At 39.2% G+C, this 72,039-nt stretch overlaps 2 long non-coding RNA genes across 4 annotated transcripts; one reads left to right on the top strand and one right to left on the bottom strand.

Moving 5' to 3' along the window:
• Positions 1 to 47,260: 47,260 nt before the first annotated feature.
• LOC145430077 (uncharacterized) lies at positions 47,261 to 59,474 on the top strand. Of its 3 annotated transcripts, XR_013910484.1 has the most exons (5): positions 47,261 to 51,549; positions 52,717 to 52,780; positions 52,860 to 52,997; positions 57,525 to 57,617; positions 58,104 to 59,474. It is a non-coding gene; the product is annotated as an uncharacterized LOC145430077 (long non-coding RNA). The 3 variants fall into 3 exon arrangements; XR_013910485.1 differs by lacking the exon at positions 47,261 to 51,549 and having other exon boundaries at positions 52,073 to 52,780; XR_013910486.1 differs by lacking the exons at positions 47,261 to 51,549; positions 57,525 to 57,617 and having other exon boundaries at positions 52,068 to 52,997.
• A 2,944-nt stretch (positions 59,475 to 62,418) lies between these two features.
• LOC145430076 (uncharacterized) lies at positions 62,419 to 64,320 on the bottom strand. The gene is made up of 2 exons (XR_013910483.1): positions 63,781 to 64,320; positions 62,419 to 63,120 (listed from the first exon to the last, which is right to left on the bottom strand). It is a non-coding gene; the product is annotated as an uncharacterized LOC145430076 (long non-coding RNA).
• Between the last annotated feature and the right edge of the window lie 7,719 nt (positions 64,321 to 72,039).

The following is a 72,039-nucleotide window of genomic DNA, read 5'->3' as shown; positions in this document are numbered from 1 at the left end:
TCCAGATACAGACGGACAAAATGGTGGTGGCTAACCAACCGGACATAGTGGTGGTAGACAAACAGAAGAAGACGGCCGTAGTGATTGATGTAGCGGTTCCGAATGACAGCAATATCAGGAAGAAGGAACACGAGAAGCTGGAGAAATACCAAGGGCTCAGAGAAGAGCTCGAGAGGATGTGGAGGGTGAAGGTAACGGTGGTCCCCGTGGTAATCGGAGCACTAGGTGCGGTGACTCCCAAGCTAGGCGAGTGGCTCCAGCAGATCCCGGGAATAACATCGGAGATCTCTGTCCAGAAGAGCGCAGTCCTGGGAACAGCTAAGATACTGCGCAGGACCCTCAAGCTCCCAGGCCTCTGGTAGAGGACCCGAGCTTGAAGGATAAACCGCCCGCAGGGGCGTGCTGGGTGTTTTATATATATGTGTGTGTGTGTATATATATATATATATATATATATATATATATCCCATATATGACGGATTAAAGATATTTCTTACTGAACTTATAAATAAGCTTCATATTAATTTCAAACTTCTAGGTGACTTCAACCTGAGATCAAGGTGATTGGGATTCAAGCTAGTCTGCGATTTTTAGTACATGGTACTGATACCGATGGTATCAGTTTCAAAATTGCCTTGTCCTTGAGTTATCACATTCACAAATTTGGGTGTTCATACTGCCCGCTTGGTGGGCTGTTAGCAATACGCCACGAGCCTTTTAAGGCTGATGGGTAAAAACCATTTGGTGTCTGAAAGGTGGTGAAGGGGTTTTATTTATTGGTCACAGAGTTGAAGTGATTGACTGACTTTGCATGTTTTGACACATGTGAAAAAGGTTTTGAATGTTTTATTGTCTTTAGCACAGGTGAAGTATGATATGAATTAAATGTTTCAAGAACTCCTTGAAAAGTAGTGAGAATGACATTCCTGATGTGAAAATTATACCAAAACAATCGAGAATAACTGTGAAAGTACCCTTATTTAACAGCAAGATTTTGACTCACTAAATGTATCTTTGATGAATGCATCTTTGATAACTACATCAACTACTTGGATGCAATTCTTACATCAAGGATGTCATGCTTACCACTCTTTATGCAGTTCTCAATTCAGGAATGCATTTGTTCACCCCCACATTAGTCTTGCCAATTGTGTTTGTACACACTGCTATTGTTTTCATACATACTTCACAACTAAAGATGTTTTGTCATTGCATTTTTTGTATTTCTCATCTAAATCTCACAACTTATCAAAACAGTTAGTAGTTTTGTTAATCCAAACTACAGAGCTCAAACTTTCCTGAATACTGTCATGTATTGCTTGAGAGTTCTTACTCAAATCATTTCAAATCATTTTTTCAAATATGTATGAAAAAGCAAGGCCAGTAACACACTGTCAGTTGAAATCAGATAGAAACACATAGTCTTAGGCTTGTGTCACAGGTACGTGTCTTTAAGTACGCCTTCCTAGTACTGGTTTGGGCTTTTTTATGACTTTCGGACTGCCTTAATTCTTCTTGACATAGATTCAACATGGTGCTGGAAACACTCCTCAGAGATTTTGGTTCATATTGACATGATAGCATCAGACAGTTGCTGCAGATTTGTCAACTATTCATCTGAATTTTCTCTTATACCACATCCCCAAGGTGCTCTATGGTTTGAGGTCTGGCGACTGTGGAGGTCGTTTGAGTACAGTGTCATGTTCACGAAACCAGGATGAGATGATTTGAGATTTGTGACATAGTGTATTATCCTGCTGGAAGCATCCATCAAAACATGGGTACACTGTGGCCAAGAAGGGATTTACATTGTCAGCAACTATACTCAGTTAGTCTGTGGTGTTTAAACAATGCTCGGTTGGTATTAAGGGGTCCAAAAGGTGCCAAGAAAACATTCCCCATGACATTACACACCCACGACGAGCCGATCGTCACGGGTGTGTAATGGATTTTGCCGAAATCATGTCTCAAACCAGGAAAAGTTTTTCTAATATCCTGTTCCTCAGTTTTGGCAAGCCCTCGCGAACTGTAGCCTTAGTTTCCTGTTTTTAGCTGATAGGAAGAACACACAGTGTGGTCTTCTGCTGCCTTAACTCAACTGCCTTGATGTCCGATGTGTTGTGCATAAAGAGATGCTCTTCTGCATCCCTCGGTGGTAACGAGTGGTCAGTGACTTTATGTCACACTATCTGCATTTTTTATGTTTTTGTATGTTGCTTTTATCAATTTCAGCAGTTATATTGTTTGAAGTTTCAAATAAATTTTTCAGATTTCCTTTTTCTCGTAACGTTTTTTTACTTTTCATTAGGTGTACATTATTGCAGGATTCTTTCCCAAGTCTAATCCTAAAAAATAGTGGTGAAAGGTTTTAATTGTTATAGTGTCTTTCCCATAGTTTTATGAGAAATACCTTCACTGTCACGGTTCTGGGTCCGTTGGACCCAGTATTTTGAGTTTATTATGTTTTGGTGTAATTTTGCATCAGGGATTGTTTTCTTGTTCTCTTGTTGTGTTAATGATGATGATGATGATTATGATGTTTATTATTAGAGTTTCATGTCTGTGTTTAGGATTGTTCTTCGGTTGGGTCTGCTTAGTATATGTCTAGTTCCATGTGTCATTCTCTGTCTGTCTCTCAATGTAAAGTCTGCATGCTTGTTTGGTAATTCATGTTTCCTGTTTTATTGTGAAGGTCTTTGTCTTATGTTAGTGTGTGCAGCTTGGTTCCCCCCGTCTCGTTAACCCTGATCTCTCCCAGCTGTGTCTCCCTCCCGTTGCCCTTTCGCTGATTACCACCCTGTGTATATTAGCCCTGTGTTTTCCTGTGCTCAGTCTGTGTTCCTGCTTGGTTTCATGGTTTGGTTTGGGTTTTTGTTTCATGCCAGCAATAAAAGCTGTGGTTTTAGTTACATTTTGTCTCGGAGTCCTGCATTTGGATCCACATTTCCACCTGCCCGCACACAGAGCCCTGACATTAACTGCTTTGAGAACTGCATTAGGAGTGTTAGGGGAAAATGTCCAGCTGCATTAAGAATAATAAGAATGACTTCACTGTGATTGAGAAAAACTGTCTTTCAGGCTCTGGCTGTGAAGATGAGGAGATTAGGCGCCATCAGTAGATGGCTCTGCAAATGCAGTAACACGGGTTGTGTTGTGAGTTGTGCACCTACTGTGATGTCAGCAGTTGGTCAGGGGCAACTAGGAAATTTACCTGGGCTTATATCTAAAGTTTGAGAATGACTGAATATTGCTGGTGAACAGAGTTGACATGTTGAAAAGACACAGCAGCGAGAGGCTCACATTAAAAGGCCTTGTCAGAGCAACAAGTGGGATTTGACTTGTTTTTTTTTCTTTTTAGATTTTAGCCAGAGGGAAGGAAATTAAGCCCAGTGGACCATTGAGATGGGTAGGGAGAGGCATATTGATCATTTCCAGATGCAGATTGGAGGTTTAAGAGCTGTTTCAAATTTCGGGAATTGGCTAGGATCGGATGGAAGAAGGAGAACAAAGGAGGAGGCAGCCCTCCTTTGAGGATGGATCTGGATGCACTACAAAACCACAACGAAGTCTTTCTTGTACCACACTAAATGACTTTGAAAGGGTTTGCATTGTCTCACAGCTTGAAATGCAGCTGCCCATAAATGCAGCTAAGCCTTCTAAACATGCAGATGTAAGCTGATTTATCTATTTGACATATCTGCAGAAAAAAAACATGATCTAAAACACTTTTCTAGAACTATAATTGAAGTTATTTAAATTGCTTCATCGTGAACTTAAGAAAGTTAGTATCAGTCAGGATAATCAATCAGTTTCTGATACGTTCAGATCAAACAGCTCAGACATTAGAAAGACTTTTCAAATATCTTTTAATGTCAAAAATATGCTGAAGATGATAGAGACATACATACACAGAGAAAGAGAGATTTTGATGATCTGTAATCCTTAACTTTTGGTTTCCTTATTAGTCTTCCTTTAATTTGCTCCTTGCATCAATGTCTTCTCTATATATCTTCTCCCCTTTGCTGTTGGGGTTTGTCTTCATCTTTGGACACCCCTAGCCCAACAAGCAGTGCTTTTTGTTATATTATTGAGATTAATTAAACTACTATTTTCTCTTACCTCCCTGCCAGTCTGTCTCTGTTTGAGTGGAGTTGGGTCCACTTTATCTGATGATTTGCATATGTGATACTATGGGTTTATGCATTTACTGAGGAGCTGCACCATATCACATTTGTCCCCTCCAGATAGCAGTGCTATTTTACATTTTCAACATTTTTTTCTCTATGCATTAAGCTATGTGTAAAGACTTGAACAATTAAACTCGACATAGGCCAGGAGCATGAGTAACACAGTGAACTGCCAAATTAGGCCATTTCTGGGAAAATAGCAATATATGGCATGCTTGGGTGAAACATGCAATTACCATGGCCCTAGAAATAAAGGGAGTGAAAGACAGCTTTGGGTTCAAAAGGTTACTAGGAGTCATTCATAGATTTCTGGAGTGCTATGACACCAGTGTTGAAGCAGTGTGAATGGAAAGTGTTAAAGTGCCATTTGGTGGTGAGCCTTCTTGCTCTTCTACAGTACATCTCACACACTGTTGTGGAGGTGGACAAAATGATCGCCATGCAGGGTGATGAGGTCCAACTAGGTGCTAGAATATGAAAAGAAAAAACCCACCGGAGTCCTGTGCAAACATGTTGTCACTTGGGAAGAATTTATACAAAATTATATGCATATATATTTACATTTTTTATTAATCTGTTTTTGTTAGTTAACAATGTGCTGCAGTGCACAAGTAAGACACAAAAGGACGGGATGAAAAAACAAAACAGCATTGAGAAAAAAGCCCGGCATTGACTGTGTAGCCAACATCCTGGGAGCACACAGTGATTCATTTGATTCATGATATCAACAAGGAGTCTATACCTGGGACTAGACTAGAAGCTTTTAGAAAATAGCTTGTCTGTCAAGAAAACTATCACAGATTTTCATAACTCTTATTATACCTTTACTATCTACTGTATCAGTAGTATTGCTGTTGAAACTGTCAGCATCTGTGAATGTTGTAAGGTTTCTTCATATATTTGACATGCCACCAGCAGTCATAACAAAAGCTCTTCTTGTATGGAAGAAGAGAATAAGAGATTACTTATTCTCTTCTTGTCTATTAGAGAATAAGTAATCCACAAAGATCTTGGATTTTTCATATTGTAGGACACAACAACAGACAGAAATGTTTACCAAATATTTAATAATTCCATGTGCCACCATATCCTTTAAAAACAAAAGGTTCTTTTTTTGATTGGTGATCTGTTCAGTATTCTAACATAGTCACTATTATAGTCCAAAGATATACTGCAGGAACAGTTTCATTATCAAAGATTATCATCCAAGTCATCATCTACTTACTACTTTGCTAACATGTAAGGGTTTTTAGCACACTATCGTGTCTCACGCTGTAGGAAGAGCTTTTATTCACAGGTGGTGAGACTCACCAAAAACATTTTCTTGCATTGGAAAGATGTTAACTCAACTGAAACTCTGGACACCAGCAACTGTGATTCGAACTGAATGCGTCTGTAGCTCGGCCTCTCTTTTCTTAACCCAGTAAATACTGTGTGTTAGCTATAAATCAGTAACTTCTTGAACACAATGACTAATTATCTACATGTAAGATTCACACATATAGACAGGTAGTCAAACAGAAAAGAAACAGAACAGCGGATGTTTCTTTTAAAAAATAATCTCTCAATGTAGTGAGCCTACAGACACAGAGAATGAGTCCGGCATGGTCCAAGTCCAACTACAGCAACTGAGAAGGTAGGTTTTAAGAAGGCACAATGAAATGAAGTGGTGATGCATTCAAAAGAGACAATCTGCAGAGTCTATAAAGTGTAGCAAAGCATCTCCTGACATTTGTTGATTAGTTATAAGCAAGTAGGAAGTATATTTTGTTTAGGAAACTTTTTCCTACAATCAAAGTACCATCGAAAGTATACAGTACAAAAAAGCCTTATTTCAAAACAGTACATGAGAAGCTGATGAATGTTTGGAGAAGTAAAAATGAAAGAAATGAATAATATGGCTTGTTTTCCAAAGATATATAGAACATTTATAACTAACATCTTAGTTGTTATGAATGATTATGAATCAATTTAGATGATCAGTTTAGAGAAAGTTTTCAAATATTTGCAAGTTCCAGCTACCCAAATCTTTGTATTATATGCCAAAGCAGAAGATCACGACTCTCTATGCTGAATCTAATCACCTAATTCACCTTATTCAGAGAATTATAGTCAGTGGCCTTGCAATTCATTACTTCTTTTCCCATTAAGTTAGGCCGCCGCAACCCCCATTAAATGTCATCTGGACAATATTGGCCAGATTTACTGCTCTAATGCTGCAATTGCAAAACAACACCAATAGAAGTGGGAAACTATAGATAATCTACTCATAGTAGTTCCTTTATATAGTCATAGCCAGTTCATTTTGACAATAGCAGCCTAGCAAGAGCACCACATATTAAATAAGAGTAGCTCCAATAAGTCGGTGAGTAACCTGTTAACCAAAAGAATTCATCTCTGAAAATAGCTTACCATTTCAGATCCAGCAAAGCAAAAATAATGTTGCCAAATTCCAGATACCCAAATCAATAGATTAGAGACTATTTCAGGAATTGCCATAAGACAATGATGGCATGTCTACTAAAGCACCCAAATGTCAGCTGTTGTCATTGAGAAAAACTGCTTTATATGTTGACTGAGCTTTATGTTCCATTAAGGTACAAAACTCAATTAAATAAGCAATATTTACAAGATTATTGTTGTCACATTATGATGGTTACAATGATTTTGTCTTTTAATATGCTTGAAATGAAGCAGTTTTCACTACGTTTTTGACTGCTGGGACTGAACAAAGCACTTGGACACACTGGGTTACAAATTATCCTATGAATAATTGGAAACTAACAAATACTAAACAAAACAGTTTTTTTGCCCATGACATTTTTAGTATAGTAGCACATGAATGGTGCAGACACTATATATGCTAACATAAAAATGTTCTTGTATATGTACATGATCACTGTTTGATTGTGTCTTTTGGTTTGCAACATTTTACTCATTTGTTGTAATGATTCAGCTTTTCAGTGTGAAGGATCTGTCCAAAAAATATACACACCCACAAAAGCTAAAAGTGTTCAAGAAGATAATGAGATTTCTAAAAGTGTGCACAAACACGCCTGAAATTAGGGTTTAAAAAAACAACAACCCACAGTCAGCTTGGAAATGTGCATGCATGGGATTATATCCTGACCTCTGCACACCCACATTCAATGGCCAATGCAAAGCACTTCATGAATGTTAATGCATAGAAAGCAGGCTGCTGATCAAGGGAAAAAATCTTCAGATGCAGAAGTCAAATCCAACTCCATAAGTATTTGGACAGAGACACTTTTTTATGCTTTTCTACGACACAACATTGGATTTGAAAACAAAATAATCAAGGTGTGATTGAAGTGCAGATTTTCAGCTTCAGGACAGGGCTTTCAACAAAAGCTGAAAGTCTGTACTTCAATTACATTTGGTTTGCTTGATTTAGAATTCAGTGTTGTGTTGTACAGAGGCAAAATTATCTATCCACAAGTATCATTTAAGTACTAGTATATGTTTACAGTGGTTAGACTGATTGATTTACACTTTGCCACAACTGTATTCACAACAGCCAGGTTTAGCATTCATAAACCTGGCTTGAATTATCATTAAGACTCATAATGAGTGTATGAAGAGCATTGCCTCAGCAAGAGCTGTCTCTGCCTTTATTTTCAGGCTGCAAATTTGTACAGCCCTTATATGCAGGTTCTGAAGACGTGCTTGGTGTGCGTGGTAGCTTCTGTGATGTCTGCAGCTCGCTCTGAGTGCCTGAAGGTGCACATTTAAATTATGAAAACTAAAATCCTTCTTGGTGATAAACGCACAGAATTAGTGGATATTACTGAAAACTGCTAAAGCTTTTTTATATTATGTTGGATTTTTCAAACCGATGATGATAATTTTATCAGTTTGCCTAATTAACATGGCTGAGGTTAAAAAAAAATATTCTGAGGGGATATATATGAGGGGAAAGGAAAAGCCAAACCTTCTGGCATCATCCTGCATTTTAACAGCCAGAGTGCACTACACATCAAACTACGAGTATCAGTGGCATGCAGTCCCCCCCCCCCCCCCTAATTTTTGCATAGTGAATGTGATGGTGAGACTGCTGAGCCAAATTTTAAATTTGAGGCTGGAGGTGTGATGGTGGAGTGAATGAATTCATCACTTACAACAGAGACCACAGTTTAAGTTGTGCATTTGACAGATTTTTACACTTAATTTCTATTACATTAAATACATAATTCTTTTAAAACACTGTAAAGACTATCAATAACATGATTTCAGTTTGGGCTTTAAAAACTGGGTAGGGTTACAATATAAAAAACAAATTTCATAGGTTTAAGTACAATAAGCTATGGTTACGTGTAGACATGGAAAAACAGCTTAGCAGGTCTAGAAAAAAGACCTTGGTTAGGTTTGCCTTTGCAGATCCCAACTAGAACTTTCTTGATATAATTGTTTTACTGCAAGATTTCTGAGAAAAAACACACAAAAAGACACAATAAAATCTTGCATGCAAAATTTTGCATGGGACGCCACATGTTTAAGTCTCTGGTTTTGCTCATACAAAGTTTAAAAATGAAGTCCCAGATTTCAATTCCCCTGCAAGTTAGGCGTAAGAAAACAGCATCATGCTTTCACATTTCATTTATGCAAACAGCTAATCGTCATGCATAATGCAACAAGGCAAGTGTTGAAACAAGCTCACAGGCTTTGGGTAATGCTAATTGAATTTGAAGATGAAGTATTTCATAGACAAATTGTTTGTGACTTCATCCTGTGCTATAATTACTCATGTTAAATGAAGGTGAAAACATGAACAATGTTAAAAATGCATTCCTCCTACAAACAAATATGATGCTTTCATTTTCATATGCCTCCTTCCCATCAAATACTGTACACAATGCACGCTTTGCATGCTGTTTCTATCGTGTCTTGATTAATTTAAATCAAAAGAAATTGTATATTTTGAACACACGGTATTATCGTGGGATTTTATTTTTCATTCTTCTTATTTTCAGAACATTTCTTTATCGTTTCTGAACATTTCTTTACACATTTTGTGTTAGAATGGCAATTATCCACCAAATATTTACCTCCAAACCGTAGTGATTTCAGATCAGTGACTCAATTCCACCATTAAATCAGTGAAAATCAGCTGCATGCAGTGTACAGTGAACTACTCTCACAAAAAAGGCCTCATGTATTATGAACATGCCATATAATTCCATTAAACTAGAGTATCTTTTTGCACAGCCTTCTCATGTCACCCAAAAATCAGGCATTGAGTTAATACTATTACCCCATTCATGTAACAAGCAAACACATATAATACCAGAGAATATGAAGCACGCTGTCAAGATTAATAAAACTTCTTAACTGCTCCAACTCGGGTGGTTTTAAACAAGAAAACACATACACACATTCAGACCATTGCATCTCCATGAGGTTCCTGTTAAAACGGATTGTGTAGCTGACTGGTCCAGTGAACCAAAAAAGATTAAGCAACAGTAAGCTGCAAACACATAAACATTCAATAAACAATTGGCTCCTGGTGTCACAGCAGCCGTTTGGTGAGCATTTTCTTTAAACTCATAAATGACTACGGATCGACCTGAAACGTCAGTTGGAATTTCTGCAATTACAAACACAAAAATTAGTTAAAGAAACAAGCAAGCAAATGTTTAATTGATCTTAACCACAAATTCTAAACCAACCCTTGAACCTACTGATGCTTACGCACAGTGATGCTAACACTGACACCTCCTCTGGTTGAGTGGGTAGAAAGGCAGCTTTGGAGCTTTTGCACTGTCATCTGCTCAGCTGGCTTTTACTTTTTTAGCCCAAGTTCCCTGATAGGACTTATTTCATGGATTGCCCATAATACCTGGCTGTGAGCCACTCTGTGGCTTATTTATGTATAAGTGTCTTTCTGCAATGGTAAAACTGTCTCCGTATTACTGAAGTTTATACATCCATCCCCATGTGAATAATTTCTTTTTTAAATAATTGAATTTTATATTGATTTTCTTAATCAAAAATGCCCTGTGGAGCTTTGTTGTTTTATTTATTTTAAGTTTTTGGTATTCATTGTCTTTCACAAAAAAGCTTTGCCTGTGTTGTTAGGCTTTTAGGATCTGAATGCTAAATGTGTTTCACTTCTTACAAAACATTCGAGACAGACAGGCAGACCTCAAGGAAGGCCCATATTGAAATTTAACTGACATAAAAGCACAAATCTAGGAAAAGTGCCAGTCCCGTATGATAAACAAATTTTATAGCGAAGACTGGAGACAACAGTGGAAAAGACAACGCGTAATGCCCCAGCTGTGTAAAGAACACACAAATAGATTACTTTAAGAGCGTCTGAGAGTTACATGTGTAGTGCTTATGTGATCTGCCAAAAGGCCCCTTTTTCAGAATTCAGCCACAGCTGGTGGAAATGCAACAACCCACTGGTGTAAAACCTAAGATGTTTGATGCATTCTTTCAGAATATGCAGAATATGTGTTTGTTGGAGATAAAATGACAGCTGAGCTAATGAACCATCAAAACCTCGTCTGATACATTCTTTCTCAACATCTACCATGGAGAAGCATTAATTTGTTTATTACATGGCTGTTTTCATCATACTGGAAGCAATTCTAAAGATGACAAGAGTTAATAGTGAATTCAGTGCCTACCCCTGTAGAAATATAGAGAAATTGATCTCAGAGTCTGTGAGAGCACAGCTCCAGGTTGGTTTTGTACAGACTTGTAAACACAGACTTCAGCACAAATAGTTCTGAGTTCTTAATGTTATTTATTATCTTATTTGTTTTATCAACTTCATTTAACCTTACAAGTACGTGTGTTATTTTAAATCGCTCTGTGTGTGCTTCTCAATCTTCTCAATCTCAATCTCAACCTTCAATCTATACATCTAAAAACCACAAACCAGGTGAGAAATTTGGGTGTAGTGATGGATGCAGACCTAAACTTAGAAAAACACATTAAGACAATAACAAAGTCAGCTTACTATCACCTCAAGAATATATCAAGGATAAAAGATCTGATGTCTCAACAGGACCTGGAAAAACTAGTCCATGCATTCATCTTTAGTAGGCTTGATTACTGTAACAGCATCTTTACAGGTCTACCTAAAAAATCAGTCAGACAACTACAGCTCATTCAGAGCTCTGCTGCTCGAGTCCTCACTAAGACCAAAAAAGTGGACCACATCAGTCCAGCTCTGAGGTCTTTACACTGGCTGCCTGTCCGTCAGAGGATAGACTTTAAAGTTCTGATGCTGGCCTATAAAGCTCTGAATGGTTTAGGACCAAAATACATCAATGACCTCCTGACCCAGCATGAACCTTCCAGATCCCTCAGGTCATCTGGATCCGGTCTTTTATCAGTTCCCAGAGTCAGAACCAGACACAGAGAAGCTGCATTCAGCTTTTATGCTCCTTATATCTGGAACAAGCTCCCAGAAAGCCTCAGATCAGCTGAAACACTCAGTTTATTTAAATCCAGGTTGAAGACTCACCTGTTCTCAGCTGCATTTGAATAAAGCACCAAATCCACACTTAAGCTTAAATTTCAAAACTTACATTTAACTACTGATTTTATCTACTGTTCTGATTTTATCTGTTTTGATTTTATATACTGTTGTTTGTTTGTTTGTTTGTTTGTTAATTAGTTAGTTAGTTTATTTGCTTGTTTTAATCAATTTTAAATCATGCTTTTTATTTGTTCTTGTTTCTAATGTCTCTGTAAAGCACTTTGAATCACCTTGTTGTTGAATTGTGCTATACAAATAAACTTGCCTTGCCTTGCCTTGCCTTCTCAAACGACATCTCTCACAGCTGCAGTCTTCTGCTCTTTGTCATCCACCACTATGTGTCGTTGGTTGGTCAGCAGCTGTTTGTCTGTTTGGAACTTGAAGTTTGACAGGATCTTAGCCCTGCTGTTCACAACTGCCTTTGGTGGCATCTCCCATTGGGACTTGGGAACTTTGAGTCCATATGCGACACAGATGTTCGTTTACACTATCCCAGCCACTTGGTTGTGACTCTATTGTATGCAGCCCCAGCGTACATCTTACATCCTGTTACTATGTGTTAGAGATTCTCAGGGGAGCTCCTTCGCACAGTATGCAACTCGGGGCTTGTTGGCTGTCGTAGTGGATTTGGTCACAGTGGATTTGACCATTAAGGCTTGTTCTTGTGCTGCTGTGATCAGAGCCTCTGTGCTGTCCGTTAGGCTGACTGTCGCTAGCCACTGATAGGATTTCTTGATGTCTGCTTCTTCCTTTATCTGTCAGTGGTTTGGTCGTACATAGTTTATCTTCCTGTTCCTCACTACCATCTGTCTTCAGCTGCATGAGTTATTCTTGGATCAGGTTATCTTGGGGGGGATCTATTAAATATAACGGATTTCTATGTCAAGTTCTGCCTAAAAAGCCATATTACAGTTGATATGATTAAAAATGATTAGTAACTGTAAACCAGATTTTTAACAAGGGCTTTTCTTATGGGCAGCATATCATTTTTCATATTATTTCATATTAAATGTTAATAGAATTACATGATAACAACTAAATAATAAGTACAATCTTCTGCAATTTTAAGCCTGCCTATTTGTTTTACAGCAACATTTGTAGGTAGATAATTTCATAGTCTTTACACATACAAATGTTATTTAACATATCCCCCCAGCTATACTATCATACACTGTAACATTAAATTTACACACTTTTTTTAGGGAACATTTCTGTATTTTTGAAGTCAGATAATTTTTGGTTATTTTAAGGTATTTATTTTGTTTTTTTAAAACCATGCTATGTACATATAAAACACAGAGAGAAAACTTTGTAAAGTTAAAACAGTTTACTATGCTAATAATATATCCACAAGATAACCAATGGAAGCACTTAACTTTTTCACACGGTAAATGGCTGAATTGGTCCAAGTCAAGTGACCGGCACCATCAGAAGGCAGACGTTTTCCATGAATGATTTTCATTTCCATGGCTGACGACACCGGCACAGGCTGGATGACAGCAGAATTATTTCTGCTGCAGCCACTAAATCCATTAGAAAGGCCATCTGATAAAGATGAGCACATCCTATAAGCAGATGACAAACCTCTCACCATACACAAGACGTTATTGATGCTGCAGCCAATCCCACAGTGTGTTACAGTGTTACAGGGGGGAATCAGCACAATGTGCTCACAACTGTCTCCATGCTCTCTGTGTCAGCAGCCAAGTACAAAAGAGGATTCAGTGCCACGAGCCATATTCTCACAGATGGCAGAAACAGAATGCACATCTCCATGCTGAACAGTCTGCTGTTAATCTCACTAAATGGACCAGGGGTTGCCTCCTTCGTTGCCGGAGATTTTCAGAGATGTGGGTGAAAGCGTGGCAGTATGCCATGGATGATATCTTGAAATGAAAGCAGTAAAAGAAGTCAGAAGTACATCATGAAAGTCTTTTTTCTTCGCCTGACAAGTAGACATATAGTGCAGTCTGTGTATTTCTATATTGACATGTTGCCTGATGAAATTGTGTGGTTAATTTGCAAATTTAGAAACAAGGAATTTGTTTGGCCATGTAAACTATTTCATTCACTGGCATGTTAGCTTAACATTTAACCTGTTCTTTTGTTAGTTATATTGCTGTATGTCAGCAGAAGGGCAAGGCATGAAAATGAAAATACTTATTGCACTAGTTGATTATTTAAATTCTAGAAAATGGATTGCAATATTTCTCCGGATTTAGTATTTATGCTCCAAATTAATAAACGTCATACTTTTTCATAAATGCTTAGGAGTCTGTATAAGCCAACTGTGGTATGCAAATTATTTTCATAACGTTCGTAATATTTTCATAAAACCATCTCAATCCCACCAATATACTTCATTGGCAAGCTGCAACTGTAACGGCCGTGGGTGAAGAACTATAAACCATAAAGTGCAGTAGTTAGAGGTTGGAAATTACCTATAGAGACTATAAGTCTTTTACAGGATCTGGCTGTACACATGTTTATTCTCAAAGCAGATGCTGGAGATTTTAACATGGAAATCTATGAGAACTGACTTACTTTTGGAGGCAGAGTTTCAAACTCAAGAACACAAATGCTGACCTGCCTCTGTCTCCAATGGAAGCAGATCAGCAACAGATTTCAGGCAGGATTTCAGGTCCAGCTTGTGGACTTTCATAACAGGCAGGTGCTGAGAAAGGCAACCTCTGTCATGTTATGTTCAGACCATCCTCTTTTTAGAGATTTTCAGCTGCTTCCCTCAGGTCATCGGTGTAAAATGCCTGCAGTGAAGACCAAGAGATTAAGCTTGATAAAACTTGGGCTATTCTTTTTATCTTTTTTAATGTATGTGTTGTTTGATGTGTGGACAATCTGCAAATCCATTTCCTGTTGGGGATAATAAAGTTACCATCGACCATCAAACCTTACACTAAGGAAGGGTCAACAAATGATAAGCAGACTCCAAGGCCTGGGTTGGAGTGGAGAGAGTGTAATGAAAGTTTAAAGGAGAAGTTTAGGTCAGAATCAAAAACCACGCATGGACCTTTATTCTCAGAGTCCAAGTTCAAAGTGACAGAAGCCTCCTTTATGCACTCCCTGTGGCCAGAGACTATCATTTAAATTTTGTCTGCATTATTAATAGTTACTGTGCACTGAGCCAGTGTGAAAGATGTGACAGAGAGATCTGATGGATTTATTTACTGGAATCTCTGAATAATATCTCAATATAAGATGGCCATAATAGCGAAAAGAAGTAGAAAAGCAGCAATTAAACAATAACAGGTCAAGAATACCTCTTGCAGACATTACATTTCATGCTAACCCTTCACATTCCTTACAAAAATAGAAAGTTCTGTCCTTTTGGTAAGACTTGAATGACTCGAGAAGTTTCTGTCAAATTCACCCATTTTTCTAGTTAATTGATACTTTGGGAAATGAACAACATGATTAGAAGCAGCTAAAAGGTCTAAAAATAATAAAACAGTATAATCTTCCTAATAACGTCTTTTGTTGCTGCGATTAATTCCTGACTGGAATCTTTTAAAAAGTGCTCATTTAAAAAGGAGTCTGAGCTTTTTGTAGGCAAAGTTCATTTGTTACAAAATCAATGCTTATTAAGGAGTTGTCAATAGATTAAACTATAGGAAAAAAAAACATAACAGAAAGGCATCCAAGTGATGTCAAGTCACCAAATAGATTTGTTCAAACAAGTAGGGGTTTTTGCTCTATTGTGATAAGAATTTTTATACAATACTTCTCATTTTCTCTTGGTAAGGTCCCAAATGAGTCAGACCTCAGCTCTGTGACATGAGTACTGGCCTTGAAGGCTTTCTCTGGTGCTTGTCTCCCTTGGTGGCTTTGATATTGTTCTCTAGTATTTGTCTTATTATGCTTACTTGTGTCTTCAGCTAAGTGAGGTTCAGAAAGCTGAGCTGTAAATAGGAGTGCCTCATCTGAACGAAGGAGTAAACATAATATTTGTCTAAAGACCAAAAATGCTCACAGTGGATGCATACCCTCAGACTGATTTATAAATGACTTCTAAATATGTTGGGTTGCCCTGTCATTGGTATAATTTCCATAATTTTGTTGTACATGTACAATGACAGTAAAGGGCTATCTATTCTATCCCGTTGGTACCGGGCAGATCACAGAAAAATAATGCTGAGTCGTCAGAAGTATTCTTTGCACTGAAGAAACATGTTCTCATCAAAATTCCACATGCTATTCAATTTTTTCTTTAGAATATACACATGCACACAACATAAAGGAGAACTGCAACAAATTAGCTGAAGACTGAAATGCAAAACTTAAAAGTAGCAGAAATTCTACCTTGTGATTCTTCATTTTTGTTTCCAGATACCCAGACACCTTCAAAACCTAATTCCAGCCAAGTTTAATTTTTTGTTTATTTATTTTTTACTTTAATTATGCTATACTAGTTAGATTAAGCTAAAAATCTATGTGGCAAGAGGCAGCATTAAGTTTTACATCTGTATTTCTCTCACTTTTCCCTCATCTCCAACCACTGCACATCGATGTCCCACTCTGAGTCTGGTTCTGCCGGATGTCTCTTCCTGTTAAAAGGATTTTATTCATTCCTATTGTCACCAAGTGCTTTCTTATATGAAATTTGTTTGGGGTTTTCTCCAAACCCTGTGAGGGTCTCAGCCTCACAGTTTTAAGCAGTTTGCGATGACTGTTGCTGTGAATTGGTGCTATATATTGTTAATAAAACTATAATTAAATGCCAAATAAAACTGAATTTACTTGACATGTTTTTCAATGATGGAACAAAGAAGAGCTCCCCAAAAAAAGCTCTAATTTGTTCCATCAAAGCAGAACCAGGTTTGAACCCAGGACCCTCTTGCTGCTGAGCCAGCTACCAATATGAATGCTTTCTGCAAGTATTGCTTGTTTTTGCTGGCCACTAACTAAATTGTAAATCGGTAATTGAGGGCTGGGATCAGGGATGCACTAATTAATTAGGATCTCCAGCCAGAGCTTCTTGTTTAGCTCTACATCTTGACTGCAGATCCAATCAACCCATTGAGTTCAAGCTCCATCATGTTCTCACTGGTTAACAAGACCACAGGACACCTTACTTGGAGCAAGATATTTGTGCATCACTTTCTTTTATCTCACACTTTTTTAACACATCTGCACACAGCCTCCACCTCACAATGCATGTTTTCCTACTTATGATAGCCATTTTTATGACCCTTAAGTGCTGTATTAATCTTTCCTAAAAAATACGATTTAATTAATGGGTGGTACAATGAATGAGCCCGAATTTGTATCTTGTCTACCCTTTGGCTATTTGTTTTCCACATTTTTAACTTGTACCTCCCATTAATTGGGTTTGAAGTACATTAATCCCTCAGAGATAGCTTTTTAGTGCTCTATATTCAGTGGTGGGTATTTGAGAGCCAGCAGCAGCACCTTGCCTCCTCCTCTGAAATGGTTAGAAACACTGGGTGCTTTCTCCAGAGAACAGACAGCAGTATTCATTAGGATATTCATGGGTGCAGAGGGATGACTGAGAGCAGCTCAGCGGCATACAGTATGCAGAGCAACAGTTTAACCAAAAGGTTTTGTGCTTGAGCAATGACTGAAACACTACATCACACAGAATAACTGAAACACTTGAATTTATCAAACATGCATGCGCTTTGCAGGTAGATCTGTTTGTGCTATGTCTTTTTCCCCTCTCTTTTCCCCTTACTTAACCATCATGCAACCATTCTTTTATCCACTATACAAGTTGTAGGTTTGAGGCTTTCATTCTATAGGTACATACATCTTTATCAAAGCCATTAACCTACTTGCTTTGCTGTTACTATGGCATCCCATCTAACCTTCATAGAACTCAACAAATTGAGTTTGGAAAAAAAAATCTTTCAAGGCTGCATGTTCTCTTACCTGCCAAAGAAAAAATTTGGTATCGATAGAGTTTCCATGGCTGCATTCTGTAGCGTTTGGCTGATGCACAGCAGCAGCAGCCTGAAATACAGCATTGCCAAAACAAAAAAAGACGCTGCACTGACACGCTGCCTGTCAGTGGCTTTCACCAGCTTAGCCTCTTAATGTGGATGTTGTTTCTTTGTGTTTGCACGTATGTGTGGTTGTGCGTGCATGTGTGTGTTGGCGTTTGGATGAATCTGGATTGAGGACATCTCCTCAGCCCTCAGAAATATGGGAAATTAATGCATGTAAGCGCACATACACCCACAGGCAAACAATCACCCTCCTACGTGCCCTCCCCACACAAAAAGTGCCATTGTGGAGTTTGAGCTGCAGTGTGAATTAAATTGAAGTGGTGAATATAGCACACTGTTCACTAAAAGTCACAAGCAGCCTGGTGTGGAGGGAAAACAGTGGTGACAGTGATGACTTTGCGTGTACCTCTGCAGCGGGAAAGCGAGTGGAAGGGTGATTGCCATCACTCGCAACAACAGTGGGAGAATTAAAAGCAGAAACATGAAACAAGAAGATACAAAGAGACAAAGCACAGAGAAACAAAAAAAGGAAGGGGGATGAGGTGAGCCCCTTGTTTCAAAACATAAGGAAAGTTTTCCGATTCTTGAAAAGGTGTTTGAGCCAGTAAACATGCACGTCAGCTGACATACTGGCAGTTCAGGCTCACGTTTTGTTATTTGTACCTATAAGTAGATTTGGTCTGCAGCAGGTGGGTCATCCATCCTCAGCTCCACATTTTCAAAAAGAACACAGACAACAGATGAGCATAATACAATATAATGAAGAAATCAAGAAGCAGAAAAACAAAACAAAAATACAAAAAATACAAAACAAAACTACATTCATACTGTGTTGCTCTGCATTACAATAAAATGACACTCACTAGGATGCGAGTTGCTGGTTAAAACGGAACTAACCAACCAATTCTTTTCTTGTATAGAAAAAGAATTGAAATATAAGTATGTAACTAAGAAATTGATAAAGAACATAACACACCCATGGGAAGTTCCATCTTCTGTACCACAACATATTTGTTCTTGTCCGAAGGCACAACAAAATTATGTTTTTTTTTATTTTGTTTTTTTGTTTTAGATAGCACCTGCTGTCCTTTTGCATTGGCGCCTTGATACATGGGCCACAGTCATATTGGCTTTCTGGGAGATAACATCCCCATTTCAGACCTATAATGTCAAAACTGCCAACAACTGTCAATTGGCAGACTATAAAATTGCTGATGAAATGTATATAGTGTTGCCAGGTTGTTCACTGTGTTCACTCATAAACACATTTTTCTGTAGAGCAACAATTGGTCAAAAGGTTCACAGGGTACCTTGGTAAACAGCAATGCCTAAATGGTAACATGTTAAGATGCTGACAATTGCAATTGATGCAGATGTTTGGCAGTTCTAATAAGTTGTTAAAGATTATGAAATTTCCTTAAAATGGGTTTTGGAATTCAATCAAAAAAGAATTTTCTACATCCTCTAAATACAGTCCTGTTGGTGTTTTCTACCATCTGTAAAACCCTTTAGCAGGCATTCCCACTTAAAGAACAGACAGTCCATGTTGGAAGGTAGTCTAGGTAAAACAGACAAAAACATAACTGACTTTTAATCAAGTGTTATAATGGATTCATTCAATGAACTACATTTTAGATTTAGGATTTAGATCTATGCTTTGTAAAGACCATTCAATAGTCCTCAGTTTTTCAAAGCCATTTATTATGTAACACAGTGGTTCCCCAGCTTTCAGGATAAATAAAGCGTCTCTTATCTTATCTTCTTCATCTTGCTTGGTGGATTTACTTGGGATCATTGGCCTGTTGAAAATTAAAGTTCTGGTTCAACTTTTGTTTTTGTACAGATCCTCAAACACTTTCTAATATAATTCAGATTTCACAGTGGATTTAAGACTGCAAGCTACCCACTCCCTGAGGCAGTCAACCAGCACGAATGAGGACTGTCTCAAAAGCTGCCACTGGTCTGCACGAAACATATCTGCTGTTACTAACAGCTCTATGATCTTTGAGTCATCTGTCCAGAGCACATTAGTCAAAATGTTCACTGTCAAACTGTTGTTTTGCAGTTTAAGTTTGTGCAGTTTATTTCTGATGTAGATGCACTCAAACAGCCTACTTTAGCTCTTAATTTGGCAGCCAGTGTTGGATAGGTTAACAATAAAAACCATTAGAGAAACAAATACTCATAACCACCCTCAGAAGTATCATTATGTACAGCTACTTTCAGTATTATTGATATTTATTTTGGACTCTTTCTCTCTGATTGATCTTTTTGAGTTAACTTTAATAATTACTTCCTCCAGACCATCAACTTGTATATTAGACTTGATTCCTAAAAGACCAAGTCCATTTAAAGTGGTAGGATTTAAACCATTACTTAAAAAGCAACCCCTTGACTGAATTCTTGAAAGAGTATTTGTAAAACAGCTAACTGATCACCTGCAGAGGAATGGTTTATTTGAAAAGTCTCAGTCAGGATTCAGGATTTATCACAGTACAGAAACAGCATTAGTAACAGCTACAAATGATCACTGTATGACTTCTGATAGTGGACTCATGTGCTTGGACCAATTTTGTTTACATTGTACATGCTCTCCGTAGCGTAATAATATGGTATACGCGTTATCTGCTACACAGATGACACCTTTACCTGTCCATGAAACCTGATAGCACACCCCGATTAGTTAAACTGAAACAATGTTCTAAAGACATAAAGACCTGGACAACCTCTCCTTTCCTGCTTATGAATTCAGATAAAAAAGGATTATTGCACTTGGCCTGCAGTAGAAACATGTTGTCTAACCAGACACTTAATCTGGGTGACATTACCTTGGTCTCTAGTACCACTGCAAGGAATCTTGGACTTGTTTTTGAACAGGGTATGTCCTTCAAGGTGCACATTAAATAAATAAGTACTACTTTCTTGCATTTCAGCAATATTTCTAAAAATGAGAAAACATCCTGCTCAGAGTGATGCTGAAAAACTAGTTCATTCATTTATTATGCCTAGGATGAACTACTATAATTCATTATTGTTTGATTATTGTAAAGACTCCCTGAAAAGCCTTTAGTTGATTCAAAGTGCTGCAGGGAGAGTACTGACAATGAGTAGAAAAAGAAAGCATATTTATACCATATTGGATTTTCTTTATTGGCTCTCTGTTAAATCCAGAATCAAATTTAAAATCCTTTTCGTACAAGGTCATTATAACCAGTCCCCATCTTATCTTAAAGAACTCAGTACCATATCAATAGAGCATTTCACTCTCAGACTGTGGGCTTACTTGTGATTCGTTGGGTATTTAAAATAGAATGGGAGGAGGAGCCTTCAGCTTTCAAGCCCCTCTTCTGTGGAAGCAGCTCCCACATTGAATTCAGGAGAAAGACACCCCCTTTACTTTTAAGATTAGACTTAAAACGTTTTTTGATAAAGAGTTGAATCAGGTGACCCTGAACCTTCCCCTAGGTAAGCTGCAATAGGCCTAGGCTGCTCGGGAGCTTCCCATGATGCGGTGAGTGTTTCTTCATCACCCACCTTTTTTCACTCACTGTGTTCATACACAACTCTGCATTTAATCATTAGTTATTCATAATCTCTGCCTATATCTGCCGGAGAGGTTTCTTCCTTTTAAAAGGTTTTTTTTTTTCTTCTTTCTACGGTTGCCAAGCTTGCTCATAGTGGGACATCTGATTGTTGGGGTTTTCTCTGGGTCAGGGTCTTTACATGGTCGTTACAATAGAAAAGTACCTTGGGCAACTGTGATTTGGCATTATAGGAATAAAATAAAACTGAATTAAATTCAGGGAATCTGCATGTATGTCTATTCTTTGTCAACTTAAAAACTGTTCATCTTATTTACATCAGACCTCAGTTAAAGGTGCTCCCATGTTTTGTGCCTTCTATGTGTGTGTTTTCTTTCTTTTGATTGGCCACATGAACAAGGCACTCTGACATGACGTGGGACCTCATGTCACTAGTTCAGATAATATAAACTTTCACTTCCTGTGACTTTAACTTTAGTGACGCTAACATGCTTGACAGTGGGCACTGTGCTAGTTTAAATGAATTCATAGATCTTTTTAAATCCCTTGCCAGACTCATAAGCATCCACAACCTTTTTTCTAAAGGCCTTAGGGAATCCTTTGAAGTTTGTGTGCGACTGGATCAGTGTTTCCAACTGCTGTATTATCAATGGCAGGTTGATCTCCTGTCTCATTAGGTGGAATGAGAACAGCTCTGTCACTCTCACCCCCATGCTTTCTCTCAGCCCCATTGCACATACTATTCTTAGACATCGGATGAAAGGTTGGACACCACTGACATATCATTATCACACATTAATGAGATGAAACACCTGAACTTGTGCCAGTAACATGTATGCTATGATTTGATCAGTGTCTGTGTGTATGGTGTGGGGTGACATATGTTGGTTCTATCTCCGAGAAATGTTAATAACTGAAATTTAAATGTCTTTTCACAGTTTGACGTTTGTGATAAGCTTCTAGACTCAATGTGTTTCAAAATCAGATGTAAAGCAACTAGTGAAAAATATATCGATGCTTTTGTGCTAAATGTGTGAAGAGATTTTATCTCAACAATGAACAAAATATTTTTTACCTCCTGCATTTCATTGACATTTTCATTTCTGCAAGCACAGGAAATCAAATCTGTTTCGACTGTAAATCTCAGCCTCTTCTAAAGCTTTCTTCTGCTCCTATTTTGACAATTTCTTTAGGTGACGTTAGAGAAAAATAATCGGAAACATAATTTACCTGTTTTTTTTTTATTTCATTTCTGACATATTTAATAATAGGTGGAATATATTAAATATGTATATATATATATGTATGCTTGTATTGTGAGGTGCTGACAGAAAAACAAAGCAAACACATTCATTCTCTTCAGCAAACGGTAAAAAAGAATCTGCATCAAAGAGTGTGAACACGACTACATAGTCTGGAATCAAGCGGCGTATTTTCACTTATTTATGTGGTTATTTCACTTTAATGCTTCTTGGGTTTATGGTGAGGTAGAACATACGTTTCTGAGATCCAGAGGGAACAAGAGAAAGCAAATTAAGGGGGAAACACCAACACATGGAGAAAGTCCTCTCAAAGACTGAAAATGGAGATCACGTATTCTGCATAAACTGGTGTCAGTTGTGAAATAATAATTGGAGTAATAAAATATTTATAGGAGTATGTGGCAGCTCTCTGATACATTTTACAAATATTAATGCAGACTCAGATTAAAATCCTCCCATTTAACAATGATGGCTTTGTCCAGCAGGGTAAAACTCAGCAGTTTTTTACCAAACCTGAAAAAGCCTTTAACCTTAAAAGTTGGAGACAAATGTAATTTTATTAGCAAAAGAATTAAAAAAACAGCACTTTCAGTCTTCAGCCATGCTAGCAGTATTTTGCGACTACACACACTCAGCAGCATCAGCACACTATCATGCTCATAATGGCAATGCTAATAAGATAATTATAGCACTTGCTGTGATTTCCATCTTGGTGAGAGATGCAGAAAACATCTTAGATGGATATCATTAGTTTTGCAAAAAGGTTCGTCAAATAAATACATGTAAATAACTGACCACTGATAGTGCCACTAAATGAAAAAAACAAACAAATATGAAACAGGATTGTTGAAGGTCTGCACTAAATTTTGCAGCAATCCACTCAATAGTTTTTGGGATAATCCCCTCAAAACAACCAATATTGACCTCACTATGGTACTCAAAGGAAGGTCTGGAAACAATAAATGTTTTTATTAAAGGTCACAGTAATCCATTCAATAGTCACAGAGATATTTCATGAGATATATAGACCAATCAAAAGGGCACAGAATCTGAACAATTTTGTTTGAGATAACAAATATGATCAGTAACTAATCGAGTTAACTGGCGCTGATATCTGCATTTCATTTACTGGTAGCAACAGTCGTCACTATAAGTCATCTTTGATTTGACGAGACATTTTCAAGAATTTTGAAAAGCTAATGTAGCTGCCATTCACAATCTGCTCAGTTTATCAGATCACAAACAATGTCGCAGATGGTAGGATTGTGACTGTTCCTCTTTTATGCTAATACAGTTTTAAATGCAGTGTGTCATGGCTGCATAGATGGGCAGAGGAAAGCAACAGCTTTAGTCACATGATAGCAGATGGACTTTAAATGACTTGAAGTTTCGTACTCAGATCATAAGATCAGCCCTAAGCATTATCCATGCTGTAAAGGTGAAAAAATCATCAAGAAAAAAGAAAAACAAACTGCTTAGACCACCTCCCAATATAAGGTTTATTCCACAGCTCCCATTAATTAACATTATTGGTAATTACCAAAATATATATTTCTATTGTTTCTGTAATGGTAAATCTCATTGTATGCACAAGCTCTTTAATCAAAATGATATTTTTCACACTACAGTATAATTATTGCTAATACCAATTTTAAAATGTATTGTTTTGTTAAAATCTGAAAAAAAAAAAAACAGAAAACACATTATTATATTTATTTTATTACATACTGAAGTGCATTATTTGGATTTCTGAACAGAAAGAAATACCTGTAGTGGCTTAATGTTATGCTTCACAAAGAAGTCCACATTTGGAAATATGTAATTTTAATGGGTTTTTTATTTTATTTTATTATTATGGGTGGTCAGATAAGATTATATATCTGAATATCTGTTTCAGAAACAAACAAATTTAATTTCAGTTTGATGACAGAGTAGAGAAACCTGTGAGCATCATTAAATTATTACAGCTACTCAGACCCTGCGGGTTGTTTGATAATTGCTGGATTATTTTATTTTATTTTATTTTTTTTAAGTGTGCATATATGCTGAACAGAAATCCATAATAATGCATTCCAGAACCTTTACTTTGGTGAACATTACTCATGCGCTGTTTCTTCTCTTCTATTCTTTTTATTACCAGAAGACACAAATACATAAGGTTGTGAAGTGCATGAAGGGCAAGGAGGTGCAGGCAGGGAATAAATGCTGATTTGGCAAGGAAAGAAGATCCTCAGGGAAATGCAGTGACAGCAAACGCACATACTGTTCATGCACAACCCTCTACAAACAAAATTGTTTTGAGGCATTTGATGCTAACTGTTGTACCTTTATTACTAAAAGTATTAAAGTTATAGAAAGATTAATGCTGGGCTTTGAAGCTTGGCAGTTAGTAAGCTCTACAAAGGTAAAAAGGTGTATATCTTTTCCCAATCAACAGGGTGCTACAGTGTATTTTATCTGCAATAGATCTCGTGTAATACTAGAAACATGAATAAATGTCCAATAATTTTCAGAAGAATTCACAAAAAACACTAGAAGAACAAAAAATGAACAAAAGAAATAAAGTTTGGGCTTGAATACGTGAACAAGACAGCAAGGTCACAACACAGACAATGGAGGGACAGGATGTTGTCTTTATAGTTGGATCTCTTTTTTCTTTTTACAGCACAACAGAATAAAATTTAACAACTCCTGTGCTATGTTTACAAAAAGTCTTATTTAAAGAGTGAAATGTTGATGACACAAATGTGTTGTGAGTCTGCGTTGTCAGTAGGATGAGAATAAAAAAGAAATGGGGGTAGAAAAAATCTCCACCACCTTCTGATACCCAACTGTGGGAGAGCTGGCCTCGTATCTGTGCAGCTGTTCACTAGATTTCCTGTTTGCACTTTGAAAGTGAATTTTTTATCAGCCCAATGGCCCAGGGATCTGTCTCAGCAGACAAGTTGAATATCAGGCCATCATCTATAGTTGTCTTGAAAAATGTAAACAATGGCAAACTCACTAGCAGGACTCACAGGTGGTAGTAAACAATTTAATCGAGCATTGACAGATTGAAAGCAGAATGCTGAGGCTCATCAAATTATAATTTGATTAGCTGTTTCACAGGAAATTAATCATTTAAACATTTTGAACATTTTGAAATGTGTTCATTTGCTGCCATTGCCCTTTTTTTGGTTTAAATAACTTTGTATCTTGAACTGTTGGCTGCACAAAACAAGCATTTTAAAATAACAGTTTCTGCTGATTAAAAAAAAATCAACAAAAAATTACTAAACAATAAAAAAATATCTAACAAAAACAGTAATGACTGCATCTCTGTAGAAAGAAATTTTGCCATAATATTACAGATCTGGTATGCATAAGAAAAATGTGGACGTAATGAAGCAATGAGAGCTGTATACTAAATATTTGTGGTGCTGTGGTAACACATGCCGCATACAGTTTCAGGAGACTATGTAGATTGCATGAGCAGATATAGGAGAACGTGATGAGTAAGTATGTAATAAGTATGTAATGACTCAGCAGCAAAGCAACACAAAACTGTTACTGCAGCTCCAGCTGAGATGCAAGCATAAGGGAAAAATAGATAAAAAATATCAAGCATTTAAATGTGTAAACAGGCTTATCGCTCGTTAGGTGGAAAAACTACCAACCAATACAATGCAGTGTCACAGTGAGTCTGGAAGAAGATCTCTTATTCATGTAGTGCTCTGTAGGACTGCGATGAGGGGGATATGGGCACAATGTGCAGCATCAATCACCGCGGGGAACCCAGTAATGAAACTTCAGTGCATTAATATACAACAGAAAATGTCATCCATGATTGATAACAATATTCAGGCTACCTGAGAATCCTGGAAATATGGCAAACATTTCTGATGTAGTACCTATCGCACTTTCAATCATTATGTAGTATAAATGAGCACAGAGTTTTAATGGCCTTCTGAAGGACCTCTGAGTAGTGCTCATTGGGACCATGCTCATTTGCAATAAAGGCCAAATAAATTATGTTCAAGTCAGGTTTGATTGGTGAGAATAAAACCTGGCTTTTTTTTTTCAACACTGAGACCAAATTCAAATTTATTTCTATTAATTTGAATGCAGAGTAAGTATGGTATCAAAAAATGTGCTAATTTTATTTTCTCTTAAGGGCACATGGTGAGCCTTTTTCTTTTTCAGTGTATTTTCTTAGCTGCTTGTGGTGCTCAGAGCTCTCTATTGTTCAGGCCAGTTCTAGTGTTGAAAGAATTGGCCTTTTATTTAAGAAATACTGTTAGCATAAAACTGCATGGCAAATTGCTGGAGGCACATGGAAGAGAAAGCACACAGCCTTGCTGTTGTGAGGGAAATGTCATGAAAAATAATAGTAATGACAATTTCAGCATATAATTTTATCAGTGTTGCATTTGTAAAATAAAAAAACAACAAAAAAAAAAAATTATCTGTTGCACTGGCTGCAGTATTCTATAAAGAGTCCAAGCCATGGCTTGTTGCACCTATACTACATTGTAAACATTGGAAGAAAACATTTTTGGAAGCCTGGGTCTCAGCAAATGTTTTAACATAATCATTCTCTGATGATCAGGTCAGTTTATTTTTCTCTCTGTCTTCAATTGGATCAGAGTTATTTTCCACAGTTATGCAGATGATATGTAACTTTATGTTCCACTGACAGATTGTAACATAAATGCAAAGTCAAATCTTGTGTCTTATCTCTCTTATATCAAATGCTGGCTGTCGTACCTCACAGCAAGAAGGTCCTGAGTTCAAAGTGGCCGCAGCCTTTCTGTGTGGAGTTTGCATACTCTGCCTGTGTTTGCATGGGTTCTCTCTGGGTACTCTGGCTTCCCACAATTCAAAGACATGCAGTTAGTGGGGTTTGGTTAATTGGTAATTCTAAATTGTTTATAGGTGTGAAAGATTGTCTTTGTTAACCCTACGATAGGCTGGTGATCTCTCCAGGGTGTACCCTGCCATATTCTAGCCCTGCCCTCCGCCAAGGATGAGTAGAAAAGGATAGATGGATGCAGGTTCTTCTATTCAGCCCCCTAACCTGAGAAAACCATTGGGGGGAGAGGGGGGGGGGAGAAGTATCTGAGATTCCAAGCTTTGCTTTAACCTATATAGCAAATTAATAGATTATCTTCTGTGTTATTATCATTATTATTGTTATTATTATTATTAGTAGTAGTAGTAGTAGTAGTAGTAGTAGTAGTAGTAGTAGTAGTAGTAATGTTAGTAGTAGTAGTAGTACCAACCTGCATCATTATAAAGGAAAGTGGGGGTATTCTGTTAGAGCCTCACAGATGTGAAGAATAGGGGACTCACAATCTGCTCTCACCTAACTTTTTGCAATAAAACAGTTTTCATTCCACTTCTACTATTTATTTATTTATTTATTTATTTATTTATCTTCATTATTAACAAATCTATTTATTTCTATTTTATTTATTTGTCTCACCTGTGATATTATTTTCACTGTTTTAGTTTTACAGTATGCCTCATTTTTATTTCTTGTTGGTATTTTAACTGTGTGTACTTCTCTTTTTGAATTTAGATTTTGATCTTTTGTAGCACTCTGTAAAGGATTTTGTAAGTATGTTCTGAAAAGTACAAAACAGCTTTGGTGTCGTTATTGTCGTTATCATTGTCGTTTTTGTCGCCACTACCACCTCCGCTGTCGCCACCACCTTTGTTCTGCAGTTTAGATGGGTAATTGATCTGCTTTTTACACTGTGAGAGTGCTGTAGTCACAATGTGTTAATGAAGACACCTGCGTGAACAATTCTAAGTGAATCACAATGAGGCAGACAACTTTAATTGTTTCATTCTTTTCTAAAAAAAAATTGATAGCTCCTGTAATGTGTTTTGTAGTGACTGAAGAAGTAATGATTCTTAAAAAATCAATTAATAGCATTTCCTGGTGCTTTCCTACAGAAATAAACCAAAAATCTGTCAAATAGTTCAGAATTACAGCTATTGTGGATGATAAACAGAAAGGCAATTGTAAAAAATTCTCACAGAAATGATGCTAAACACAGATTCTATCTATATATCTATCTATCTATGAATTAAATACAAAACAATTCATTTTCAGAATCTTCCAAAGCAAGCAGCCAAGCTGCAAGATATTCCACTAATATATATTATAATTCTCGGTGGCTGTAGCTCAGGTGGCAGAGCAGGTCAGCCACTAATCAGAAGGTCGGTGGTTCGATCCCAGGCTGCATCCTGGCTGCAAGATACTAACCCCATGTTTGCCTACTGGTGGTGGTCAAAGGGCCCGGTAGCACCAGTGTCCGGCAGCCTCGCCTCTGTCAGTGCGCCCCTGGGCAGCTGTGGCTGCAATGTAGCTTGCCATCACCAGTGTGTGAATGTGTGTGTGAATGGGTGAATGACTGAATGTAGTGTAAAGCGCTTTGGGGTCCTATGGACTATACAAATGCAGGCCATTTACCATAATATATGCTCTATGAGTGTACCATTGCTTAAGTTAGCCTTCTTTGCATATGTCACAGTCTAAAAAATGGAAAGGGTTAATATGTACTGTGCTGCTTAAGGGTCTAGGCCACTGTATTTCTTCTTTGAGCCTTTGCAGACCAATGAGAATCCTCCAGAGCTAATACAAACTGTTTGAAGTTTTGCCTTTAACCATTTTAATTTACTTTTTCAAGACCTCTCTGTTAGGTTTTGGTTCATGTTGTCTTCTTGTTTTGCCTTTAGTTTTAGTCATCCTTTGTTTTATTTTTTTGGTGTTACTTTTGTTTGAGAAAACTTCCATTGGAGATCTACCGTTTTACATTGATACCACTATTTTTTGCTGATTTTCCTTGAGATGGTAAAAAGTTGAGTTACATGTTTGCAACTGGTGGTGGGTGTTTTTGTTTTAAGTTAAAACTGTTTTGTTGGCCTTAACTCTCCCTGATGTTAATTGATGCTTCCCACAAAACAACTGTTTGATTCCGTTTGAAATACATTTCAATCAGAACCAAACAGTTCCTCATAATTCTCCACCCTGTGCACCGTTACTTTCTTATCTCTAGGCCAGCGCAGGGACATATAACACCAACTAGAGTCACTGAACTTGCCAACACTCTCCTATTTTATTTTACCAAAATTGATCTTATATGCTGATAATTTTTCACAATTAACAAACACAAACTGTATATAAATGATGGCTATAGCCACAGACATCACTTATTGATGAGTGAAGCCTCTTTTTAAAGCACTGAGATGAACATTTTGCCAAGCTCTGTCTTAGTGTTTTGAAACTTTGTTTAACAAAAAATTAGTGCATCTGACTAAGAAACATAGAGGGAAATATATATTTGTAACTTGTGAGTTACAAAATGTGTCCACCCTAATGTATGCCCTGATTTAGCATCTATTTGACTGTTTTTTTAATGACATCTAGTAAGAGTTAAGATGGCGCCAGTGTGCACGGCCTGCCGTCTAACTCCGCTACTACTGGTGATGTTGTTTGCTCTACCTGATTTAAAGGATGCTAACTCTCTGCGTGTATATGATCGCAAAACGCTTCTGGCCATAAGATCCTCTTATTCCAAATTTTTTTTATTGTAATTATGGAAACCAGAGATCTTTCTCTCCACCGTTCCTGCCTGGCGTTCCTGTTTCAGCCTGCCTCTGTTGTGCCTCGGCGCTTCCCCAATTGAGGAGACGTCGCAGACGCCACGGAAAGGGCAGTGGTCTACTGGTGAGAATGAAGGCAGCCTTTACACATATTGGAAAAGAACCCCATCTTACTGCGACTGGATTCGACCATGTCAACTGCGAGCCCTTCCTGGGCTCGACTTACACCTGCCTGACACCTGTCGTTGGGATAATTAAAACAACCCCACGTCTGTGAGTTTTTAGTTTGTTTGATTCCTTCAGCTTCACCCAGCATGGATCCAACCCATAAACAGGGCCACATGTTGGATCTTGTGCTGTCTTTAGGACTACCAATCTCCAACCTGGAAATATGTGACGCGTTTTTTTCTGACCACTGTCCTCTTGTGTTTGACATACTTTTATCTCACTGCCATTTTAAGTCTACTATTCCAAAACGCTGCTGTCACGTTTTTAAACCAACTTCAACAGAACAATTCTCTATTGCTTTAAAAAACTGTTGACACCCTCCCTTGGCAACGGCACCGGGAAGATGGTTATGAACTTTTATGATAAGTGTAAAACTATTCTTGATGAGATTGCCCGCTTTAAAACTATGAGACAGAAAATACAAACAGACCCATGGATAAATGAGGCCACTCGTTCAGCCAGACGACGGTGTGGATCTGTATATCTCCGGCTAAAGAGTAACACCTCCGCTTCGCTGGAATCCTTATTTAAGTGTCTCTGCGAAGTTAAGACCTGGATGGCCTCAAATTTTCTTAATTTTAATGAGGAAAAAACTGAAGTGAGCATCTATGGACCAAGCTGCAATCCTAGTACCCCAGATCTTGAACTGCGCAGTTTAGCACCTTTTGTTAAACCGCATGCAAAAAATTGGGGGGTTATACTAGATAGTAAGTTTACCTTTGAGAAACAAATTAACTCTGTTGTACAGCGGCCCTTTTTTTAAATTGAGGCTCTTATCCAAGGTGAAATCCTTTTTATCTCTTAAAAACCTAGAACAGGCAATTCACGATTTTATCTTATCTCAGCTGGACTACTGTAATTCTCTATATGTCGGTGTTAGCCAGGCTTGTCTAGCACGGCTCCAGCTGGTCCAGAATGCTGCAGCTCGTCTCCTGACACGTTCAAAGAGACACGAGGATATTTCCCCGGTGCTCACCTCACTTCACTGCCTCCCAGTCCGCTTTAGAATTAAATACAAAATTTTGTTGTTGACTTAAAAAGCACTGAAATGCCTCCAGAATATCTGTCTGATTTACTGCAGCCATAAATACCCCCTAGAGATCAAGTGATCTCTCGCTCTTGGCCACTTCTAAATCCACAGAGGTAACCAGGCATTTGTAGTTGTGGCGCCGAAAATGTGGAATGATTTACCTCTCTACATTAGAAAGGCCCTGACCATCAGTCTTTTCAAATCCCATCTTAAAACACATGTATTGTCATTGGCTTTCAACACCACATGAGAGTTACCTATCTGTCGATGTAGTCATCTTTTATCAGGTATTTGTTATTGATGTTATTTGTTACTGTGTAATTTTCTTTCTTTTTTTTCTCTTCTTTGTACAGCACTTTGGCCAACATTTTGTTGTTATTATATTTATCTATATAGATAAATAAATAATATAAATAATATGAATTCAGCATTCAATTGATTCAGTAGATTAGCTGGGGAAAGTTTTTACTGAGGTCATAGACAAAGTGATCAGTCAGTTCACTTTCTGAAAGGAAGCCTGTATAGTCAGACTCTTGCTCCTTATTAGCCATCAAAGAGAATGCAGTTTTGAGCATAGACACGACATAAAAGATAGATGTGGCCTTTGAAAAGTAAATTCAGTGACTGAAGTGACTTAGATTAATGAAGGCATTAAAACCTCAGGAGTAACAAATTTACATTAACTTAAAAAAACAAACACCATTATTGCATCCGAATGGGATTTCATATAACTTCTGCTCTACTCCAGGGCACTGAATATTATTTTCCTTTTATAAACAGTTACATTGGGTGAAAAGGTTAACCCCTCCAAGAGATTATATGCAGAATTCCTCCAGGGAACAGTTTACATATGAGTCACTGGACCTCTCAGGCAAACAAGCAGCAAATATGTCACCTCACCTCATTTCTAAGTAAAGGCCAACCATTGCAGAGAACCTCTATAGATATTGTTTTCACCTCTGCTGTGGTATAGTTTTCCAGATATTACTTTAAAAGGTCCTGGAAAATGAGACATTTCTCTTCTGCTGGATCACTGGATCCCTCTGAAGGCATACTATGCAGAATATGTTACTCCAGCAGGGCTTACTATTGTGCTATTATAGACTGCTGGTCTAGTTTGAACTTTTTTAGCCCACTATTATTTATTTTGGCTGCTACATAATAAAAATCATGTAAAAATCAAAATCTAGGTTTTGTGTTGGGCTATGAATCAGTGAACACCCTTGCAAAGATCTTATTCTGTGCATAAGCATTACAAGCATTACAATTCATTTCATCATTTCATGATTTGTGTCATAATTTGAATTTGATATGCCGCAGCTGAATTTGATACAGTACATAATTTCTTTTCAGTTTCAGCTCTTCCACCTCTTCCACCTTATCCAGTTTGTAGTCAGATATTCTTCTTCATCTTCTTTTGGCTGGTCCATTCAGAGGTTGTTATAGCAGATCATCTGTCCCCATCTGTCCTCTTTCACACATGTACTCTTCCACTATATCCACGAACCTTATCTGTGATCGTTCCCTTTTCCTCCTGCCTGTCAGCTCCATATTCAGCAATGTATCCATTGCCCCTCCTTTTACTATGCCCAAACCATCACAGCCTTATCTCTGACTTTGTCACTGTTTCCAGACCTACATGGCAGGTCTCACTACTGTCATATAAACCTTCCATTTCACTCTTGATGCTATCTTTCTGTCAGAAATCACCCCTGACAATCGTCTCCACCCACCCCAGCTTGCTTACACTCTCTTCTTCACATCTCTCTTCATTCTATTCAATGGTTTACCTGAAGCTTTTAAAATCATCCACCTTCACAACCTCTGCTCTTTCCACTTTCACTGTTACATCTGTTTCCCTCTCATTCATGCATTCTGTGATCATATACTGGCTCGATAACTTGTCACTCAGTCATCAAAACTTTAGGAAACCTTATTCAGACAGAATTTAAAAAAAACTCCATGGGCAGCGTCTCTCTGGCAATGTTGAGTGCAAAATAGAGGCTGAACAAATTTATTATCCTAGCGTTGGGTTACAAAATGATCCATCACACGTGTATGGTAAGTGATAGCTGGTTAGCAGTTACTTCAGTAGATATGACTCAGTAGATATGATATAACACATTTATAATTTCATTGCTTTTAATTTATTGCATTGCAGTTTTACATTTTACTTACAAATATGCATAACTAACATTCTTACGAGTTAATTTTCTTTTGATTTGTCCATATTTCTGAAGTTCTTTCCAGCTCTGTTCATAAATCGTAGGGAGGACTTTCTCCCGCATAGCAAAATTGGTATGGCCCATATCTGGCCCATACAATGTGCTTATACATGGCCCAAATACTACAAAGAATGACGGCCCTTTGGTGGACTAGATCTGGTTTGCCAGAGGTGGCCCACACATGGGCCAGCACAAGGCCAGTTGCAGACGCACTGCTGGCCCTGTGCTGACCCAGAACAATTTCAGCTCTGGCCCCAGATGTCAGCCTAATGTGTACCCTAATCAAGCCATGTAATAATAACATGTGCTGGAACATAATAGTGCAAAAGTAACATGACAAAACTCTGTTCAGGCAGTGAATGGACTGATTCTTATATAGCACTTTTCTACTCGCGCAGATTAATCAAAATGCTCTATACAACATGCCACCTAATCACGAACGTTCTTTAAACTGAGTGCTTTCTAACTACATTCACACCCTTGACATGCAGACTGGAGGAGCCGGGGATCGAACCACTAATTTTCCGATCAGTAGATGCCCCACTCTACCGCCTGAGCTACAGCCAGCCAGTGGTAAACATGAGTAAACCCTCACTAGGTTTTGGAGAAAGTGTACACTCACAAATCTGTCAAACCTGCATTTGAAATGTTGGGTACCATAGCAGTATAGTATTGCAACATGGCAATGGGTGTTCTAACTAAAATAGGAAAATATGAACATAAATAGTGCCATCATTGCCAGACTTGGCCCACATCTGGTTGACATACACCCTGCCATGACACCAGTCTTCTCTATGAGCCTAGGCCACATAAACCAAACCACAATCGGGCCAGATATGGCATGCCATCACATAAACAGTGCCATCTACGCCAGGCCTGGCCCATACCTGGATTACATACCATACCATGCCAGAAGTCAGCCAGCAGTGCCGGCTTGACACCAGATCCGGGCCAGACCTGCCTGCTATGTGGGTTTCTAATCTAATCTTTTTAATTTTGCGAAGTCATTTTTGACTTTTGAGATTACTTTTATATTTTTGAAATAGAGCTTTAAAAAAATTAACCATGCTTTCAAAAGTTGTGCATTCATAAAACATATGAAATATTGCATATTAGTGGCTCTCAAGAATACCAGTTGCCAGTGTAAATCAATAATTTCATTCAAATGTATATAAAATGAGAAGATGCATGCAGTTTTTTTTCTTTTAGTTGAGGTCATTGTGTTCATTTCGGAAAAGTTTTCACCTCACAATTTTCATGCGAGCAGTGCACTGCCAACATTCTGTGCAAATACAGAAAGTAGTAATTTACTGTGTGGGAAGATGAAAAAATAAGAGTGTGGAGGTCAGAGTGGTGGATGATTTAAGTTCTGTAAACAGGAATAATGCTTAAGTTCAGATACAGAAAAATGAATAAATTGTGCCCTTTTAATAACAATAACCTCCATAGTATTTATATTTAGAGTTGTGGTTTCTTAAATACACTCACTATGGGCATGAACGCCATGGTAGTTTTGGGCTTTTCATCATCATCATCATCATCATCATCATCATCATCATCATCATCATCATCATCAAAAACAACCACAGCTGACACAAAGTGCTGTACATTAAAACTAACTGGCTTTTAATTATTTCTTTAAACTATTCTTTTTCCACAGTGAAATTATTGCACAGCACACATTTTGATGATTTTAATCCAAAATGAGTGTGGCAAGCGATAAGTACGCCCCCACTAATGCTGACATTTTTGGCTTTGGGAAGGTTCCAAACCAGTGTTGATGTCTGTTTGGGAAAACTGTCTGTTGGAACACCCAACCAAGTTTCAACTATCTAACCACTGAATTAGTTAGATTTACTTCTCCTTCTTCATTCACTTCATTCACTAAAGCACTAATACCATGGGCAGCAAAACACCACACAAGCATAATTCTACCCCCACCATGCTTGACAGTTGGTAAAGTGTTATTACAGTGTTCTCTGAAAGCCTCAACTTTACACCTCCAAACATATGTATTTTCATTGTGGCCAAAAAGTTCAATCTTTGTCTTATCTGACCAAAGAAAATTCCCCCCAAAATATTTGGCTTGTCCATATGGACAGCTGCAAATTTCAGCTCTAAGGTTTGAACATGTTCAATATGGAGCAACTGTTTTCATTGGCACTGTTTTGGTCCATAGCCATTAAAAACTCTCTTCACCGTGATGCTGGTGTTCCAGCATTTTTCAGGTCATTTTTCCTTGGTGGTTTTCTGAACATCCTACTTTCCTCTCATCTAAGAGTGACAGTTTAGGTGTTCTTCCAGATCTTGGCAAATTGGTGACACATCTGAGTAACACGCACTTACATACAAGTGTATGAACTGATGATCTTGGAATCTGCAGTTCTTTAAGAACTTCAAGAGCTTCAAGAGGTCTTTTCATTTTGGTTACATCTACAGTTTTCCTTGTTAGATCTTGCTCCTTGGATTTCCCAAATATTCGGAATGGGTATGCCCTGTATTGGTTAATCCAATGACTACTGTCAAACAAATCCTTTTTATGCTAGCAAACAGACTACCAGTTGTAGGTAATCATCATCATCACCAACAAGAAGTTAAGAGGCCTTGGCCTTGTCAAGTTAAAATACATTGTAGAACCTTCAGCCCCACTTATAAAAGATTTAACTCAGTGTATTTGAGCCCGTTGTGACGGTCGTGTGGCCAAATAACTAAGATGGACTCAAAGCAGAACCAAACAAGACGCAGGATAAATGTTTCTAAATCTTTGTTTGACTGCAGCAGGGGCAGGTTAACGAAAGTAGGAGCGAAAGACCACTCAGGGAGGTTTCCTTCCAGGGCCAAAAAGGGAAAGCTCCTGATGGGAAATTTTGTTAAACCATATCTCAACTTAAGTCTGCAGGAGAGCAGTTAATTATTGGGGTACTTGGAAGGGGATTTGTGAAACAGGAAACCGAAATGAAAGCAGAATAGCTGGGGTAATAAAGATAAGACCACCGGTCTTAGCATGTCAGCATGGGCAGTGGAAAGTTTCATACATTAAGTACTTGTAAAACTCAGAATGAACCCCACTATAAATAAAGGTTAGACTTTGCATGCTGTAGTCCTACTCTATACACTGCAGTACTCTGTATGACTCCTTGCTGCAAGTACATTTATTGAAAACACGATTCTGAGACTCTGTGGTCTTAAATGTTTTGTTAAAGATTCTTCTGACACTTCCCTGAAAAATGGAGTTCCACCATTGAGACTAGAGAAGAGTTAGCACCGAACATCTTCAGACTCTTCAGCCGACAGGGGGAGAACTAGGAACAAAGGAAAAACATGTAAGCACAGGGAAACACATCAAAGCTCACAGAGAACAGATTTTGGCCTGTTTCCACTGATGACAGGCATGCTATCTGGTGGAGGCTGGATGGTTATGCTGGTCCCTTTATACTGATGCTGATGAAGGAGACAATGATCAGGTGTGTCTGGTTAAAGAACGAGAAGTCCCAAGGCTCTGGCCACATGGGAGGAGAGTGCCTGGCGGAAGAATAATGTGGAACAGAGAGAAACCATCCCAAGCAATGCCCCTTTGGCAGCTGTAATTACCTGTAGGTTTTTGGAACTGATTAAATGTGACTGCAGTATAATCACAACAGTTCTACCCTGAAAAAACAAAAGTTCAACTAAATCATTAAAAGTCCCAAATTACCATGACATTCATGCCAGTGTTGAGTGTATGTAAACGTCTGACCATGACTGCATCTAACCGTATCCTGGTGTTTAGTTTTGTAATTGGCTAAAGTATCTCAGTTTGATTGTTTTTGTTTTCAGTGTATTTTGTCAATTCATCAATGTTATTTATACAGCACCAAATCACAACAACAGTCGCCTCAAGGTGCTTTATTTTGTTAGGTAGACCCTACAATAATACATACAGAGAAAACCCAATAATCATATGAACCCCCATTATGTCCATGTTAAAGGTTTGTCGAGTTACATAAGGCCAAATTCCAGGCAACTGGGAGTTATATTTCTCACAGAAAGTGCTGGCACACCCTCAAAATGGAAGGAAAAGCTGCATCAACTAAATCCACATGCAGCCTCACAGCCCACCATTGCTCACTGTAAAAATGCCTCTGGTCTGAGCAATGCACCACAAATGCTTTGTTGTTGGCTGTTGTTGGCTAAGAGTGAACTGAAGGGTCTTCACGCACACTCAGCATCTAAGTAACTGAAGGACCCTGCGGATTACTTACCTTTACGTATTCTCAGTGCTCATGTGTGCTAGATTTTATTCAGAGTAATTCCCATAACGCTGTTCTCATTTACATTTTTTTCTATTTATCTTGTCAGACAATGAGCAAAAATGAAACAAAACAAACAAAGCCCTTTTAGATTAATGTGCTGCCTCATATTTTGCATTCCGATCGACCAACCAGAGCACGCTGAGCTTTCCAGGATTGGGGCCTTAATAAACACACATGAGACAAAATTACATTAACATTAAAGCATATACACCTATTGTGGAACCCCTAAAATGAAATTCATGATACCGTACATGACAGGCATTTAAAAATTGACCAAAATGAAAACTTGAAAATTTAGCTCATTGGGTCTGTAATCTGTAAGGACATGACAGAGCCTTTAGCCTTAGACCTTTATCCTTGTGCTTAATAACTGTTGCCATTTAACATAATCACAGTCTTTCCTTGACCTTAACCAAGCTGTTTGAATCGTCTACTTTTCTTTTTATTGGGTACCAGATGATGTGAGAATGTTGTCATTGTATCTCAAATGCTTCAAGTCATGTATGAATTTGTAACTTTGATTCAGTGAAGATTTGGAAACTCCTCCACTAGTCTCTGTTCTCATTTTTTTAACAAGGAATTCTGTTTCAAAGTTACTGGAAAGACCCGAGTCTGCACTTAGATTGCATTTCCCTTCTAATGTTGCTGTCCAGAGTACACCATGCATTTGAGTGTTTTTAACAGTTATGATAAATAAGTGAGCTTTGTTAGGTGTTTCAAGCATGCAATGGAAACGTATGTGGTGTAGTAAGAAAGTTATTAATGAAACTTGTCACATCTGCGCTAACACATTTTCGCTATGAAGAACTGGGCTGACATGAATGTCGTCTTAGTTCACCAGCAAGGTTGCTAAATTTTCTGACTTTTACAATAACTTTGCCTTAATTGCACTTGTCAGATGAAAGATAATTTACTTAACAGCAAAAGGAGCAAAAAAATTAATAACTTGTAACAATGTCACACAGACATGTCATATGATATCAAAGAAAGGTTTCATTTAATTAAAATGTGTTTTGAAGTCTAATCACTAAGAATAATTTGTTTATTGTTTTACACAGAAATAGAGTCAAAGTGTTGTATATGAATAATGCTGAGAGATTAAACTTACATCACCAAAACTGTTTGGATAGTTTTCTTGGTGGTGTTTTGAAACAGTAGCGCTGAAGTACCAGAAAGCATGTATAATCAGAATTAGAAGCAGTAAGAGCCAAGAATATCCCTGATATGAAAAAGTGATTTAAATATCTAATTTTGTTAAACAGCTATAGGCTGTTATTCAGACTGTATAATAGGCAGAGCAGGAGATAAAAATCTTCAGAATATCAAAATTATGAAAATCCTTTTGTGTGTTCTTTTCAGACACACTTGGGTACTGCAATGAGAAACAGGAAAAACATGCAAGCTTATCAACACTGCAAGGCAGCCAGGCTTTTGAAGAGATAAGATTTTTTAAGAACATGGTCATGTCGCAATGTAATTCCCCCCCCCCCCCCATCAGCTTTATAGAGAAAGCAGTTAATTTTCTAAACTAAAAGTTCAAAATCAAGTTTTAGAAAACTATGAAAAGTAATACTAGAATATGGGATCATAATGGTTATGTTATCAAAGTTACATTTTGAGCTGAACATAGAGTAAAGGCTGGAGGGTCATGCTCTCTTGAGAGTCATATATATAATAGAAGTAAAACATGGTAGTGACTAGAAGCTGCATAAATACCCCCACCAAGCAGGCAGCATCCTCTATACAACACTGCTGCTGAAAAGCCAAGCTGCCAGGGACACAAATATTCCTTCATGGCATGGTAAATATGTCAGTGTGTATCCCGAGATGCAGTGGTGGAAGCTGCTCAACTAAAACATTTAATTAGAAATCAAGCCACTAGTCTTCTGATGTGTTCAGATCCGAAGGCAATCACTTGAATACCATCAGCATTCATGTCTTTATCTTAACCTGCTTGGAGCGCTAGGGATCGGTAATGACACATAGTGTTTATTTTTTGCATAACGTTTATACTCCCAGTATAATCACCAATGCTGCTTTCACAAAGAATTAAAACTTTGCAAAGGTAAGTTATCTCTTTGAGCCCATATAAGCAGTGCTGTAATTAACAGTGATAACATTAGGATTATTTATTCACCAGTAGTATTCCATAGTAATATGCATACTGTATTCAATATTTAATGCTGTGAATAATAATGAATCACTGATGCAGTATGGGCATTATGAAGAATGCATACATGGAAGCAGAGTATGGTTGGAACTCAGTTAAAGAGGGAGATGTAGAGGGAGTAATTCAGGCAACTAGGCCAGACAGAGGGAGTTAAATGGGCACAGGTGTTTTATGTTGCTTGAGTACTCACTTTTCTTTATTAGCTGTGGTGTACTGGAAGTCATGCCCCTAGGAGGAGACGCAAAATAAAGAGCAGGAGTGTGTACCATGTCTTTGTGTTCTGCTGATTGTTGTTTAAAGGTGGGGTCACACTAGGTGATCCATACCAAGCACTCTGACTTCTAAAGTGTAATTTGTTTAAGTAGAGTGATCGCTACACATCTTCCCGAGATCCTTAAGTTTCTATTTGTTAAAAATAGAGTAATATTATTCAACATCAGCATTTGAATTACTCGTGCAAATATGCCAGATTTTGCCATACAGACTAATTTTCATCTGCAGTCTCTGCAGTTGATCACATTTATAGATAATCACAAAAAAAAAACCATACAAAAAAATCTGAATATAGATAAAAGGTAGAAACATATGTGAGGTATAGAAAAAAATACCCATATTTCATATTAGATATCAAAGATTAAATTAGTGAGGTCAGAGACTTACAATGACACTTCTTCAGCTTATGACAAGTTTGATTATCCAATAACCATTTTTTCTTTGTTTGTGTGTTGTTTGTTTGGTCTGTAATTCTATGTAAGTACAAGTATGCATCACTCAATAAGAAAGAATAAAAGCCATACTATTAAAACGTGTATGCACAATATGATTAAGTGTGCCCTGCTCAAGTAAGCTTGGAGAGCTGGGCCTGACTTTAGGTGGAATCTCTCATACCCGGGCATAAAAGTCCAACTCTTCCTCAATGACAGCTGCCCGTGTGAAGGTTTCCATGTTAAAGTATTAAATAATCTATCAAAGATGCGAGTAGATGATGTGTAGCCACTTCTCAAAAATACCCTAAGCAATAGCCCCCCCCCCCCCCCCCCCACACACACACAAAATACAACCATGAACCTCATTGTGCCCACAAGAGAGCTATGTCTGTCTGTGTAAAAGAGAGAGCATGAAAGAGAGTAGTTCAGCTGCCGAGACAAACTGAAGTGTGCTTGGGCCCAGGTCGTTAAACACAATATGGGTGAAAGTAGGCATAGGAGTGAGCAGGGGGGGGGCAAGGCACCCAAGCAATCCTAAAATGAGGTTGTAGCTCCTCTGACCAGTAGGTCATTGGAAGTAGTGCACAGCATGTGGGGAGGGGGTTTGTTTGTTTTTTTATTTTTGTCTTAGAGTGTAAAAGTAAACACAAGCAACAAAAAATGTGTTAAAGGCACAAACCTTATGGATGCTACTAAAGCAACAGAAGCAGCTCTTATGCAAAGGTTGCAAACATTTTTAAAAAGTGGAAAACTAAATAGCTACAGTAACTGGCAAGATTGTGTCGTGAAGTCAATTTTGTTCAGAGCAGTACGGTGGCCCCTAGAGACAAAGCACGTACAAACTCCAAAACACTTGCAAACCCCAAAACACAACGGAAGTGCTCCAGGACGCTAGGAGCAGTGTTGAGCTCGATTTGCAAAATAAACGACAAGTTTGTCTGTATGGGACGGTCTAGTCTCCGTCGCGCTTCCCAGGTTGCCTAGCAACCATGATACTAACCGCTGGAAACATGTCATACAACTTGGTTTGACAGAAATGAAGGAGAACATATTTTGTTCATTTGTTTGTTTGTTTCTACAAGAGCTTTGTGTGATTTGATAAGTATCTGAGGCTGAGACCACAGGACAGTAAAACATGATTTTTGGGCTTCATTTCTGTACTGAACAGTTATTTCAAGATTAGTTAGTAAATAAGAATTAGCTGATGTTGTTCATGAGACTAAAGTCATATCACTTTGGTAATGCAAATATAATATGGCCAATATTATAGTTATTATCCATCCATCCATCCATCCATCCATCCATCCATCCATCTTCATCCGCTTTGTCCGGGGCCGGGTCGCGGGGGCAGCAGCCTAAGCAAAGAGGCCCAGACCTCCCTCTCCCCAGCCACCTCCTCCAGCTTGTCCGGGGGAATACCAAGGCGTTCCCAGGCCAGCCGAGAGATATAATCTCTCCAGCGTGTCCTGGGTCTGCCCCGGGGCCTCGTCCCGGTGGGACATGCCTGGAACACCTCACCCAGGAGGCGCCCGGGGGGCATCCTTGTCAGATGCCCGAACCACCTCAGCTGGCTCCTTTCGATGTGGAGCAGCAGCTGCTCTACTCTGAGCCCCTCCCGGATGGCCAAACTTCTCACCCTATCTCTAAGGGAGAGGCCAGCCACCCTTCGGAGGAAGCTCATTTCCGCCGCTTGTATCCGCGATCTCGTTCTTTCGGTCACTACCCACAGCTCGTGGCCATAGGTGAGGGTAGGGACGTAGATCGACCGGTAAATTGAGAGCTTCGCTTTTACACTCAGCTCCCTCTTCACCACGACGGACCGGTGCAGCGTCCGCATTACTGCAGCTGCAGCCCCAATCTGTCTGTCGATCTCCGGCTCCCTTCTCCCATCACTCGCGAACAAGACCCCGAGATACTTGAACTCCTCCACTTGTGGCAGGAACTCATCCCCGACCCGGAGTGGGCACTCCACCTTTTTCCGGCTGAGAACCATGGCCTCAGATTTGGAGGTGCTGATCCTCATTCCTGCTGCTTCACACTCGGCTGCGAACCGTTCCAGTGCGAGCTGGAGGCCTTCACCCGATGAAGCCAACAGAACCACATCATCTGCAAAAATCAGAGATGAGATTCTGAGGCCACCAAAGCGAAAGCCCTCCGCCACTTGGCTGCGCCTAGAAATCCTGTCCATAAAAATTATGAACAGAACCGGAGACAAAGGGCAGCCCTGGCGAAGCCCATCACCCACCGGGAACGAGTCCGACTTATTGCCGGCAATGCGAACCAAGCTCTTGCAACGGTTGTATAGGGATCGAATGGCCCGTAGCAATGGGCCAGACACCCCATATTCCCGCAACACCTCCCACAGGACACCCCGAGGGACACGGTCGAATGCCTTCTCCAAGTCCACAAAACACATGTAGTCCCACAGGCTAACCAAGCCCGATAGGACTCCTTCTTCAGCCTGGTGGCTCCCTTCACCTCTGGTGTCCACCATTTGGTTCGGGGATTACCACCACGGCAGGCACCCACCACCTTGCGGCCGCAGCTCAATGCAGCAGCTTCGGCAATGGAGACTCTGAACATGGTCCATTCGGACTCAATGTCCCCAGTCTCCCTCGGAATGCTGTCGAAGCTCTGCCGGAGGTGTGCGTTGAAGATCTCGCGGACTGGGGCCTCTGCTAGACGTTCCCAGCACACCCTCACTACGCGTTTAGGTGCACCAGGTCTGTCCAGCGTCCTCCCCCGCCACCTGATCCAACTGACCACCAGGTGGTGATCAGTTGACAGCTCAGCCCCTCTCTTTACCCGAGTGTCCAGAACATATGGTCGCAGGTCTGGTGATACGATTACAAAATCGATCATCGACCTACGGCCTAGAGCGTCCTGGTGCCACGTGCACTTATGGACACTCTTATGTTCGAACAGGGTGTTCGTTATGGCCAAACTGTGGTTAGCACAGAAGTCCAATAACAGAGCACCGCTCGGGTTCAGATCAGGGAGGCCGTTCCTCCCAATCACGCCCCTCCAGGTCTCGCTGTCGTTACCCACGTGAGGCTGGGTACTCTGAACTGCCACTCGGCGCATAAGCGCAGATGACAGTCAGGACCCGTTCCCCGACCCTAAGGCGCAGGGAACAAACCCTCTCGTCCACCGGGAAAAACCCCAACGTACCGGCAGCAAGCCGAGGGGATATTAGGATACCCACCCCAGCCCGCCGCCTCTCACCAGGGGCAACTCCAGACTGAGACAGAGTCCAGCCCCTCTCCAGGAGACTGGTTCCAGAGCCCAAGCCATGTGTAGAGGTGAGCCCGACTATATCTAGCCGGTACCTCTCAACCTCACGCACTAACTCAGGCTCCTTCCCCACCAGAGAGGTGACATTCCATGTCCCTATTGCCAGTCTTGGCAGCCGGGGGTCATTCCGCCAGGGCCTCCGCTCCTGGCCGCCACCCGGCACACAATGCACCCGACCCCTATGGCGCCTCCTGCGGGTGGTGGGCCTGCGGGAGGATGAGCCCATGTCTCCTCTTCGGGCTGTGGGACCATCTGGGAACTCTTCTTGCCACCAGACGCTCGCCCTCGGGCACCCTCCCCGGGCCTGGCTCCAGGGCGGGGCCCCGGTAACCCTATCCCGGGCAGGGTAAACTGTTCCCTCTGTGTCCTTTTCATAAGGGTATTATGAATCGCTCTTTGTCTGGTCCCTCACCCAGGGCCAACTTGCCATGGGAGACCCTACCAGGGGGCAAAAGCCCCCAGACAACATAGCCCCTGGGATCCCTGGGACACACAAACCCCTCCACCACGATAAGGTAGGTATAGTTATTATATTAATCATTATTAGCTATTACAGTAGTGAACATGAACTCTGTGTCAAATACTGAGCTTCAGTACAGATTCAAGTTGCAGTTATTTATATGTCTTATCACCTTAAATCTTCACTCAAAGACAAGTATCTTTGACAGTGCATATATAGGTGTATCGTATATAAGAGACAAATGTTGTTCCTTCAGTATGTTGGCATTACTAAATTTGGCTCATTGCTTACATATATTTATAAAAAGACAATGTACGAGCTGTGATAACTGTTTCTGATAAAATGAAGAGTAGACTGATATATGAAATATTCCTTTATTGGGTGAGAAAATCAGACCATGTCATAACTGCTTTAAGTCATACAGAATAGATATCAGAGCCTTAAACAGGCTGACTTCTGCTAAATGGGTCAAACTGGGCAGAAAGTATACAAACACATAACATCCTTATAGAATATGTAACACTATAGATCAACTTACCTCAGAATATATAAAGCATATAAACAATTACAGCAATATGATGCAACAAACACAGCAGTGCTACTAATCCAAAATACTCAAAGCTTCATAGAACTGAAACAAACATTTATTTTTAGCTCCATTCTGCTGCTGATACATACTTTAGGTTTCTGAATATTACACTTGTTGCTGCCTTTCATAGTGTGTAACTTGAAGGCCCTGAGTACTTTCTCCCACACTGAAAACACTGGAATGATAACATTATTTGAACATTACCTAATAAGACTGATTCAGGACAGACAATTAGTTATTTTAAACTTTTCTAGCAGTCCTTCACAAACAGGGAACAGTCTGTCTATTCTCTCCATCTGTCAGCTGCTGCTGGCTCTTCCTCCTCCTCTTCCTCACACACTGCTGAGTTTGTCCTGGTGGATCATCAGGGGTGCAAAGCCTCACAGATGATGTGCAGCAGTGGGTCTCTCAGTCTGTCCTCACTCTGGACACTTGCAGTTGTCACACTTGGAAATCAAATGTGTGATAAGCTGCAGGATTCAAACACAAGTGTAACTTATAAATACATGTTCATACTTTTATTACACAATCAGAGAGAAAGAAACAGAGAGAGAGTGCAGGACAGACAGACAGGTGGCAGTCTCGGGTGTATACACTGCTACAAAACAGCACAAGAGAAGGAGGATTCAGTGTTTGTGATATTACGAAACAAGAAGAGTTCCCAGATGGTACAGTGAACACATGTGTGACTCCTGTGATTAAAGCATCTTTCTTTCAGCTTAACGAGTGAACCGTCAGCTCGTTCAAACACACGTTAAAGTCCGTTTGGCTCGACACCACCGAACAGAGGCAGCAATATAACATAGCTAACATTAACAGTGCAGTGAATCCTGCTTGTGCCGTGATATTCAGGACTGCAAACCGAGCAGCATCACTGACTTTCAGCTTGTTGTGTTTGTGGATATATGACTGACTTTAATTATCCATAAAATCATCACACTCTCTGTAAGATTAAAGTCAACTATTGAACGGCATATATTTTGAAGTAAAGGCTTTAAAACCAAGTCAGTACAAACATCGCTAATGTCACATAACTTTCCCGACATGTGGCCAACAGTAATGTTTTAATGTTCTTCATTATAAAAACATTTGCGCATAAATAAGTGACATAATATTCAGTACTTACTTCTGAAAGTTTATTCTTTGGCGTCTCCGCTTCCGCCGTTTTTTTCGGCAAAATTATCCACACCACCGCCGCGCTATGAAATCTGGGATATGTTGGGCCATGAAGGCTACACTGACCCATCCTTAAAATTCAGGGAAATTAAGGACGCATTTGAGGGCCGCATTTAGAGCAGCCTTTGAATTTGGACAGCCTTCGTCGTGTCGCTGTGATGTAATCGGCCTTAAAATGCGGCCTTTAAGGCTGTCACTACCCGATCCGTACCGGAAACCCGATCGGTACCCCGCATGCGCAAATCTTACGTCACTTCCTCTCTTTGCCAACATTGCGACATTCAATATATTTGAATGATACGGTTATCGCCCAGTTAGCTCCTAGCATTTCTCAACAGCTCTCCCTCCTTTTCGGCTACCGTGACATTTAAACAATGGATAATCCGTATACAAAGAAATTCATGCTTTTCTCCTCAACAGAGAGCGTCCCCCGATTGAGCAACAGTGCTGTAAAATAAGAAGAATGGCACCTAATTACAGAGTTAATAATGCAGACTTTGTAATATCTCACGTGTAGATTCATCAGCCAGATGAAGTGTTTACTGACAATTGACAGTGATAGCGCACATCATCATCACTATTCCAACAATCCTTTCCTCACAGACAAGCATAAACACACTCGACTATCACTAAATCAAATTTAACACACGTTTGTAATGACGATAATTCAGTTTATAATAGGGTTTATTTGCTCGGTCAGCAGGTGGCGCTATCCTCGTACACTGGGGAGTAAACTGCCATTAAACGAACAGAAGAAGAAAAAAAAACATCTGCACATGCGCGGTACGGATCGGGTAGACACGATTTGTACGGTCAGACTTTACACATGCGCAGTAAGGATCGGAGAGTCCTGATCCGTAACTTTCTTTTTATTTTTCGTTTTTGTCTACATTGTACTGAAATGCTTCATTATTGCAAACATTTTAAGATATACTTGTTATTCTTAACATCTTAACAGATACTCTGACCCATAACTATCGTAAAACGCTACGACCGGAAGTAGAAACCTTTCGCGCATGCGGGTACCGATCGGGTTTCCGGTACGGATCGGGTAGTGACAAAGGCTGCAGACCCTGAATTGGGATACAGCCCAAATCCGGTCATTGGTACTTCCTGGCTTGTGTAGTTACTTGGTAACAAAAGCTCAACACTGCCCCTAGCGTCCTGGAGCACTTCCGTTGTGTTTTGGAGTTTGCATGTGTTTTGGAATTTGCAATTGTTTTGGAGTTTGTATGTGCTTTGTCTCTAGGGGCTACCGTAGAGCAGTGCTGGAAGTAACATATTACTCTGCTGTAATTACAATACATTTTCAATAATGCAATAAAGTAATTTATTACTGTACATTCCGCAATTACAGTTCAAAAACAATTATGTAATTATTTGGGTTACAAAGGTTTTTCAGTGATCTGCAGTTGGGGTTGACAGAAAAAAAAAAGACAATCAAACAAACATGTTTTTTTGTTTTTTTTCCTGCACTTGCTACAGCTGATTCCAGTTTACAGTGGCTTGCAAAAGTATTCAGCCCCCTTGAACCTTTCCACATTTTGTCACATTACAGCCACAAACATGAATCAATTTTATTGGAATTCCACGTGAAAGACCGATACAAAGTGGTGTACACGTGAGAAGTGGAACGAAAATCATACATGATTCCAAACACTTTTTACAAATAAATAACTGAAAAGTGGGGTGTGCGTAATTATTCACTTGGAGATCATGTGAGGAGCTCAGTCATTCGAAACAGACTCAGAGTAGAGCAGCTGCTCCTCCACATTGAAAGGAGATATAGCAGAGGTGGTTCAGTCATGTGACTAGGATGTCCCCCTCCCCAAGAGGTCCCCAGAGTGAGGAAAGTCTGTACTTCTCTACTCAGACTGCTGCCCCCATGACCCGAACCCAAATAAGTGGAACAAAAAGCATGGATGAGTTGTTCTAAAGAGGTCATTGAACTTGAGATTATCAACTTGCAACAAGTCACTTCATAAAATTCATGATATTCCACAATCAGCTGTAAGTGATCTTTTAGAAAAAAAGGGAAGTGATTGGGAAATGCTGTAAATCATTGAATGAGTGGTAGATGACATAAGGTTACAGAGCAAGCAGCTCTAAGAGGGCTTTGGAGTTGACGTCACGCCGCAATGCATTGTGGGAGCGCGGCACCATTTTTGGGGTCTACGAATCAAAACAAACACACTGTGTTGGGACGACGATTACAAGATGCTAAAAGCAGCTCAAAAGAGAATGGACTGTATAGAGACCGATTTCGTTCAGAGGCGAAGCAGCGGTACTTGTGGACCTGTACGAAATACGGCCGTGGAGGATGATGTGTTGGTTGTTGTGAGGGCGTTGAGTCAGCGCGTACAAGTCGTCATTCAAGTCAGCTCGAGTACTGCGAGTGAAATGTGTTTGATTTCCCTGCAAACATTCAGGTTGGTGCAGCATAAATTCATTCCTAAGTGGGGAAATTACAGTGAGAACATGTGGAGGCTGTTAGGTGGATAACATAGTGAGTTCAGTGCATTGATGTGACATTGTCCTGAAGGATTTAGTTATTCTTTATGGTTAAAGAAATTGCAATGATTTATTCATATTTATTATAAATAATTCTAATTATACATCTTGCTTCAATATTTGTATCTTGTGTCACTAAAAATACATTTTATTTTAATTTTATACATTAATGACCTGCAGGATCTCCTTATCATATTAAGTGATTCATAATTGTGCAATGGATATGTTGTCCAGTACTTTCGCCCATTTGGTGTATTGATTTGCACATATTCCCATTTTTGCACATATTCCCAATTTGTAATAAGCTCAGCATGAGAAACGAAATGGTTTCCATTAAATTTATCTCAATGTTTTGGCATTTGATAATGTTTTAAATTCACTGGTTGCAATATCCTTGTTCCATGACTGTGAGGTCAGATAGAGACATTTTACCTCAGTCTAACTTTTACTGACAAAACACTGACTTGCCAAGGCTAATTCATAGTATAGTGATATACTATGAATGTTCTGGTCTCCTTGATGCCAGTGTTTGAAAAATGTCCACGATTTTCCTTTTGCTTCATTCTGTCTTTGTTAAGAAGAAAAGACTAAACTCTAAAAATTGGCTCACAATGCCTTCCATGAAATGCTAAAGAAGTCCTTAAGAGACCCGTTGATCAACAAAGTTGCTGCCAAGAGCTGTGTTTTTGTTTAAGAGAAATAAACATAAAACAGATATTCTGTTTTAGAAACATCACTAAATGCACTGTAAGTATATCTATCTATTTTCTTGCAAGAAAAATGAAAACAACAACAACAAACAAACCCATAAACCACCATAGCTGCACTATGAATAAATTAGTATATTTCATGAAATTACAGTGTCTCTAATCTCCTGCATTGCTTGTACTTTCATCCTCAGGAATAGCAGTAGATGAATCGTGTCTATAAAAATGTGTGATTACCAAAAGAGATTATATCAATCTTGCTTTTGGCAGTGTAGGTGTGTCTTATGAATTTATGGATAAAATATAAAAGCAAACCTTAAATTTTGAAAATTTGGATTGAAAAGGAGAGTATTTGACAAAAATGGACAGGGAGCACCAGCTGAATAATGCATATGTAAAGCAGTTTCTTTGAAGTTTTATACAAATCACAGCAAGAACATAGGTTTAGGCTCAGAATTGGTGCCCACATATTTCCCACATACATCCAAAATAATGGTAACTGGGCTGTGGGATTTGGCAGGTGGTTGGCAGTCCCATTATAGCAATACAGTGCAGGGAAATGACCCACTTAGAAATAAATCACTGAGCCGGTACATACATGAGCTGGGCGCTCATGTATGTACCGGCTCACTCCTGGTGGCCGATTGGCGGGGCCGGGCGCCTGTGGCCCGGCTGGGCTCCTTCCGGGGGTGGGATGCCCTCAGGCCTCTGGGCCTGAAGCTCGGTCCTCTCTGGCACAGCTGCCTGCCGGCAGAGCCCGCGGGCACGCCACTGCAACCCCCTCTGGCATCTGCTCCGTGGGGCTCTACTCAGCTCTTCCCAGGAGTGGCACGGTTCCCCCCCTTTTGGTGGTCCTCCTCGGGTCCTCGTACTCTGGGGCCTCTGGATGTCTGGGGCCTGGATCTCCTCCATACCTGCTTCATACCCTGGAGGACGGGGCTATGGCTCCCCACACTCCCTAGCAGATCGTTACATGGAGAAACCTTTGGAATACAAGCATGCTGATCCACACAGGTGTGCACACAGGTGTACACACGGGTGTTCACAGACGCGGACTACAGCTTTCTTGGCTGCTGCTTCAAAGCACGTTGTGCACTGTCTATCTTGCGTGCTGCACAATATCGTTTATTATTTACTATCTACTGATATCTACTGCTAGCTAGTTTATTGTGATGGTGCTGTTTTTTTTATTATGTCGCTCTTTGTTGTTTGCTTTCTCTTCTGTTTTTTTTCTCCATACAGGTGATCCAGGTGTTTTGTTTGTTTTTCTTTTTTCTTTTTTTTTCTTTCTCCCCCCCCCCCCCCCTTCTCACCGTCTCCTCTCCCCTTTGGTTTTCTTTCTCTCCCTCTCTTTCTTTCATTCTTTCTCCCTGTCCTATCCCCCATTCATGTCTGTCCTGTTTGTAGCAACTGAAAATAAAATAAATTCATAATTACTGTATAATAAAGGTCAATCAAATGGACCAATATGGCAAGGCCATGATGATCCACTTGGTAAAATAAATCCGCTTGGCATCTTTCTTGGCCTTAAGACAACAATTCTGATGGCTAAAGATCCAAACGGGACACAAAAAAAGAAGAAGAAAGAAATCACATAATAATTTCTCTTGCTAGCTGAAGTAGATTTGTTTTCTTTATAGACATGCTGTGGTAAGCTGACTTGTCCTGCTGCTTCTGCTCCAAGGTTTACTGCTCTTTTGATTTAGCCAATAATGTTCTGAAGTGTATAAATCCATGCTCCACACTCTAAGAAATGAAACATGGGCTTTTTAAAAATTAATTCTTAGTTTTATGTTCAATATACTTAAAATTGTTAATCTTATGGGTGTAATTAATATTTTTAAATTTGATTTAATTAATTCTATACCGTTTTAATGTTAAATGATATTGATATTTCCAATTCATTGAACACATTTAATTAAATCCAAAGAGCCCTTTCCACATCCTTTCTGAGCATGCGCAGAGAATGAAAAAAAAATCTTCGCGCATACGCGTTGACCTTCTTCATCGACGCCACAGTGTGCTTTGGCCACGTGTCTGGAAAGAGGGATTAATCACGATTCATCCGTTGGAGTTAAGGTAATTTCTTCCTATTTTTAATAGAATATAATTTAACTAGTACTTTGTGATAATATATGGCGTATATTTTTCCGGTAAATATGTGGGCAGTATGTGTTCTGTAGGTTGTAGCATTTTGCTAGCATTGGAAACATTCATTTGCATATTGTCCCATCTGCGTTTAAAATTTCATTCGAACTCCGAATAGCACACTTATTTTATTTGTTTTATTGCACTATCAAGTTAGGAGAACGTTAGCCCGAACAAGAATTGGGATACATGTGCAGTGATTGTCGACGAGTCCATACTCTGTTTCACTGAAGAGAACCGCTAGCTGCGTAGTTTGCATATCTTCGCGCATCAAGTCTCAAAGAGACCTCTGAAGGTGACCCCTGCTTGCCCCCAAAAATAAAATCAAGTATACTGGGTGGTTATTGCTCCGTTTGTTTGCTACGGTGTCAAAGATATTGCACTTTTATTTAATAGGTCATTGAGAGTTGAAGAGCCCCCCCCCCCCCCCCCCCCCCCCCAAAGCAAAACGACAACGGCCAAAAATAGGCCAAAACATGCCACAAAATGCTCTGCTTGGTTAGTGCTTGTTTGCCGGTAAAATTAACATTTGTGCTGCTACGGTTAACTGGTTATTAATGTTTTATTTTTCCGCGATGACGTCACGGGCGTCGAGCACGCTCCCCGTGCTTACGGGCGCGAGTGAGCGTCCGGGTGATGTAGAAGTCGTAGGAAATGCTCGCTCGCACCCGAGCATTTTGTGGCATGTTTTGACCTATTTTGGGCCATTTTCGTGTTGCTTTGGGGGGGTGAACTCTGAATGACCTATTAAATAAAAGTGTAATATCTTTGACACCTAGCGATACAAACGAGGATTTTACCAGCACAAACCGATACAAACGGAGCACTAGCCACCCAGTATACTTGATTTTATTTTTGGGGGCAAGTGGGTCACGTTCACAGACTGGGCTGCTCCGGTATATAATGGTAAACGTGCTCACAGGAAAAGATTTATGAAATGAGTAATAGAAATTTTGGAGCATTTGAAATTTAACTTGTATTATTAATACATTTTAAAAGAAACAGGATTGTTCTTAAGTTTAGACCATCTCTGTGCTACCCCTTTGCATGTGTCTCACTGTACACGATTAATTTTTTCTGTTTTTCTTTTTCTCTCAGGTTGCTGGTTGTGGAATTTGGAGCTGCGGAGATTTGAGCTGTGCTCCAAAAGTGCATGTTGAAGGTACCTAATGCTTTCATATTATTTACTTTTTCCTTAATACGCAATTTTACATTTTGAATTCTCTTATTTGGTCTTTTAGGTTATCACCACAGTTCCACTGCTGTCCACATTCATGAGCAGTCTTGACCAGTACTCTGACCAGTTGATGAAGATTCTACGAAAAAAAGGAGGGGAAACAGCGCGGCGGATCACAGCAGCGTTGTCTGCAATTTCACAGGTATTCTGTCTTGTTATTAGAGCTGGGCGATATATCGAGTTTTTTAAAAATATCGATATATTTTCATACGAGATATAAGATGTGACAATATCGTTTATATCGATATAGTCTATGTTACGTTATAATTATACTTGTGGAGCCGCAGGTTTGCCTCTCTTTCGTCCACTTTTGTCTCTACGCAACGTTACTCGGCCTCGCCTCTCCTTCACTGAACACAACTCCGCCTCCCCCATAGCTTCACCTGCAGGCAATGACAAGATGAAAGCGGAAAATCTCCGTTAGCGAGTTACCGTGCGTGGGGCTGGACGGCGTCAACGTGTTAGCGAGCTAACCACGCTAACGAGCTAACCGCGCTAACGACATGCAGCCCGGAGGAGCTGCACGGCCTAAAATCCTTTCATTTTCTCAAAACTCGACAGTGCGCCTTATGTATGAATTCTGGTTGTGCTTACTGACCGCAAACCGATTTTATGTGGTACACAGCGCTCGGCAATCTGTCAAAAAATGTTTTAATATGACTTTGCTAAGCTACGGAGCTGCACCGCTTGATGGATTGTCGGAGGATTACGGCTACCGAGGAGGAGCCTCGCGGAGTGATACGTACTGTGTGTGTATAAGGACCACAAATGGCACCTGTTCAGAGACGTGGTGCAGCTGTGAAATCTGTCTCTTTGTTATTATGCTCAGCGTCTATTAGTTTACATTTTGACTGCACAATTGTGAGCTTTTTGTTATGCACAAAAACAACATTGTTTTCTTTTATTTATGGACCATGATTATTTAATAAATGCTGATAATTTATTTTTGAGTAATTTCTTCATGTACATCTACACTGTATGTAAAGAAAATGCCCGTGTGACATCTGGGACACAGTGTGACTAAGAACTCTCTTTTTGTTCTTAACTTATGGCTTTAAAAAAAAAAAATCGAGATATATATCTTATATCGCCATCCAGCTAAAAAATATCGAGATATGAATTTTGGGTCATATCGCCCAGCCCTACTTGTTATAATGTTCTGTAACTAATAGATTAGTTGCAGGTTGATCTCAGGTCTGGTTATTAACCTGTATTTTTAACTTTCTTGGGTCATTTTATGCTTGTTCTCTCCTGCGTTATACTTCTCATCTCGCTTTTGGCTTATATTCTGAACTTGGTCCTGACACAAAGCAGAACTAAGTAACTCATGCCCCTAGAGGCCATAAGTGCCGTTGCTGGCATTGTAGCTTTTTTCTTTTCTTTTCTTTTTTTTTTGTTACTCATTAATTGTCCAAAGGAATAATTAGCTACACTGAGAAAAGACAAAGGCAGACAACATTTCACATTTTGCCACAACTCAGTGACACAGTAGATTATTTTTTTTCACTCAAACTTGGTATAAATACTGCAAATGTGGTGGTAGCCCGCATACCTCATTAACGTGACAGTGTGTAGTTTTTTGTCATTAATTTTTGGAAATCTCTATCAAAATGTTTTTGATTCCTTTGAACAGTACTCCTATGCAACAACACTTATCTTCCTTCTTTCGGGTGGTACACCACGCTAAAGCTGCATTTTCCACGACCCAATGTATCGCAATCAAATCAAATCAAATCACTTTTTATTGTCACATCACATGTGCAGGCACACTGGCACAGCACATGCGAGTGAAATTCTTGTGTGCGAGCCCCACAAGCAACAGAGATGTGCAAACACAACAACACAAACGAGCAAAATACAAGAATGGCCAACCTGAAACTAATAAATATATGTACAATATATAATAGTGTATGCATTTCTGGATGTGTATACTAAATATTTTCCTACGTGTGTGTGTGTGTGTGTGTGTGTGTGTGTATACACATTTTTACAAATTAAATAGTAAAAAAATAAAATAATAATAATAATAATAAAATATATAAAATATACAGAGTTGAATATGTGCAAAACAAGTGGCATTTATATACAGTGTGGAGTGCATAATGTTGAAGTTCCAGTAGTGAAGCTGAGGTGTCTATGACGTGTTCAGCAGTCTGATGGCCTGATGGAAAAAGCTGTCTCTCAGTCTGCTGGTACGGGACCGGATGCTGCAGAACCTCCTTCCTGATGGAAGCAGTCTGAACAGTTTATGGCTGGGGTGACTGGAGTCCTTGATGATCCTCCCCGCTTTCCTCAGGCACCGCTTCCTGTAGATGTCTTGGAGGGAGGGAAGCTCACCTCCAATTATCCGTTCAGAGCACCGCACTACTCGCTGGAGAGCTTTGCAGTTGTAGGCGGTGCTGTTGCCATACCAGGTGGTGATGCATCCAGTGAGGATGCTCTCAATGGCACAGCGATAGAAGGTCCTGAGGATGCGGGGGCTCATGCCGAATCTTTTCAGTCTCCTGAGAAAGAAGAGGCGCTGCTGTGCCTTCTTCACTGTTTTGTTTGTGTGTACTGACCACGTAAGATCCTCAGCCAGATGTACGCCAAGGAACCGGAAGCTGCTCACTCTCTCCACAGCAGCGCCGTTGATGGTGATGGGGGTGTGTACTTCTCTGCACCTCCGGAAGTCCACTATCAACTCCTTTGTCTTTGCGACGTTGAGGGTGAGATGGTTGTCTTGACACCAGTGGGTCAGGGCGCTGACCTCCTCCCTGTAAGCCGTCTCATCACCGTTGGTGATAAGACCCACCACTGTAGTGTCGTCCGCAAACTTCACAATGATGTTGGAGCTGTTAGTGGCTGTGCAGTCGTAGGTGTAGAGTGAGTATAGGAGAGGGCTCAGTACACACCCCTGTGGAGCACCAGTGTTCAGTGTGATGGGGGATGAGGTGATGCTGCCCAGTCTGACCACTTGGCGTCTGTCAGACAGGAAGCTAAGGATCCAGCTGCAGAGGGAGCTGCTCAGTCCTAGATCCTGCAGTTTCCTGTCCAGCTTCGAGGGAACGATGGTATTGAATGCTGAGCTGTAATCTACAAACAGCATTCTCACATACGTGTCTCTCTTCTCCAGGTGTGACAGGGCAGTGTGTAGTGTCAGGGCTATGGCATCATCAGTGGACCTGTTGTGGCGGTATGCAAACTGTAGAGGGTCCAGTGAGTCGGGTAGTGCAGAGCAGATGAAGTCCCTGACCAGCTTCTCGAAGCATTTGCTTACGATGGGGGTCAGGGCTACAGGTCGCCAGTCGTTCAATGAGGAGATGGTGGAGGATTTGGGTACAGGGACGATGGTGGCCATTTTGAAGCAGGCTGGGACTACAGACAGAGAGAGGGAAAGGTTGAAGATGTGTGTGAACACTCCAGCCAGCTGAGCCGCGCATGACCTGAGGACGCGGCCGGGAATCCCGTCCGGACCAGTAGCTTTGCGTGCGTTCACCTTCCTGAAGCACTTCCGCACATCCTCCTCAGACACAGTGTGCGCACTGACGTCATCCGCGGTGCGCACACTGTCCGGTCTCATGGTGTTCGCTGTGTCGAATCTAGCGTAGAATACGTTTAGATCCTCACACAGAGAGGCCGTGGTCTGCGGTGTGCTGGTTTTCCCTCTAAAGTCTGTGATCGTGTTTAGTCCCTGCCACATACTCCGAGGGTTGTCAAACTGTTGCTCCACCCTGTCCCTGTACTCACGTTTGGCTGCTTTGATCGTCTTCCGGAGTTGGTAATGTGCGTGTTTGTAGTCCGATGTGTTCGCGGAGGCAAAGGCGGTGTTCCGTGCCGCCAGTGCCGCGCGAACATCTCCGTTAATCCAGGGTTTTTGATTTGGGAAGGATTTGACTGTTCTGGATGGGACGACATCTTCCACGCATTTCCTGATAAATCCACAGACTGAGTCTGTGTACTCGTCAATGTCTCTGGCGGCCACGTGAAACATTTCCCAGTCCGCGTGATCAAAACAGTCCCGCAGCGCAGACTCCGATTGGTCCGTCCAACAGTGCACCGCCCTCCGGGTTGGAGCTTCCTGTTTCAGCTTCTGCCTGTAGGCGGGCAGGAGCAGGATGGAGCAGTGATCTGATTGGCCGAATGGGGCGCGGGGGAGGGCTTTGTACGCATCCCGGAAAGAGGTGTAACAGTGGTCGAGTTGCCGGTTTCCACGTGTGTTGAAAAGGATGTGTTGATGGAGTTTTGGTGAGACTTTCTTCAGGTTTCCCTTATTAAAGTCTCCGGCTGTGATAAACGCTGCCTCTGGGTGTGCGGTTTCCTCGCTGCTGATCGCGCTGTACAGTTCCCTGAGTGCACGGTCAGTGTCGGCTTGTGGGGGAATGTAAACAGCCGTAATAATCACTGCTGTAAATTCCCTCGGTAGCCAGAATGGCCGGCACTTAATCATCAGGTGGATGATTAGTGTAATTGGATCAGTGTAATTGGACTCATAACTTATAATCTTTATGGGAATGAATTGGTAAGCTTCTCATTCTCTAACACAAAAAACTACTTGCTTGCAAAAAGCATGTTTAAAATTACTTAAACAATTATGAATTGGTTAAAAAACAATAAAAATTGACTTAAGTTCTGTGGGGGTCTCTAAAAACTTCAAAAAAGTAATTGCGCTGCATGTGTTGTTGTTTAGAGTTCCCGAATCGAAGTGAAGCGTGAATGCATCCTTAAAGCTGTGATTATATACCTGAATGAGAACCCTGAAAATCTCATCAAAGAGTACATGGTAAGTTTATTTTTAAAGGGATATTCCACCCCTCAGTAAAATTTTGACTGTCATAATTCCCAGAGTTTTGTAAGTTGAAAAATGTATTTTCTAAACAAGCCCAGGCATTCTCCTGTTCTGGCAGCAATCAGTTTTCTTTAAATTAGCTTACAACAATAAAGTGCATGGGAAATACTAGGATTTTGTTTCCATTCACTTACATTGTTTTATGCGAAACTAAAGAAAATGACCCTGGTCAGCAGAATATTGATAATATTATTAATGCATACTCCTTCTGCCCTCTGTCCATGTTTCATGTATCTTCTTCTTGGTCTTTATTTGGTGATAGTCTTAAATCCACATTTTTCTTTGGTCTGTTCTCCTCAATCTCATTCAGGGATATGTGTAATTAAGATAGTGTGGACCATTTTAACTAAAATGGAGTGAATAGATAGATGATGCAAGGACCAAAATACAACGGATTTAAAATATTTCTGTCCTTTTCAGGATTTCAACGTGATGGAAGCTGAAGAGCTTGAGAGGATGGATTTGGCGTGTTTATAAAATAATCCATGAAGGAGCACAGCCTGATTACTCCCTTAAAGATGTTGGCATCATTATCGAGAGATGCACAGTCTTGCAGGATCTTCACGATGTGACGAGCGGGTGTGCACTTTTGTTTGGGCTAATTTACTGCCTCAATCTGAGTTACCCAAAGCCACTTCGCTACACATTTGAGTTCTTCCAGAAGGTGCTCATGGGACTGGAAGACAACAAACTGTCTAACAAAATACAAGTGCTGAAGAACAAACTCTGCCAAAAGGAGACGCAATGACTCTTCTAGATTGAAATGTCTCCCAAAATAAGTGCTCTGTTTTACTATTTAAAAGTTTATAAATATATATATGTTGATCCTTGTTTGTAAATATTTTGTCATAGTTTTTAATATTTAGGAGATTTACTCTTTTGATTGTGGAAAAGAAAACATAATTCAGAAACTGAGTTTTTGGAACTGAGGACAAAATTACGCAGATGGATATATTTTCTTGTTTCACAACATTTTCTTCAGTTTGAGTTGCTGTGGTAATTCTGCAGACTGTAGCCCTTGCAGACCTACAACTGTAGATCCTGAAATCATCCTACTCCTCACTACACTGTCACTTAGTTGAAACTGGAAAGTTGTTTCAGATGTTTACATTTTATTTTACACACTTCGTTTAATGTTGCATTATGCAGTGTTGTTTCCCTGTTTAAGCTTTGCCTCATTGAAGGCTTTTGTTCAAGTTGTTAAAGCAACACAATTTTTTTTTTTTTTTTGTATTTACACTTCATATTAGTTCTCGTGTACCAGGTTTCCATTGTAGGTCAAGGATCTTGAGTGTTATAAATGTTAAAGTGTATGTGCAAACAAATGTGAAAAGGTTCTAAGGTTTTCACCTGTACTCAAGTTAAGTACTGGATTTTTGGTCTTAGCATTTAATTAAGAATATTTTGAGATTTGCTATATGCATTTTTTTATTGTAAAATTTATTATATAATAGAAAACTTATAATTCTGAATCCGATTTTTGGAACTGGGGACTAAATCGTTTTTACCTTTTTGTGTCACTTAACTATTTTCTGTACTGTAATTGCATTATACAGTGATTTTTAAGTTGCTGTGGTAAATCTGCAGATCTGACTATAATCACAGTTGTATTGAATTTGACATCTTACGGCACACTACAATGTCACTTTGTTGAAACTCGGAAAGTTGTTTCCAATGTTTAAATTTTGGTCATGCACTTTAAGCATTTAATATTGCCTTATGCAGTGTTGTTCCCTGTAGAAGCTTTGCCTTGTCAAGGCTCACCGTAAATAAAGTTGTTGATGCAGCACCCTTTTTTTGCATTTACACTTTATGTAAGCTTTAGTGTAAGAGTTTTCTATTGAAGTGCAAGGATCTTGAATGTTATAAATGGTAACTCGTGAGCAAGTGTAAAAAGGTTTTTGAGTTGTCACCTGTACTCTGTAGTTAAGTGTTAGACCTTTGCTGAAGACCTCTGAAAGGTCCAAACACCTAATTACAATGTATAGATGACAACTCAGGAACCTTTCTAGACTTGTTTTGTTGATACCTAAACATTTAGCATATAGATGAAACTATTAATTAAATCATAATTAATCAAATTAATTAGGTCCAAAACGCAATCTAAATGGTGCCATTAAATTCAAATTAATATTGTCAATTGAACCTAAAGCAATACAGTTAATAAAATGAACAAAGTGTTTAAATTCTAATTAATGGTGTTAAATAATAACAATGAAAGGAAAGCTGTTGCTTTTATAGAACAATTTCACTTCTGATATACATCACCATTAAAATTGCAGATAACAACCATATTGATTTATGTTTAATTGACCAGGTTTTGTGGAAAAGATTGCCTTAACTTTGTCAATTAAATCCAACGTTTTATTTCTTAGAGTGCACACAGGCTACTTTTTCTTTTTGTAACTCCTTACCACTATAAGCAGGGCTGCACATAAGTGGTCCGCAGGTGCGCATTCAATGTCAAAATAAAAGACGCGCACCAGATAAGAAGTTGCAACGCGCGTTTGAGTACATAAGATTTCCTGGAGGTGGACAGACATTTGTTTAGAACTCTTAAAGATGTCGAAGAAGCAAGCTCCTTAATCTCGACCTCCAACGAAATGTCAGAAGGAGTCCGAACCGCAAAAGAAGCGCGTACTCTCAGAAAAGTGGTTGCAGGAGGTGAACTGGCTTCAAACAAATGATGAACGCACAGAGATGTGGTGCAGAATATGCCGTGAAAATCCCACTCTAGCGGACAGAAACAGTGCCTTTTATATGTACGCAAACGCGTACATATTTTGACAGTGAATGTGCACCTGCGGACCACTTATGTGCACCCCTGAGTATAAGTGTACTAAAGAACATCATCAGCTTAAATTCAAACTGATGACTCCCACTTTGCTTCCAGAACCGATTCCTGTGAGTCAGCAGGCATATTAAAACACATTTTTGCACTTATTTGGGTGGTTATATTAAAGCATTATCTAGAATAGCTTTCATTTCAATGGTCATTGAGGTATGACAACTGCATATATATCCAGTCAAATCTGATAAAAAGTGCTTAAAGGTTTGCTGACTTGCATACATATAAGGTTTTAAATGCTTGATTCGCTGGAAGTTATACAAGTCATACCGCAATTTTTACTTCTGCAAAACTCTCCCACAGGTTACAATTGCAATTTTTTTCAGTAATGCTTCTGCTTCTCCCCCAAAACTAGCTGTGACCATGGATCCCACAGTCTGCTCTGCAACAGTACAAGACAATCGATCACGGTACTATACTATAATGTACTATGCCACAATGCTTCTAACTACTGAGTTTAACCTTCGCTAAACTGTATTTTGTATCAATTATTATTACATAATTTCCCTAGTGATGAATAAAGCATTCTGATTCTGATTTATCTACCTATCAGATTGAATTACTCGTTATCTGAAGGCGCTGAAATGCATAAGTGTTGTTTTGGCCCATTTTAATCCCTAAGCACATTATAGTTGGTAGTTTAAAGGCTATGAAAGCATACATTTCATTTGATGGTCCCACATGAAGCTATTAAGGCCATCGTTCTTCTCCCTTATCCCTACGGTGGCCCCTAGAGACAAAGCACGTACAAACTCCAAAACACATGCAAATTCCAAAACACATGCAAACTCCAAAACACTTGCAAACTAAAGAACACATGCAAACTCCAAAACACGTACAAACTCCAAAACACTTGCAAAATCCAAAACACTTGCAAAACCCAAAACACGTACAAACTCCAAAACACTTGCAAAACCCAAAACACTTGCAAACTAAAAAACACATGCAAATTCCAAAACACTTGCAAAATCCAAAACACTTGCAAACTATAAAACACATGCAAATTCCAAAACACGTACAAAATCCAAAACACTTGCAAAATAAAAAACACATGCAAATTCCAAAACACGTACAAACTCCAAAACACGTACAAACTCCAAAACACGTACAAACTCCAAAACACTTGCAAAATCCAAAACACGTACAAATTCCAAAACACTTGCAAACTCAAAAACACATGCAAATTCCAGAACACAACGGAAGTGCTCCAGGACGCTAGGGGCAGTGTTGAGCTCGATTTGCAAAATAAAAGGCAAGTTTGTCTGTATGGGACGGTCTAGTCTCCGTCGCGCTTCCCAGGTTGCCTAGCAACCGTGATACTAACCGCTGGAAACGTGTCATACAACTTGGTTTGACAGAAATGAGGGAGAACATATTTTGTTCATTTGTTTGTTTGTTTCTACATGAGCTTTGTGTGATTTGATAAGTATCTGAGGCTGAGACCACAGGACAGTAAAACATGATTTTTGGGCTTCATTTCTGTACTGAACAGTCATTTCAAGATTAATTAGTAAATAAGAATTAGCTGATGTTGTTCATGAGACTAAAGTCATATCACTTTGGTAATGTAAATATAATATGGCCAATATTCTAGTTATTATATTAATCATTATTAGCTATTACAGCAGTGAACATGAACTCTGTGTCAAATACTGAGCTCCAGTACAGATTCAAGTTGCAGTTATTTATATGTCTTATCACCTTAAATCTTCACTCAAAGACAAGTATCTTTGACAGTGCATATATAGGTGTATCATATATAAGAGACAAATGTTGTTCCTTCAGTATGTTGGCATTACTAAATTTGGCTCATTGCTTACATATATTTATTAAAAGAAAATGTACAAGCTGTGATAACTTTCTGATAAAATGAAGAGTAGACTGATATATGAAATATTCCTTTATTGGGTGAGAAAATCAGACCATGTCATAACTGCTTTAAGTCATACAGAATAGATATCAGAGCCTTAAACAGGCTGGCTTCTGCTAAATGGGTCAAACTGGGCAGAAAGTCTACAAACACATAACATCCTTACAGAATATGATGTAACACTATAGATCAACTTACCTCAGAATATATAAAGCATATAAACAATTACAGCAATATGATGCAACAAACACAGCAGTGCTACTGATCCAAAATACTCAAAGCTTCATAGAACTGAAACAAACATTTATTTTTAGCTCCATTCTGCTGCTGATACATACTTTAGGTTTCTGAATATTACACTTGTTGCTGCCTTTCATAGTGTGTAACTTGAAGGCCCTGAGTACTTTCTCCCACACTGAAAACACTGGAATGATAACATTATTTGAACATTACCTAATAAGACTGATTCAGGACAGACAATTAGTTATTTTAAACTTTTCTAGCAGTCCTTCACAAACAGGGAACAGTCTGTCTATTCTCTCCATCTGTCAGCTGCTGCTGGCTCTTCCTCCTCCTCTTCCTCACACACTGCTGAGTTTGTCCTGGTGGATCATCAGGGGTGCAAAGCCTCACAGATGATGTGCAGCAGTGGGTCCCTCAGTCTGTCCTCACTCTGGACACTTGCAGTTGTCACACTTGGAAATCAAATGTGTGATAAGCTGCAGGATTCAAACACAAGTGTGACTTATAAATACATGTTCATACTTTTATTACACAATCAGAGAGAAAGAAACAGAGAGAGAGTGCAGGACAGACAGACAGGTGGCAGTCTCGGGTGTATACACTGCTACAAAACAGCACAAGAGAAGGAGGATTCAGTGTTTGTGATATTACGAAACAAGAAGAGTTCCCAGATGGTACAGTGAACACATGTGTGACTCCTGTGATTAAAGCATCTTTCTTTCAGCTTAACGAGTGAACCGTCAGCTCGTTCAAACACACGTTAAAGTCCGTTTGGCTCGACACCACCGAACAGAGGCAGCAATATAACATAGCTAACGTTAACAGTGCAGTGAATCCTGCTTGTGCCGTGATATTCAGGACTGCAAACCGAACAGCATCACTGACTTTCAGCTTGTTGTGTTTGTGGATATATGACTGACTTTAATTATCCACAAAATCATCACAATCTCTGTAAGATTAAGGTCGACTATATATATTTTTTTAAAGTAAAGGCTTTAAAACCAAGTTAATTCTGAAAGTACAGACATGACTAATGTCACATAACTTTCCCGACATGTGGCCAACAATAATGGTTTAATGTTCTTCATTAAAAAAATATTTGCGCATAAATAAGTGACATAATATTCAGTACTTACTTCTGAAAGTTTACACTTCCTCCGCTCCGCTTCCACCGTTTTTTTTCGGCAAAATTATCCACACCACCACCGCACTATGAAGTCTGGGATATGTTGGGCCATGAAGGCTACACCGACCCATCCTTAAAATTCAGGGAAATTATGGACGCATTTGAGGGCCGCATTTCGAGCAGCCTTTGAATTGGGAAAGCCTTCTTTATACCAGCTAGAGAGAGAACGCTCATCATTTACTGTGACGTAATCTGCCTTAAAATGCGGCCTTTAAGGCTGCAAACCCCAAATCCGGTCATTGGTACTTCCTGGCTTGTGTAGTTACTAGGTAACAAAAGCTCAACACTGCCCCTAGCGTCCTGGAGCACTTCCGTTGTGTTTTGTACGTGTTTTGGATTTTGCAAGTGTTTTGGAATTTGTACGTGTTTTGGAATTTGCATGTGTTTTTTAGTTTGCAAGTGTTTTGGATTTTGCAAGTGTTTTGGAATTTGTACGTGTTTTGGATTTTGCAAGTGTTTTGGAATTTGTACGTGTTTTGGAATTTGCATGTGTTTTTTAGTTTGCAAGTGTTTTGGATTTTGCAAGTGTTTTGGAGTCTGTACGTGTTTTGGAGTTTGCATGTGTTTTTTAGTTTGCAAGTGTTTTGGATTTTGCATGTGTTTTGGAGTTTGTACGTGTTTTGGAGTTTGCATGTGTTTTTTAGTTTGCAAGTGTTTTGGAGTTTGCATGTGTTTTGGAATTTGCAAGTGTTTTGGAGTTTGCAAGTGTTTTGGAGTTTGTATGTGCTTTGTCTCTAGGGGCCACCGTACTTATCCACAATATCTGGATGTGAAGAAAAAGAGTCAATGGTGTTTTAAAAAAAAATACATAAGAGCATGTGATTTAATGTGCCATTTGTTTTTACATCAATTTTAAATAATGAGGAAAAGGGACTGTATAAAACCACTAAGACAGTAAGATCCTAAAGCAGCCAACAAACTCTTTTTACAAATTGAAGGACAGACAGACAGACAGACAGACAGATAGAAAGATAGATAGATATCATTTAAACAAACCTACCTAAACTTCTAGTTAAGGCATGTAAGTTTGCCTTGAGGCAAATAAGTGTGAATGCAGTTTACAAGGGTACTTGAATAGTGTATATCGTATTAGTCGTTCAGCGCTAAAGCCTATCTGCTGGCTCATGATATTAAAAATCTCTGAGGCACAGACCCAGTGCAATTATATGTCAGGGTGCTCCTTTCAGCCAGTATCAAGGGGAAAAAATCAATGGCTACTATCTTGTCTCCTCTCCTGTCACATGATTGGAACAGCAGTTAGGTGTGTGCTTTAGGATACATGGCTAGTTGTATGCCGCTGGGTCTCTGGTCAACAAATGTACTTCCCTTGTCTAGAGAGGTATTTATGGTCTGTAATCATGCAAAAAGGGTACACTCGCATTCCTGATCACTCTGTGTTAGAAAAGGGAGAGACATCTGTGTCAGGCAAACATGAATGAATCACACTGTAGGCGATAAGAAAGGCCTATACAGGTTGGAGTGACAGTTGAAAGTTGAGCTGTAGGCACAGTATTGACTGGAAGTATGCCTGCTGTGGATTCGCAACTTCACAATTAACTGCTGTTTCACTGCATACCATTCACCAGGCACTCGTACAAAAACAGGGGTATTTAGAATAATGAGCACCATCTATGCAAGCTGTCTTCCTTCTGGTTATATTCAGAAATGGACTCGTGCTTCCTCCCACATAGAGTGTGATCTCGGTGCATTATCAACTCACAGTGTCAAACCAGACACTGTTACCATCAGGGGCATCTGTAAAACATCTGTCTGGCCTCTATATAGTTTATCACCTGGTGTTGTTGTGTGTTTGCTCCCCAAATTCACCATACAACATATTTTTGTTGTTATTGTTATTTTGTTTTGTATTTCTAATTACCAGATACACTGCTTCAAGATTTGTGGAGATGTTTTCAGAGCAAACAAAGGTTCAGAGTATGTTCCTAAATACATGTACAGTTGCAGTGAATTGAAATTCATAGAAAAATAGTTAAAAAAATTATTCTCAACAATATGGAAGGCTTCAGGGTAGTGCGCAAATACTGAAGTTTTTATATTTAATGTATTTTTTTATGAGTTGCTCCAGGACATAATATTAAATATTGAAAACTTATTTTAAGTGAGGAGAACTGCAACACCGTTTTGGACAAATGACATGCACGATCTTACAGCTGTGCTGCCACACATACACATATTTATAGCTTCTGTCAAAGCAGTGCTTTGTATTCATTTGACACCTCAGCCTTCACATTTGGCATGTAATGAAAAACTGGTCAGTGGGCTATTGATGCAGGGAGAAGTGTGTTTGATAGGGTCTGCAGGAGTCCTGCTCGGCATCACCACTAACGGACTCCACTGAGTGCCAATCACATGGAGCCAGCAGGGCTATGGCTTCCTGCTGAGTTGAAACCCCACCATGATTCAAGCAATCAATGCAGACTTAAATGCATTGTGGATGTACAAGTAGTGACGGCCTGATCTAGCTGCTGCATGGCACAGCTAAGCTCACCTGTGAAAAGCGAATGTTGACACAGGAGAAAAATGTGGAAACATCAATTCTAAGACCAGGCTGTGTAGTAGAATAGATTCATCACTTAAATTCTGTAACTTTTTTTGCTTAATAGTCAGGAGTCAACAACATACTGGAAAATTATTCCATTCATTCCCTCTGTCAAGTTCCTTCAGACTGGAAAGAAAGCTTCTGTGAAATACAGTGTTTAGGTCTCTGACAATGCTCTTTGGGGTTTAGCCTTCAGCATTGCCTGGGTCAATCAAACACAGTGAGATATCTGTCCTTAGTTTACCCAGTCATTGTCTCAACTGTATGCTTTGGGTAATTGTTAAGCTGTTAGCTTCTGTAAACCTGACAGAAGGAGGTGAGTAATATCCCTTGAAAAACATCATGTCTGTTTCAGTGTTCTACAATTTCCCATCATAACATACTAAATTACGATGCGTTTAAATACTAAGCATTTCAACTATGCAACATTTTTTTTCATGTAGTAATAATATTGTATGAGCAATACAGAACTCCAAGACTAAATTGTATTTTTCCCGTTTTTATATTTTAATTTAAAAGTGTTTAAACCTTAAATATAAACTTACAATAGTAACACTGGACACGTGGACAAAGTAGACAAACTGAGCCTATACTCAGTTCAAGGTTATCAGTAAACCTTAAATATTAATATTAAATAAATAAAGTATTTAATATTCTGTTCTGAGAAAGCATCACATAGTCAAAGCAGCTTGATCATATGTCAGTATATTTAAATATATACATAATTATTTGTACCCCTGCCAATCACTTCAGCTTAGTCTGGCCATATTCACTGCTCAGAACAACTAAAGGTACAATTATTTTTCTTTCTGCAAAATGATTAAGCACTTATTTTAATGTCAAAACTTGTTTAGCCACTCCTTTTGTATGTTACAGACAGCAACACTATATTAAAGCATGTTTGTGACATAATACTACTACATTTGTCCTTTTAGCCTTCAGAGATTGCTAAAACCCTTTTCAGCTTCTGAAAAGAATGACACGAGAACAACAGGAAGCAATCTGTGGAGTGCTTCATCAAAAGCCAAGGTCTCCTGGCCCAATCCCCTTAAGAGTACCCATACTTTCACTGCTAAACAGGGGATTTTGTTTGTTTTAATTTGTACTTGGTGTATTTTCAGGCAGTGTGATTAGAGCTTGATTATAGCTTTTGCAGCCAAGATTCCAGATTTTGATCATTTGCATTCCCCTCAGCTCAAACCTTTCTCTAAACTGTGTATACAAAACATTACGTACTTTGTAAAATTCACTTCTGTAGTACTCAGAAGGGGATAGGTGTGCATGCGCAGGAGCACACCCTTTGAAATGCTGAGGTGGCCTATGGGCATGTAGAGCAGTAAATGGAGCGAGATGAAATGTTTCACACATCATTTTGTGCTTTAGTAAACAGCTTGGAAACTCTCTGGATTCGGTTTTGTATCCACTGTTTCTTTCACACATGTGACAACAGAAAGCAAGCCATCTATAGTCCACTTTGACTGTGGAGGGAGGCACATTCAAAGACTCCAACTTCAGTTGTCTTCAGTGCACACAAAAGACAGAGAACAGCATTCTCCAGCTGATATTTATCATTCAGCACCTTAGCACTACCATCTGTGTCTGACTAACCTGCTGTTCTCTAAAACAAAGGATGCATTATACAAAAATCCAAACCATTATCAAGAAATCTGATTATATAAAAACTGTACACAAAAGCCTGTAATTGGCAACCTGTCCAGGGTGCACCCCACCTCTCCATGACCCTGAACTAAATAAGTAGAGAAGGAAGGAATATCGTGACAATGTCTCGGTTTTTCTTGAGCCTTAGTTCTTTTATGGTGTTGAATTAGATTTAGATTTACTTTGTTTCCAGAGCATTTAGTCCTGGTTGCATTTTAATTTTAATTAACTGTTTGTATTTATAGTTTTTATCCCCCTCAGTGTTTCCCTCTGTTTCATCCTCCTGTGTTTACATCTCTGCTCATGTTATTGCAATTGAGTTTTGGTTGTTCATTTCCTGTTTTACTTTGGTAGAGGCATTAATAACACATGAGCTATGCCAAACATATTTTAACCTGTTTCTGTGGAACTACTAGGTATTTAATATGTGTGTTATTCTAATAGCTTATGGTATAGATGGGATTTCTCATTCCTTAGGTTACTTACTTATTACTTACTTACTTATTAACTCATTTATTTTGAACTACTAGTTAGAAAGATTAGGAATAAAACTGAGACTAGGTAGACATTACAGGTACGTCTAGAACAATAAAACTTCCATCCCATAGTTCAGGGACAGAGGGTTCAGATCATCTTTGCACTTCTAAAGTGGATTTCCATGTTGTCTGAAAAGTTGACAGTCTGTGTAGTAAGAACGAACAAAAATGGTCTATTGCTTCATCTCTGAGTGCTTCTTTAAAGGTCACACAAAAGTAATAATGCACATAAATGAACACCAATGGGGAGGAAGATGGACTGGGGAAGGGGGGGGGGGGGGGGGGGGTTATTGTGCTTGCAAGACACAATACGACAGGATTTGAAAAACTATTATGAATCTAACCACTTCTGTATTTAATTCAATCTAGAATGGCTTAACCAATAAACTCTTAGTCTCATGAAGAGACACTTAACCATTATTATTATTATTATCAGAAACTGTTATCAATATATAGTTTAGAAAGTGCTCTCCAAAGGTGTCTGCACACTGCTATCTAGTCCTCATGAAAAACAATAAAAACAAAACCAAACTTACATTGTGCTTCTTTTCTCAATGATGTGCTAAGAAGTCTGTGTTTGTGTTTCCATGTGGCATAGCTGACATCCTTTGGGGGTCTCCGCAATATCTGTTCTAGCGTCAACGATAGAAACAATGAAGGCAAAACTGCCTGAAATAGAAACACAGGCAGGAATAGCTCTGCATACAAATATGTGTTTGTTCACTGCAGCTTTGTGCATCTTTGTTTATTAATAGATAGATAGATAGATAGATAGATAGATAGATAGATAGATAGATAGATAGATAGATAGATAGATAGATAGATAGATAGATAGATAGATAGATAGATAGATAGATATTTCATCAGATCTGTTTGATCAATTACAGAATAAATTCAATAACACACACACAAGAGATACAGGGAGAACCACAACTTTAAAGTGATGGCAGACTTTCCTGCTGGGCGGGGTCACTGTCATTAGAGAATACGATTGTCATGGGGAGTATACTTGGTCTGGCGTGCGTAGGTGGACACTTTGTGTCAAATTAACATCCACGTGAATGTCAGGATCAAAGGTGTCCCAGCAGGTATTTGCATTATGAGATGATCAGTGGCTTTCATTTCACTAGTGAATGCTTTCAATGTTGTGGCTGACTGGCACACTTCCCATCACAAACAACAACCTGTTTGTTTAGGGTCTTTGTTTTTAATATATCATACAGAGGACCATATTTACCTGTCACGATATAGCTTATTTTATTTATTCTGTCCTGGTCATTTAACATCTCTGCTGTAACTTTAGTCATTTTAGTCCAGCCACACCTACCTACACTGCTTTCCTGCCTGCTGCATAATCTGATCTGATCTTCTGCTCAAATGTTAGTTGTGCAAGATATCAGTTATCTTCAATATGACATGAAGTAAAACAGGCTGGTATCCCTGATACAAATACAGATATCAATATTTTTTTTGTTGAGAAAATCATAGCATACTTTATTTAGAAAATCTAAATTTAAAAAAAAGTTTGTAAGCTTTGAATATTCTTTTGAGAATCATCTATAGGAAGGAAAGCACAATTGTAAAGTGGCTAGCACTGTTGACTAACAGCAAGAAAGTGTTGGGTTTGAATCCACAGACAGGTGAGGCTTTTCTGTGTGGGTTCTTTCCAGGTACAGAACTCCGGCTTTTCCATGCTTAACTGATGGATTGAGTTGGATTCTGCATGCAGCCTTTCAAAATATACAATGATATGACTTGGTGATACAGGACTGTTTCACCAAAGCACCTTGCTCCTGTTCTCCACTGTTTCACTGAGAGCAGTAATTAGCATGTGATAATGAGAGGCACTTATAAAACAGCTATTATTTCGACTAAATTCTGATGATAGGTTATTTACTTTCTATTATATATTCCCTAAGTTACATTGTCTAAATGTCCAACCCTTTGTAATGAAATTGACACTAAAACAGAAAGATTAGGATGAAAATCATTAGTATTGATCTATATGGTACTAATCAAGATTCCCACTCTCCTGGTTAGGTCTTCAGTATTGACTTGTCCACTAATACAAGTTTGTAATTTAAGTTTGTAATTATTTTGTAAAAACAAAGTTTGCAATTTAAAAAAAAAAAACATCTAAAACTAGCTACGGTCACATGTCAGCAGCTCGGGCAGCAAACAGTCACAAGTCTGCCACACTTTGTTTTATCAGTCAATTTCTATTTCTATTTTTTTTTACACATTGTTATTTCTTCTGATATAAATGTTTCTTGCAAGAAAAACCTCAGTCAGAATAAGTTCAGAAGCATTGATGTTGTGGATCATAGTCATCATGTAGATCATTGCCATATCCACAATAACAAATGGATTCAAACACAAGATCAAAAAAATCACTGCATGTTTTACCTTTTTATTAACACAAGGTAAGGGCTTGTACTGGTACGTACTGCAACACAAAGCCCAAGCAGTGGGGATGGAAGACTTCCAGACAAGTGAAAGGGAAAGGTCAGTGCTTTTTCCAGGTGACTATTGAATCTGAATTATTCATTCATGCTTGAGTGAGTTCCTTGAATTTTCCTGGTGGGTTTCCAGCTGTGGGAGGCAAAGTTTCAACAAGTACTGTAAGTGAGATGACTGGTGGCCAGCTAGGCCTTCCTGGAAGATCCTTACTTCTCAAATTTGTCGATTTGCAAATTCTGTTTTTCATCCAGTTAAAGCCCACATGAGAAGGAGAACACCACAACATTAACAACAATCTGGCAAAGACTTGAGGTTTCAGGTAGCCTGTTGAATGACAGGATAATGAGTAGGTGAGGAACAGGTGTGATGGCTGGGATAGGATGCAAGAGCAACCCCATCCATGGGTGGGACAACAACAGAACCCCACCCAAACCCACCTGAGAGCAAAGATGAAGAGGAAGAAGAGGAGAGACACAAAAACCACAAAAAAAGATCTTGTTGGAGCCATGGCAACATTTCTTTACAGACATAAACCACACATGACGATAATCTAACACTGGCTATTTTGGACTCTTAATGCAATTCAGGTTTTTACACTTGTACTTCATTTATAGAAAAGTTGAAGTGACAATATTCTGCATACCACTAAATACCACTATAACAAGTCACATATGCTCAGCTCTTCAAGTATGAAACATCACATTTCTAACAAAGCGTTATTTAAGAACTTTTTGTTTAACTATATTAACTTCTATGATGTATGTAAAGATTATTTAAATTTAAGTGAAATGAATCAACACGGTGTATGCAGGACTTTTAGCTAATTTGCAGCCCTCATCCCTGGTTCAGTCTTTAGGATATATGACCCTGGTAAATCATGAAAACAATAACAATAAAACAATCAGATAATTAAACAAAGTATATTGTTTTGTTTTGGGTTTTTTTTTTTTTAGTTCAGATTGGCTTCGGCTTGTGCCAAAGTTTTCAATATGTG

This window comes from Astatotilapia calliptera, chromosome 7 (assembly GCF_964374335.1).
Source record: "Astatotilapia calliptera chromosome 7, fAstCal68.1, whole genome shotgun sequence".
Lineage (NCBI taxonomy): Eukaryota > Metazoa > Chordata > Actinopteri > Cichliformes > Cichlidae > Astatotilapia > Astatotilapia calliptera.
This window is presented reverse-complemented; position numbering and strand designations above follow the sequence as displayed.